This window comes from Lagopus muta, chromosome 11 (genome assembly GCF_023343835.1).
Source record: "Lagopus muta isolate bLagMut1 chromosome 11, bLagMut1 primary, whole genome shotgun sequence".
Taxonomy (NCBI): Eukaryota; Metazoa; Chordata; class Aves; order Galliformes; family Phasianidae; genus Lagopus; species Lagopus muta.
Window position 1 is genome coordinate 10,424,543 of NC_064443.1, and position 72,089 is coordinate 10,496,631.

The following is a 72,089-nucleotide window of genomic DNA, read 5'->3' on the forward strand; positions in this document are numbered from 1 at the left end:
ATGCGTATGGACACCTACAGCTCTATCAGGTGCTCAGAGCCCCTCCAGTCTGATCTTGAGCATCTCCATGGATGGGACATCCACCACTGTGTCAGTGCCTCACTGCAAAAGACTTTTTCTTATATCCATCTAAACGTCCCCTCATTTAGTCTGAAACCATTTACCTTGTCCTATCAGACCCTGCTAAAGAGTCTGCCCCCTTTTTTCTTATAGCTCCCTTTTAGATACTGAAAGTTCCACCTGCCAAGTCTCAACTACAAAGAGCCACAGCAAGGTAAAAACAGCCCTAAATCCACTACATGGCATTTTTTAAACCACTTTATTTGTGTGTGTGCGCATTTCTATAAACATTTTAACTAATAAACATTTTAATTAATGGACATTTCATAAACCGTACAAACCCAAAGCTCCTGCTCCCAAAACACAATCAGTCGAGCTGGTCAGACAGCAGCAATGGTGCTGCACAGGTAGGTGCTGTCTCTGTATCCCTCCCATGGGCTCAAAGCCCATACGTCTGAGTGATAAAGAAGGGAAAAGTTTAAACACCAGGATGCTCTCCTCCTCCAGGGAGAGAAAAAGGGTGAATGAACTATTTGGACTGTGAATGAAATTTGGACGGAGATGTGACATGGACTCACAGGATCAGATGCACCCAATTCAGCAGGCTTAAAAGGGGCCTTGCAGGCTGTTTTGGTGCTGGGGACTGAAGCCAATCAAAATGCTCATCACTATATGGCACCAAATTCTCCTTAATGCTGCACTGGCTGGGTGCTGGTGTGAGCAGTGGGTGCTGCTTAAAACCAGCTTGCTCACGTGCAATGGTACAAAGTCTGGGGGTGCTGACTCCTCTGGATAAGCAAGCCCAGCTTAAGGCACGATGGGGAGGAGAGGCAGGGCAGTGGGGTCCAACCCAGCCTCCAATGTCCCAGAGAATTGTGCCGTGTCGAATCAGTAACATGGAGCAGCACACAGTCCTTCAGTTGCCCAGGTTCATGTCTGCACCGTGAATGAGCCAAACCAGACGGAAACAGACAGCAAGGAATCCAGTGCCCAGGAGATCCCCCAGGGCAGTGAGGTAGGGGATGGAGAAATTATCAGGATCCAAAGCCTTCCTCCACATCAAGCGCACAATGAGCTCGGCCACGTAGAGCAGGATTCCCACCTGAAGAGGCAACACAGGCATTACTGTGAGTAACAAGAAAACAATGCACAGCCTCCATCAGCTCACTGGCAAAATGTTGTGGCCTTGGTCAAAATGACACGACCACAGCCAATGTGCCAGAGCTAATGAGCATCTCTAAGATGTCTCCACCTCATCAGAGGATCAGTGTTTCTCTGCAGGATGGAGTTGCATCATATGGGTATAGTTGGCTTTTGCATCCCTGCAAACCCTACTGGCCCATGCCCCTGGGCACTGCATGGCCCTTGGGCACCAGCTGTCCTGGTGCAAGGACCACAAGTCAACTGTTCATCCGCATGGGCCAAAAACAGAAGACTGTCAACACCAAAAGCATCTCTCAACTCCCACTTCCCATACCATGAATGCTCCTATTCAATCCAGCAGGAACAGGACTGCTGCAAATACGCATGCAAACTCAAAGTGTAAGTTTGTGGCCAGATTCTTTTCTCCTCATCTTCCTTTTTTTTTTTTTCCCCATTAGAAATTCAGATCTCATCTACTTTGTTTTGCCTAATCTCAGTAGACAACGGGAGTTTGAGGCAGTTTTTACATCAAAGTTATTCCAAGCAGCACTGACACGTTAAAAAGAGAAAAACATTTCTATTTTTCATCTCAACAATTTCAAAATCTTTGCTGTGATTTCTTTTAATTCCTATTTAGCTCCTGATTCTGATAAACAGATGGAGGAAAAAAAAATACTTCTCTTAAAGATTAAAGACTGTCTAGTTAATTGAATTAAGACAGGAGAGAGAGAGTTTGCTCTCTGCTTCTGTGGTCCCTCCATAGGAGACCACAACCGAATAGGAACCAAAGGCAGAGATGGCAGTTCTAAGGGAAAGGTGGCAGGAGAGACAGAGGGTGCAAATTAAATAAGCAGAATCACAGAAACTAAAGCTGGATAAAAACTAAAGGGTGTTATATAGTCCTCCTTCCATTTGAAACCCACAATGCCATGTTTCGTTCCTAGTGACCATAGAGAAAACATTAATCTGTCTCTTCCTACAGAAACTCAGCAGTTTAAACAAATGCTGTTACCAGGTTTTTCCCAAGCCTCTCTTCCTTAGACCAGCTAACCCCACTCCATTCAATTCTAAGGTCATATTTTCTGGGCCTCTGATGTTTCTCTCTGGGCTTCCTCCAGTTGACCCAAACTTCCCCCCCTCATTCTTTCTGGTTGCATTTATAAATTCTAATGGAGAGAAAGAATGAACCAGGCTGAGCACATTCTGGACTCCCTGGGAGTCTTCCTGGGTCAGCGGCGTTGCTGGGATTCTGCTCTTTACTCTGTCATTTATTCAGCCTATTTTCACACTTGGCTTTGGTTGAGGAGTTACCTCAGTGAATAAAGAAAAGAATAAATATTTTCCTTTGCAACTACAGCTGTGGTGCCGGGCTTAGGGTTGTGCAAAGGTCAAGAAAAGCTGATTGTTTACACATGCAAGGAATTTACCCGTGGACACACAACTGTTTGTAAGGCAAAGCAAGAAGCCAGTTACCTCGCCCTGCAACCTAATGAATCACTGATTTAAAAGGGCAAGCAAAACCAGAGCCTCTGTGACACGCACATGCATTTCTGAACGAGATGGCAAAGTTTACAGAGCAGTGAAAACAGTGAAAGGGAACAGGCAGAACAAATTGGATAACTGTCCATTGCTGACCCAGAACCTTCGCTTTCAGAGATGAGCTTCCCAGGGCTGGGCCTTCCCTTCCCTACTGACATATTTGGCCCTGTCCAAAGGGATCCCCGTGTCTTTACTGCAGTTTGTAAAGCTGGTTTCAAAATGAGTGAGGAAACCTGGTGGCGGGGGCTCATAGCCTCCCAATTGCTCCTTAGTGGGATGACCAGTCACAGCCTAGGAATAACTGGGGCTTAGAAACTCAAGGAGTGAATATGGTTAAAAAGATACAACGTACAGCAAAAGGTACCTGCTCGCAATGTTTCCCTGCTTAATGCAGCTCAGCTTATGATGGTAATTTGTTCCTCATCTCATCTCTAATCTCTCACTTAAAGGTAGTTGCACACCTATTGGAAAATGAGACCTTTGCAATCTGGGTGAAGTATTACTGGATGTACAGAAGATAGAGGATGCTATGCCTAAAATGAATGGAAGTGGGGTCATTGCTAGCAGCCTGTCAGCCTGTCCAGCTAAGAATGTTTTGTTTTTGTGGTATTTTTTTGGATGAGAGTTTGGGGCTTACCTGCAACAAAGCAGCAGTCAGATAAAACATCACAAAGGTGAAGGACAGAGATGTGTGGCCTCCTTGCAGCAGGTGGATGGTGTAGAGGAACACGAGGTGCCCTGGGACAACCAGGAGGAACAGGACTCGGGCTGACTTGGAATTCACCTCTGCAGAGGACAGACAGAAACAGTGATCGCAGCGGCTGCAGGTGGTGGGGAGAGGACAGAACACGGCTGCTTGATGTAGTGCTGATAGGCAGAGTTGGGGCTGTCCCCTCCCACCAGACACATTGCTAACGCCTTTGCAGCAATTTAGAGCATCTGCAGCATCAACCCAGCAGTTCTGTCTGTCACTAAAAACTGTGCCAAAGACATGCTCCATGCTGATCCTCTCACTCGCATCTTTCACTCCTCTTCAGCAGCTCTCTGCCTCCCACTGATCCTGCTCTGCTTTGCTGCAGCCCACTTCCCCCAGTTTTTAGTCTGCTCCAGCAATAACTCCCAACCTAGCAGGGAAAATCAAGGGGAACCTGAAATCTGAAAGGACAACTGACTGAAATCCACTTTTGCTGATGTTTATGTTTATCCATTACTGAAGATGGAGGAATTGTTGATTTTCAGCAAAGTTATGCTCTATTCACTCCCCTTTCCACACTTGATGGCTCTAGGCTGGCCATGGGTAAAACAACCTTCTGGGACTCCTTTTCAATTACTTTAAGTGCTCCCTGAAGAGCAGTTTCTTACGTGTTAAGGAGCAAGTATGGGTTGACGGATTAATGGTTGGACTTGATGACCTTTGAAGTCTTTTCCAACCTTAATGACTCCATGATTCTAAGTACACAGAAAAGCTTTTTTTTTTTTTCTCCAAGCTCCCACTGCACAGCTGTTGCTCTTCAATTTGAGGACCTTCCCTGAAAGGGAGAAAGGGAGTTCTGCCTTTGAAACCCACCTAGTCCTTCTCCAACCAGGCTGGATAAAGGAGCTATCTGTGATGACGGGCCTTGAGACATGGACACCTAGGTTTCAAGGTCTACCTGATGAAAAGAATGTGGTGCATGGATTGGGCCAATTCTGCCTCATCTTGTATGGCAAAACTCCAGGCATGCTCCAGAAATGTAGGAATGTGGAAATACGGCTGGCCTGGATGGCGACCAGATTCCCTCCAACACCTATGAGGACAAAACAGTAAACCTGTAAGCCACCTGTACTGCAGCAGGAAATCCAGTCTCAAACTTAGCCCAAGATGTGTCATTCACTTACAAACTGTCTGAGGACAGCAGTGAGAGAAGGGGAAAATCTGATCCCACTTGTCATGGTGATGCTGTGCTATTCACCTGACAGGAACAGCTTTTGAAAGTAAAGAAGGCTGCAGTGACCATCTCCTTCTAAATGCTTTATTGGAAACATTTTCCCTGACTTCCCAGCACCAGCAGCAGATGCAACGTGGTTTCTGAAGATGATGCAATTGCACCTGGTTTGATGCAGTCTGTGAGCAACACCTGGGGAAAGCAGTGCAGGCAGTGGCAGCTGCCACTCATGGTCACCAGCCAGAGAACCATTATTGTTTAAAAGATAACAAACATGGAGAATGATTATGTGTCTGTCTAAAGGCATCCGACACACTTGTCAAATGAGAAGAAATCATATGAGAATGAATCAGAGCCCAAATATGTTAGGTAATTAAAAGGCAATTAATTCCTTCCAGATTGATTAATTCCAGCAAACGTGAAAATGCTGATGTATTTTTCCAGTGGAAAATAGGGGGCTGATGATCTGTGGAGCAAATCTCCACTACCCTGAGTGTGTGCAGGGTAGAAATGACAAAGAAAATTAACAGTGAGCCAGATTCTACAGGCCTCTCACAATTTCCCTGCCTTGCAGAAGGAAATACCCCACTGTTAAATGTGAGATCGACCTGAGTGGAATTGAAGGACGGGAGCTTTCTGAAATACACTTTGCAGGATTCCCCTACACCTGGAAAGCACAGAACTACCTGTACAAAAACCACAGAGCACCACGTAACTGAGAGCAGCTCTGCCAAGCAGTCCACCCAACCCCACACACTGGTGTCTGGGTCAGCCATTGTTCAGCAGAACTGCTGTTGACGTACTTTCTTAATCAAGCTCTTTGGCTAACCATGCTGGAAAGAGATTGTCAGCAAGGCGTCTGTCTTCATGCAGATCCAGAAGGTGACAGCTGGGTGACACCCTCTGACATTGCAAGAGGACACCGTGCTTTGGCAGTGGCACGAGGCCAAGCCTTCCCTAGGAACGTGGGTTCTCCCTGAAATGGGTCTACAAGAAATATTGTAATGGCAGAAAAACAACCCAGTGGATCCTCTGAGAGGCCAGGACCCCTGGTAGTTTATAGTTATGCATTCATGTTTGTGTAAGAGAATTGTGAAGCTTCATACAAATATAAATATACACCCCAAATATACTTTTATATATACAAAATATATAATCTATATATATCATCTTGTATACATACACACACATCTATAATCTTAATATATTAATCTTTATCAACAACCTGTAATAGCGATGATTGCACAGCTCAAATTGCTGAGTGGAGAGAGACATAGTAAATAGATTTATTGTGACATCCGTAGCAGGTATGATATTATGAAAGTGAAGGTGTCAGCACTGCTATCACAGATACCCATCAGATGCTGTTAATCTTTTCAACAGCTCTATCATTTTTCAGACCTGCCTGCTATTTTGCACCAGAGACGATTCAAAATACAAATAAGTAGGGATGTAATGGGGACCAGTAGCTTCACTTCCACTGGTGATGGGAGAGGGACTTGAACACAGACCTCTGTGTAGGGTCAACAGTGGATAGCATAACCCTTAAGAAGAGGGAGGAATAAAAACATGCATATATTTTATGTTTATAATGTCCAACCTACCATTAATCACAGGTGTGAAAACTGCCATGCCTTCAAAGTTTGGGTCAGTTACAGTTTTGTCCAAGATGAGCCCACCAATGCTGTTAAAAAAGGACAGGCAAAGAAGGTGGATCAGTCTCTTCCCCAGGGCAATTGCTATGGTGTGAAAACAGCACACAGAGGTGAGTTACTGCTTCCTCCCCATTGCCAGTGCTGGAACATTCCCTATAGCAGATATTTACTCCTTTTACATCTGTTTTTACTGATAGATAGCCTTGCATTTTTTGTTCATGGCATAAGGAGATCAGGAACCTCTCCTTGAGCAAAACCGATACTAGCCAGGGAAGCTTTATCATCCATGCCAAACTTCTGCTAAACCTCTTACTGATCTTAGCAGGGTTTTAAAACCATCTCAGATCTCAGCTGGGTCTGAATGATGTAGCGTGGGGGGAATGAACCAGTCTTCATTTACAGCTGGATAAAGATGAGGCTGAAGTCTGACTGTTTGCGATGGTCATCATCAAGCTTTTAGGTTTCCTGGCTGGAACACATGATGTGTGAATGCATGAGTGCAATTTAAACTGATGACTCACAGTCATCTGGGAGCTCTGTACCTCCATTCTAACAGCCTGCTGGAGGGCCAACAGTGGCTGAGAAGCACTGGATAAATAACCTTCTGCTGTTCCCTCCAGTTTTCCTTTCTATGACTTTCTACATGAGCATGGGATCTCCCTGCAGCATGCCCACTCATGTGAGTTTGGGGAAGCAGTTTGTTGCCTTACCTGCTGATGCTCATTGCAACGATGACAGGCTGCCATCCAGACTTCAAAACTTCAGCAAGGGAAGGACTTTGCTTGGCAATAGCAACCCACAGAGGGATCATGATAATGAAGACAGCACAGATCAGAGGTGAAAGGTATTTCATATCTGGCAAGGAAAAGAGATCTCGAATCAAACACTCCTGGCTTCACAGGTTGCCAAAATCGTATTGAGTAAAGTCTGGAAGAAAGGCAGCAGGGCTCTGGCTCAGACTGAGAAATGTTAACAGAAAAATCACGTGAACTAAGATGCCCCCCACATGACCACTTCACTACACCACAGAAATCCATAATTAACCTCTGAAACTACTGCTAGAGGATGTTATTTGAAAATCAGCAGGATTCAAAGCAAGCTACGTTTGAAGATGAGCAAGTCTCCAACCTCATCTCTAACTAAGCAAGACAAAAAGTTACAAGCTTTCTGGCTTCAGGGTACAATTCAAACAGCAGGGCGAGGAGAGATCTCCCCTGTGTGCAAGCTGTACCACATTTAAGACAGCTCATGCCTTCACCTAAAACAAGAACTAATAGATACCTTTGGTGATAAGCTAGCACTCTCAGCAAGCAGCTGGCCTGCTTTATGGGGACAAATGCTCTCTTGAATGTATAAGCCAATTAAAGTCCAGGGTTTATTTCATTCTAGCTTACATATGCTTTCATTAGGAGCTTTTTCCATTCAGTAGGGCCATAACCTTGGAGTGACCTTTAGAAGCAAATGAATTAAAAAATAAATGTGTGTGCAGCACTAAAAGAAAATAAACATGACTCAGAAGCATGAGAAACACCTTCAAGCAATGGGGATGATGCCAAACCTTTTGATATAAAAATGTTTCTTCAACAAAGCTCTCCATCTGGTCTCTGTGCCGGGGCCAATGCCAGCAGGCTGTAACACAGACTTTGCAGGTAATCTGGGAGACTGCAGGCTCTAAGCGTGCATTTTTCAAAACGACACTGCCAGGGCCTTGGGCTACCTGAGCAGCATTGATTTGATGATATTTTCCCCAGATCAAGGGCTCTTACATAAAGAGATGTGCTCTTTAAATGTGGCTTTGGTCAGCGCTGAAATGCAACCACTTCTGGCCGCTGTCCTGTCAGTGCACTTACACACCTGTAGTCATTTAGGATGGATGGGTTGTAGGACATTTAGCTGCTGTGCTGGGTCTCCTACCCCACTCTTATAGTGTGGAACAATTAATTACTACACACTGGGGAGGGAAATGGATTTATTCAACTGCCAACAATGCTGCCTCCCTTCTACCTGCCTCCCTTCCTGCTCTCAACAGCCAGGTGTCTGTGTGCACTGTATTACTCGTATCAAGAGGCTGAAACTATTTAAACTACTCTGAAAACATCAGAGGCGCTTCCCTGGTCACAGCCACAGAGGTTATTGTGTTGTTCTGCCATGTGCTCCATGGGAGATATTATCAGAAGCACAGTGATGGAAAGACAAATTAACCTCACAGGGCAGTGTGATGGCATCATGGAAAAACCCTAATAAAAAAAGTGCACCTCTGAAGCTTAAGGAGAGCTGGGTGGAAGTGATCCATGGGCCTCTCCCTGCAATGTGTGCTCCCTCACTCAGTGGCACATGGAAGGAGTTATGCAAACTGGGAACAGCTGCTGTGCTGCTTCTGCTCAGAGACTGAAGCAACAGTTTAGATTTCAAATGGTATCAAGCTTGCTGGATCTTTTTATTTTCCTGTTCCTCTTCTAGGTTATGCTCACGGTAAATAGCTGAGCACTTTACAAGCACATATTACCAAGCTGCAACACGTTTTGAGTTTTTCAGCAACAACAGGTGCCCAAGCCTCTGCCAAATATCAGCACAGCCAACCTCACAGCCACAACTCCTATAGAGTCCTGGGAGAATGACATGATCTCCCCAAATCCAACATGGCATTACCTCATTCACCCATGACTCTCCACATAAGATAAGAAAATATTCTTACAGATACCAAGACCCTGAAGTAGCTTTGTGAGGAAGGGCTTGCTACAAGCCACACAGAAAGCAGTTATGCTGGACTTGTGATAGATGCAGGAAAAGTCAATGTCACACACGTCAACCTCCTGCTCGAAAGCAATACAATAAATGTTGGTCACATCTTTGAGAATTCCCAGTTGTGTCTCTTCATCTCTGCCTTCCAGTTCACAACTGAAAGAGTGCCTTGAAAAAACGTTTGTGGTCATTTTCTCACCCGTGGCATAAGAACCTTCACTCTGAAACACGAAATGGCTGAGTACCCTCCAATAATTCAGCAAGGACTCAGTACCTATGTACTTGAAGAGCGTACTGCTGATTCCTGCCAGCAGGGAAAGGGTTATCAGGTCTCCAAGGCTTGCTGCTATGGGTGTGGCGATGTTGTCCGGGTTGATTCCAACTTTCCTGGCTCCGATGATCACGCCAATCATCACCAGACCTAGAAAAGACACAGAGCAGGCATCAGAGGGAGCAACCTGCTGTCTTTCACCCTGGAACTGCTATTCTGGCTCCCAGAGGGACATGGGGTTTGGAAAAAGCAAGCAGCAGATTGCCCATAGTTGTACTGTGCAGCTATAGCCAGGAATTCATCTTCTTGCTTTCAACGGTCTGAAGGGCATCACTCTGCCCTTATGAAGTTCACCAAAGGCCCACAGGCACACAGGCAAATTCCAGGGATCAAAGGAGATACTAGCAGGCAGCCCAAATGAGCAGCTCCTCTCCTGAGTAGCCTAATCTCTACTGCCTTGAAGCAGGACCAGGCAGAAAGCAGACTCACAGATAAGCACACAGCAGGCACGCAGCAGTCTCCTGGTGCCATCTCCTGCTCAGGATTCCACAGCACAAATATATTTTCCATATTAGACCATCATTTTGGAGAGTTTCAACCACACCACCAAAGAGAAGCAAGCTTTCTTAAGTTAATGAAAAGCCTGACTCAGCCTTTCAGTCCAGCCATCAGACTGAGCCCTCACAGCCCAGAGCCTCTGGTGCACAGAATGGCTTATGTTGGAGAAGATCTTAAAGATCATTTAGTTCCAACCCCCTGTCGTGGGCTGGTTTCCACCCCCAGATCGGGCTGCCCAGGGCCTCATCCAACCTGGTCTTGAATGCTTCCATCCCTCCCTGGCCACAGACCCACCAGCTTCCCATCACACACACCCACACTGTGACCAAGTCCAGAGTGCAGACTAATGCTGGCTGTTTTTAACGACTGCCTCATGCAGTGTTCCTCGTTAAAAGCAACTACAATCACCCTTTGACTCCCTATCCAGCACATGCACTTGCTCTATTTGTCCCTTTCCCTCGGAAAACGCATGGTACCCAACCTGCTAGTTCCCTCCATTCAGAGTGTCATGCTGCCCTCACATGGCAGACCCTCAAAATGATCAGAGCTGATCTTCAACGATCAGAGCAGCTCCTCCCCATCCAGCCCACTCTACAGGCAGGGTCAGCCAAGGTTCAGAGGCACAGGGGCAGCCACAACCCTATGCTGTCCATCCTGAGCATGGTCTGGAGCTGTTTGCTAGCAAACTGTCTCAATATTCAGCTTTGTGCACAGCATTAGCATATCCCCCCTCTGAAAAGCACAGTGCAGATGGCTAACATGCCACTAAAACCAAACTGAGACAGCATGTGCATGTGAGTTCACCCGCCCACAGAATCATTAAGGTTGGAAAAGACCTTCAAGATCATCCAGTCCAACCATCCTCCTACCACCAATATTGCCCACTGAACCACATCCCTCAGTGCCATGTCCACACGGATCCTGAACACCTCCAGGACAGTGACTCCATCACTCCCTAGGCAGCCTGTTCCAATACCTCACCATACTTCTGGATAAGTAATATCCAACCTGAACCTCTTCTAGTGCAACTTAAGGCCGTTCCCTCTTGTTCTATTGCTGTTAACCAGAAGAGCCCAATCCCCAACTTGCCAGTACATATTTATATACACATATTGTGGTTTTGTGCCTATCAGGTAACATTGCTGCTGTGGAGGCCAAGAGCCAGCAAATAGATCCCAGGAGATGAGAAGCGAGGACAGGGTGCGGAAGAATTAAAAGCAACGGGCATGGGACTAATGCTCCACACACACCTCATCCCCATGCCAGATAGAACACAGATTGCAGCCGAGCCAGGGGGACAGATGGGACAGATTTTCCGCACCATGTTGGATGTGAGAAACCAAAATGACTCACCGAGAGAAAGTGCAGCGATGAAGGCCGTGGTCACACTGCTGGCACACAGCACAGCTGCCTGGCTCAGCTCTACAGAGCCCTTGGAGATGGCTCCCAGGATGACGGCAGCAACAGCAGCCAGGAGTCCCACCACCGTGGCCTGGACCTGGAGGCCAAAGGACAACTGGTGAGCAATCAGCTGTATCTGCTGCCCACCTCTGTGTGACCGCAGCGTTTCTGCACAGCCAGGAGGGCACATAAAATCTTGCAGAAATGCTGATTGCCTGTGTATTTAAGCAGCATCCCTGTGAGGCTCTGCTACACTCAGAAAGAATCCTGACGAAGTTTGGAGAAAAACGGTGCAGGACTGTAAAGGGCAGATAACACTTCAGCAAAGGACACCGAGTCCATCAGCAGAGGAATAGCTCTGGTCAGCACAGAAATGGGCTCCTCATCAACACAGCACTCCCAGCAAGCTGAAAGCTGTGGAAGGAGATAAGGGAAAGCACACAGACGCATGCTGCAAGCACTCTGGCCTTCCACGTGAAACCTTCTGGGCTGGTTGCTGGATTGAAATAAGCAGAAAGAGCTCGTTTCTCTCATCTCTCCCCTCCTGCCCGAGGCTGACTCCCAAACATTGCCTGGAAACGACACGCTTTATCCAGGGGCTGCTGTGAAACAGGGACTGTGCCGCAGCTCTCCCTACAAAAGGAGGTTTTTCAATATTCCAGTTTGTCCACAAAGGCAACACGTGTCTGGATCTGTTTTGCCTCTGAATCACAAGCTCCAGGGATATACAGAGTTTTATTGGAGGCCAAGTCCCAGGCTCTACTGGGTTCTGTTGAGAATATCTGCCCCAAATCAACAGCTCCAGACTCAGAACTGATGGGAACAGATGCTGTCAGACCATGACACAACAATCAAAAAAGGCTTTCTTCCTCTTCCAGCTTTAGTGACTCACCTGGATAAGGGCTAAATTGCAGGTGGCCATTTTCCACTGCTTCTGAGCATCATCCATCTGTCCAGTGTTAGCCTAGGAGTCAAGAGATACACTCTGAAAACCCATCTCTGGGGTACAGGTGGCTGCTGAAGGTGGTTTTATCCTGTCCAGGTCACTACAAAAGCAACCAAATCCCAAAGCTGACAACGGTGGATCTCTGGCTCTATCCCATTTATGTGTCACAAGGATCCAGATATCAGCAACTGGCCACACAGGGATTAATTCACCTTCAAAGCAGACAGAAATTCTATGTTCCATTTACAAAATGAGGGCAAATTATTATTTTAACATCACTGGTTTCTACTTTGCAAACGTTGGCTTGTCTCATACACAATGTGTTACATAAAAGCAGCACCTCCTGATGACTGTTCTTCCTCCCCAGCCACCACCACCCACCACCTTGTGAGCACTCACAGCAGTAGAGAGCCTGGATGCCAATGTCATCTCAAGATTACCCTTCAGGCCAACCAAGGCAGGAACCAGGATAAAAACTTCTGTAATTGTCCGAAACACCTCCCAGTGCTAGAAAGGGAGAAAGGGATAGAAACAACCTCAGTTATACAGACAACTTCGGTGCTGTTTCAAAGGGGAGTGGGCTCCCATCTCACTGCATGCCCTATAGGTGTCTGCTCTGCACATCTGGGCAGACATTGCATTCTGGAAGTGAAAGAAGCAATTTTCAGTGTTCTTTCTGATCTCATGCACAGCCCTCATGTCTCCTGACAGGGTAGGAAACTTCTTCGTGGGGGAAGCAGCAGATTTTGGAAAGCCCCACGTTTAAAAAGTGCCTTTATAACATTAGCCAGGAACAACATGAAAAATAATGAAGGTTCACAAGCCAAACAAAATACAGCATGCCCTCCATCCTTCGTACTGACATGAGATTCACTAGTAATGCCTGTTGCTATCCAGATTCATGAGAACAAACACAGACCTGGAAATGATCTAACGGCAAGAAGCCACGTCTGCCTTTCCTTACCAAATCTCTCACTAAGCATCTAAGGCCGCTGGTGGGAGTGAAAGTCTTTTTTGCATCTCTTCTCCACTGGCAGTTCCTAAATCTTCCTGTTACACGCACACTCTCAGCATAGCTGGAAAAAGGATTTTGAATTAAGATATCCTGTAATCCCAAACCATTGGATAATCATTCTTTCTCTGAAGCTGAACTATACAAACTCCTGAATCAGCTGCAACACCAGAGATGATCGGAAACCTTAAGAAATTCTTCTGATTAACATACATCTTCTCTAGCACATCTACCATGCAGTGCCTTTCAGTAGAGTTCATTTACTCCCTGTGCATTCAAGAACGCTGCAAAGTCACACTGTTGCCAAAGGTCACATTGGGATGGGACTGCAGAACAGAGCTGCTCAGTATGAAGCAAAACCAACCAGCCCAACATCTAAGACAGAAATACAAGAGAAAAAGGGCAGCTGCATTGATTTAGACTGAACACCCACCTGACCTATCCTTATCTCCAACAGCGGTCAAATTCAGACATACAAAACATCTGATCTGCTGTAGCATCCTGAGCTGGGGGGGCTTCTGTGCCATCAGAAGCACTAGAAGGATTGCTGCATTGAGTGTTGTGATCAAGTGGCATGGTGGTGAAGGGCTGATGGTTGCACTCAATGATCTTGGTCTTTCCAACCTCAATTCTATGATTTCTCTTTCTGGTACTCATCTAATCCCACCCCTCCAGCCCCTATGTCATCCTGTGGCTTAGCTACACATTATGCAAAAGATCACATCCTTTCATCCATTCATTATTCTGGATTTGTCACTGGCTGGTTTCATACAAAGATACTGAATTCTGATGCCAAAGGACAAATAATGCCAACAACAGATCTCAGCTCACCTTTTTCACATCCCTTCCCACCCCTGGAGATGGGACAGACCCAACAGATGTCAACACATTCCCCCCATCAGGCTGTTGGGAAATGTACTCAGGGCATAAGGACATGCAGTGTTTTGCTTGGACTGTGCCAGGGGAAGCTGTGGGAAGCAATGGTGTGGCTGCCTGCTGGGAACACTTAACAACATCCTTCGAGTCAATAGGAATGAAAGAGGGGCTGAGCCAGCCCCAAACATGTGGTGCAAGACAGCCCTCAGGGGTGCAGATAAGAGGGGAACATTGTTACAGATACACATTTCCTGGCAGTGGTGACCTGGAAAGTAGCATTTCAAAATGTGAAAAGTAAATAACAGACAACACAACAAGAGATACTTTACCTGACACTTTGGTTTGAATTTGTTAACATGGTACTTAAATACCTGAGAGAAAGGGTGGACATCTCTTAAAGACACAAATTCCCCTCACCCCTATCTCTCTCATCAGGAATAAAGAAAGATCTAAACACATTTTTGACATTTTTGAAAGAAAGGAGAGCAAACAGCTCACAGCCACAATGCAGAGAAGCCCAATCACTTAAAATACACAAACATGTGGACATCTGTTGTATACTTTGCACATAAAAAGATACATAAGTAAGAAAGACACAAACTCAACTCTTTGTATTTTATGCACGGGTCACTTTCAGGCAACACGACTTCATTGTATTAATGTAAGCTCCAGTCTTTGTGTTAATGATGAATTTTCCTTGTCTCAAGTCATCGCAACAGAAGGCTTAGCATCTGAGGTATGATTTTTTGGGATGCTACCTCACATATAGTTACACTAAAAGGCTTTGAACAACTAATAAAAAAAAAGCATAACTGTACTAATTACAAAAAAAAAAAAGCTGGTTTAATTGTTTCCATTTTAGTCTCATTAGTGACTCACTACGTGCCTGAGGACAGATTCATGATGATTTATACCACAGTAGCCAGGACTGCATTGTGTTAGAGACTGCAGAAATGCAGGATGAGCAGCAGGTCCACATGCCATCCCTGTGCAGGGCTGACAGGAGGAGCAGTGATGTGGCACAGTGTAATCCTAGTGGTCTGTCCCTGTGCTGCCCTCAGCCCCAGCTATGCTGTTACCTTTCCTGGGGCACCCATCCTCTCACAGCAGCAGCAACAAAAGCTCATAGGTTTGCCATTGCCCTGAACAAGCAAACAAAACAGCAAAAAATCCTGGATTGTAAAATACAAGCGAGGGCTTTAATCAACAGGGAATAGGGATGTCTTATGCCTGTGACTTCAGCTTGGACGTGTCCCACGGCAGTGAAAGGGGAGAATGAAATAGAAACTTTCTCCTGGATTGTCTGGTTTGAAATCTGGTTGTCCAACTTCAACCAGACTCCTCATCTGAGAAAACAGCAAATGGCCATTGCTTTCGGCACCGTTTTGTTATGGTGTGGGAGACCCAGATCCAAGCTTTGGTGTCTCTTGATTTGACAGAAATTGCTTAATTCCTGCAAGATTTGACACGGATAGTGTTTTCCACTTGGCTCTACTGCTTATAACATTAGTTTGCAAATGGAGCTAGTCTGACTCCCAGCATAGATCCACCGTTATCTCTCAGTAACAAAACAAGGGCAGCACCAAACTCACATGTATGCACGAGATACCATCTTTGAGCTTGCTCACAGACAAGGTGTTTTCTAAGAATATTTTGCAGTGAATGCACACAGTGCAAAGCATCCCTCCATCAGATCATCCCCTGGAAAATAGGCAGATCACAAACTCCTGCACTCACTGCCATCTGCAGAGCGATGCTGTGACTCTTAGAGCACTAGCTCCCTCCTCTGGGAGCTGAATCCATCGACCGATGGCTTCTATTTAATTGGAAACACCTTCACCAAAAAAATACACTTACTATTATCGTGCCTCCTGCATGACCCCATTTCTAAGGGTCTAGCAAGCAAATACACAAAGCAGATTGCTGTCTGGTATTTTAAAAGATGTATAATGTAGGAATACAAGGCTTATGTTTTCCATCAGTTTGAATACAGTCACAACTTTAACAGAGCACACTTCTCAACAAGGGCATTGGATTTCTTTTAACAAAGACCTATTCACCTGCCAAGGGTATGGAGCAGCTTTGTACTACATCTTTATCCTTCCCTGAGATACCTGGCCAAAGATAACTGCTAACAATTAACATGTTGGGAAGTTGGAGAACTTCTGTAATGCTGCAAGACAGGTCTGTGCCTAAGCGCTGCACAACAAGGTGGAGATGACAAACACAGCATAGCAACAGCTGTGCCACTCCAGTTAACCCTTCTTTGATATTCCTCATATTCTCCTTTATTCAACTTCATTTCTTCCAGTGCAAGAAAGAACATCAAGGTATTGTCTTTCCAAACACCCCCACGTCCATATTTAGCTCCTGCTGTGGTACTAATGCCAGAGAATCCAATGTACTCCAGTGAACTCAGACTGCAGGATATATCCTTGGGAAGCTCTGCCAGCCTTTTGATTTGTAAATCCGCTGGCATTAGATGCCTAAAGTAGATCAGATTTTGCATTTCTATTTGTGCCACTGGTACAAAGATGGATGAGATGGATTCTGGTTGTGGGCACAGCAATGTAAGTTCAGCACAACTCCTTGGAAGTCAATGTAAGCGGCCCCAAATTTACACCCATCTCACAACGTGGCCAAGAAGCACTGTTTGCAGGCAACGCTTATCTCTTCACGCCGGCATGCCTGTCATCCTAGTATCTAAATACCTCCTAGACCAAAGATCACATTACATTTGCGAAGAACTGGAAGCATAAACTTGCCCACAAGTGAGGTAGTTAATAACAACCCCTGACTTAGATCTTCATATCAACCACTTTTGCAGGAAAGGATATCACCCAACAGGGACATTGGCTACAGGCTGATCAGCCATCACTGTAGGGTTTAGCTGGGCACAGTCAGTGAGCACCCAGCCTAAAAGCAGACCAGCTGAATGCTACTGTCCCACTTCACAAGTTGCCCATGGACTGACCTAGTAGAAGCCCAGACAGCATCCCTCTAGCACAGAACAAGCCTACTGGGCTGACTGGCTGCCAAGACCATACACATTAAAAACAAACCAGCACAAATACTCAAGGTTACCCACCCCTCTCTATTGAAGCTGCCTAACCACATGTACCTACTTGGACAACATCCATCAAGAGCCCAGCAGCTACCATGCCCAAGCCAGCCAGAAGGAAGGGCACGAAAATCTGGGAGGCAATGGAGAACGACGTCTCTGGGAGAAATCCACTGGCTGACCTGGTTAGCTTGCAGGTGAAACCTCTCAGTTTCTGGCCATGAAAGCACAGCTCCAGTTCTAACTGGGTGACCACCATGGTCAGCCACTGCTACCCCATGCTCAGCAGGGCAAATGGGGGAGATCAAGACATCACATGGATCTTCCTGGTCATTCGCTCTGGAGTCAAAAGCAATGTTTTTCCTCAAGCTCCAACAACAATGCCAAACCGTTTTATCTTCTCCTCCTCCTAGGAGCACGTCCCGGGGGTTGCAGCGAAGGTATCCTCCAAAATTGGTTCAGCTGGGCTGAGCCCAGGTGGCAGCAAACTCGATGGCCACTATTTCTCCAAGTTATATCCAGGGGGGAATTAAAAAAGATAAAAGAAGATCGTAGAGATGTCTGTGGACGAATAGAAATGAGCCCACACCCCATTCAGCTCCCACCACCTCGGTAAAAAACCAGTAAGACCTGCTCAGTCTACAGCACTGAAAGAGTGACAGGTCATGCAAGAATCCTTCAGTGTGCTCAAACGCACCAGTGTCCTTTCTCCTCAGGTTACATTTCTTGTCAGCCTACGGCTCGCCTTTGATACGACAGCTTAATATACAAACCCACTGCAAACCGTCCCTGCTTCCCTCACTCCCACCACAAGCGACGCTGAACTTTTCTCACTGTCCCAGTGCCGAAAAGGTGGGGAGTTAACAACCAGATCCGCTTTGCTCTCCGCCAAGGTGAAGGAAGGTCAAGGAAAACACCAGTCCACACTTCTCCTGGGCTGACAACATCATGCAGGTCCCATCCGCAGGCGAGTGGCACAGCTGAGCAGACTGGAGAGGGGATCTGCCTTTCCAGACCCTGTCCCCCCTCGTCCCCTCTGCCTCTCAGCAGGATGAAACGATCGTGCTGTGCCAGCTGTACCTCTGAATGACTGGCTTTCAAGGGAGAAAAAAAAAAATCCAGAGAACCAGCCAATAAGCTTCAAAAGCGAACACCCTTATCTGCTGTCATCACTTCAACTTTCTGCTAGTTTGCAAAGGCCAAGATAAGAGTCATAGCTAGAGCTTATTTAAGGTAGCTCTGTAATCTCACTGCTCCACAGGCAAGGCAGAGAAAGGGCGCGCGTTTCCGGGGCATGCTGTGAGCAGGTCTCTCTTCCCTTCCTACAGCACAACACCCCTGTTCTGCATGCTCCCAGGAAGATATTGTCATTGAGTGAGGGGGTCTCATCCCATAGCCTCTGTGGTCATACAGCTGGAAAGCCCAAGCACCAGAGCTGCACCACGGCCACGTATGGCTAAGGAATTTGTATCCTGCTCAGTGACAACTGAAGCGAATGCTGCAACTCAAAGTCAAGCATGAGGGGAAGAAGTCAGGGTGCACTGTTGGTGCTCCTTTCTAATAATTAATTTGGGCAAACTAACTGGATCACAAAGTCAAAAAACTTAGAATGTAAGGGTACAGATGAGTTTAACAGAATGGCAACTGAGCTTTTTCACTATTCAAGTGTGGGTTCAAACCCAGCCATGCCCTACTGAAAGCAAATAAGTGAAAGCATATGTTCATGATCAAGTTTCTCAGGCCAGTTCAAATTCAATGTTTAAATTGCACCACCTTACTGACACATTTTGTGTTAATTATCCCCTTCCCTGATGCTCTGCAAAGAGATGTAAAAGATCAATGAGTCATGGACTCTGCCCCATGCCTGGGTCCCCAGAGCTAAGTGCATTAGCAGGGTTGGACAGAGCAAAGCATACTCCTGCCTTGTAGATAAACAGGGAACTAAGGATACCCTCAGCCACTGGGATGGCATGTTTCTTCTGGTTTGTCACGACAAACCAATGCACCAAGCCTATGGGCTGGGATGGCACAGCACATCTCTGCACAGCAGGGTGGGAAACAGAAGCCACAAATGGAAACTGGTAGGATTTTGAGACAGCCCCAGAAGACTTCCCCACACCTCGCTAGCTTGGCAAGTGTGTGCACCTCTTCCACCTAACCATAGTCTGGTGAGCTGAAAGCTAACACAGGGAGTATACTTCAGCTAATCTAACTGAAAAAAGTCCACAATAGCTGGAAGAGGGAGGTTAATAAAAGTCCGGTAGCAACCACATGTGACCTGATCCCTTTATGCCAGCCAGGAACTTGGAAGCAAAGGCAAGAAAGCTCAGATCTGGTTAGAAACTGGAGACTTTGAGGAAGTGAAGAATAAAGAACAAACTCTGGGCAGCAGCCACGGCTTTACAAAGGTCTGATAACACACATAACTTATGTCACCATATGTGCCAACTGGATTGGCTGACAGGCAGCAACGCTAATTCAAAGGAAATATCAATGAGACCAAATGACTCAAACGACATTAAAAACCACAACCTGTTCCAAAGCTTCAATATGGCAGGGTTTATGAGTTTATCACGCTTCGGCTCTCTGTTTCTAAGCAAGCACCATAAAAAGCCTTCGACCGATGAATCAGCACACAGACAGGTAATTGGTTCAGGTGACCTGTGCCTGTACACTGCATCATTTCACTATGCTTTTAAGGAACCTCTGCTAAAGTCCCATGCCATTATTGCCAGGAAGGAGATGTATCACATTTTCCTGGCAAGGAGATGCGATGTATTTGCCCGCAAAGAGATGCGCAGTGCCTGAGAAGTGTGCTGCAAAGCAGCTGGGAAGAGATTACAACCAGCTGGGGAAAAAGTGCTCCTTGTGGCTGTACCACACTTCATAGCAAACCCTGGGGATGTGCTCTGCTGCCTTTCTCTGCACACAAATACCTCACCGGCCCTACCTTGAGGAACCAGCCAACAGGAGCATTGCTTCAGAGCAGCCAAAGCAGAAACAGTCTCATTGGTGGGGACCTCATCCTGTCCCATGTCTCCATATGCTGTGGTGGTGGTGGAGAAGAAAAAAAAAAAAAGGCACAGAAAAGGCTTTGATTCCCTGATGAGACACATCCAAGTCCGTACTTATCCATGGAAAGTCACTGTGCTAACTGCCAAAGGCCTATTTTTCTAATGTGATGTTGCATGGTTTGATTTCCCAAGCTCTAAGAACTGATACGAAGCTTCCTTGTGAGCTCTTTATTTGCATAAACCAGAAACCAGATTTCTGCGGTTTCAGAGGAATAAGAGGTTTGTTTCACATTCTGTTTAAATTAGTGGTGCAGCTCTTCCTAAGGAAAAAAAAAAACAACAAAATCACTCTAAAGGAAGAAAACATAAATCCATCTCCAGTTTCTCACTGCAGTCTCACAATGGGAGGGAACGTGTATTTAATGTCAAAAATCCACAAGGAATGAGCGAGTCCAACCACTCTGGAAAGTAAAAACGAAAGTCACAGACCTGCGCAAGACAAACAGCTGCTCGAGGCTCAAAATTCTCAGAACAGTCATAGACTGATAGTCGTACAATCACTAAGGTTGGAAAAGACTTACTAAGATCATCTAGTCCAAACATTAACCCATCACCACCATGCCTACTTTGTTTAAGGAGACCAAAGGTCTCCGCTTGGTTCTCAACTTGCCCTGGTGTTCTCTGGAGTCGAAGTCTGCAGGCTATTGAGCACACGTTAAGGTCAGTTGAGGGCACTGTGTCACCATCCTTAAGCCTCTACAACTTTTCTAGCTTAGGGAGATCAGCCCTGGGCTAATAGCAAAAGAGCACTGCTCCAGATTTGTGAAAGTTGTCAGTACAAGCACAGCAGTTTCAGTATCACTGCGTTTCATAGCTCAGGGCAGTCTGACCCAGCAGCTCACTGGTTAGATAACACGTGTTAGCAAAAGGCATGCAGCACTCAGAATCACCTACAGCACAAAGACAATTTATAATCTAGGTATTAGCTGCAGTTGTAAATTGTCTATAATCCAGTGTTCATTGCTGTTATAAAGCTCTGCACTGCTTTGCCATGGGAGGCAAGGTCTGCTCCTAACAGTCACACAGTCTTCACTTACTATCTCCAGAGCAAATCCCCTACCTGCCCCATGCCAGGTGCACCAAATCAGCTTCCATCCCTTACCTGAACATAATCCAACACCATGCCTGCCAGGACCATGCCAAGCCCAGCCAGGAGGTAAGGCAGCAGCACCTGCAGGCAGATTGCCCCGGCTGACTCTTCCCGTGATTTTGCCATGGACGCTTTCTCCTCAGCCAACAGCTTCTGCTGGGCAGGCAGAGAGACATCCTCTGCTTCCTGGCTGCCAAGCCGGCTCTCTCTGTGTTTACCCTTGCCCTTTGCTTTGTGCCTGGGGCGCTCTCCATTCCTGGTTCTGCCCTCTTTTTTCCTCTGTCGAGCTTCCTCACCTTTCATGGTGCCTTTCTCGAATCAAGGAATTTTTCTGGAAAACAAAGTCAGAACCCATGAGATGATGAAAGAAGGAACAGGATGAATCAGGCACTGGAAACCCCCGGTATTTTACCCAGTCCACTAGCTTCAAGGCAAATCACACCTACTCCCAACACCCTAGATGCTCAATGACTCAGATGCTAGCACTTATTTTTACCTTCAAACCAAACCTAGAAAAGGACCTCAAAGACCATCTTGTTTCAACCCCCTGCCGTGGACTGGTTCCCACCTGGGGGATTAGGCTACCCAAGGCCCCATCCAGCCTGGCCTTGAATACCTCCAGGGATGGTGCTTCCACAGCTTCTCTGGGCAACATCTTCCAGTACTTCATCATCCTCTGAGTGAAAAATTTTCCCCAACATCTAACCTAAACCATTTCCCCTTGTCCTGTCACTATTTCATTCCTCTCCAATCTCTCCTCCTATAACCACATCTCTCTTCCCAGGCCTGTGCTCACACCAGAGAGCGTTGGGCATCCTGCCTCCCATGCCGGGAATACCCATAAGGCTGTGAAGGGTGCTGCGGGTGTTCTGGGCCCACCAGATCTCATGCTGGGGATGATGAGGACCAAGGGGCTCAACAGAACCCAAGTCTGATTTCTAGCAATAATGTTGGAGAACATCACATCCTGATCATCCCGCAGTACAGAAAAGGGTATAATCCACACAGTGTAACACAGCTACCTGCCAATCACTCCTCAATAATAGGTTAGAATTACGGAATTGTTTGAGCTGGAAGGGACCCGTAAAAGCTAGTCCAGCTCCCCTGCAATGAACAGGGACACTCACAGCTCCATCACGTGCTCAGAGCCCATCCAGCCTGACCTCGGCTGTCTGCAGAGATGGAACACCCAACCACCTCTCTGGGCAGCCTGTGCCAGTGCCTCACTGCCCATATTGCAAAAAACTTTCATACCCAATCTAAACCTCCCTCCTTTTAGTTTGAAACAAGTTTCCCTTGTCCTATCAGGCTAATTCTTCTATCTTCTGTCCAATCTGAATACTTTTGTTCCCTCTTGCACCGTTTTTTTTCTTACATACATGCCTGTACTATGAGACTCACCTACCTACACACAACCCGCCCAGACTCCACAGCATCCTCTAAAAAAATATAAACTTGCCAAATCATTTTCAGCCTCCCTTTTCCTACCCTTATACCTCATTTCTTGCTATAACTCAGCTACCCTTGCCTGCTCCACATCTTTCCCCATCACTTCTCCCATCACCCGCCCAGGCTAAGGGCTGCCTGCTGCTCTCCGCTGCTCCCATTCGCAGGACGCGCCCGATGCCCAACCTCAGCTCTTCCCCACTGCAATCCATCCCCTTCCTGCTCAACATCTGGGGAGGCCCCAGACACAGCTGGGCGGAGGAGAAGGAGGGGGGTGGGGGGGGAGGACGATGGACAACCTTAATCCCCATCTCCAGGACGGAATCCGCCCCGCGTCCTCCCCCTCAACCCTGCGGCGCTTACCGGCTCGGAGCCCTCCCCGGGCTCTGCCCGCGGGCGCAGAAGGACCGCCCGCCACAGCCGGGGCGCGGCTCGGAGCCCGCCCTGCGCGGGGCCGCGGGTTCGAGCCCGGCCCCCGACGGCTCGACGGCATGGGCGGTGCGGAGCGGTGAGTGGCAGCCGCCGGGCCGGCCCCAGAGCTGGGCACGCACCGGGGGCGCGGCGTGCGGGCGGGCAGCGGCTGCGAGCGCTCCGTCATCGGCATTGTCACGGCCCTTCCCGTTCCCGGCAGGCGCAGGGTTGGGACTGTATCTGAAGAGCTCGCAGACACGCTCGAGAAACGAGCCCTGCAGGGAAAAGCCCGGGGATCCAGGAAGGGTCCTGCTGCCCCCTGGCCCCGTGGCTGATGGCAGCAGGAAAGGTGAAACAGCAAGTTGAGAACAAACGGTATTTATTTTCCATCTTTTTTCCACCCTTGTTCTGGCATTTAAGGGCTCGTTTCAAGTTCCCTGTGCAAAAGCCTTCCTCCCGTGCAATCAACAGCAAAACGCCCGCTGAATTGGTTTCACCCCCCTCCCATACCAAATCAATGTCAGCACTGTGATGGCAGCATCCATCACACTCAAGCACATAAATCCCATTAAGCGCTGAAGGAACCGTACTCATGCATGTCTCGTGAATCATGCAGCTCGTATTTCCAGAACAATTGAGGATATTAAATCATACCTCAGTATCACAGCAACACTATATCCTGCTGAAGTCCATTGGATGCCAAACTGCTCTAAAGAGCTCCGAATGACAAAGCGGTGCCCCGGGCCCGTGGCTCAATCAGGACACACCAATGGGGGCTGAATGCTTTTGTAAGTGACAGTAACGAAACCCCACAGCTGCTGGGTGCATCACAGGGCAAACGGCACTGCTGTAACCACGAGGCTTAAATTTCAGCTCACTTGGTATAATTTTGCGTCTTCCTTTTGCAGCCTTGAGAGTGGTCAGAAGACAGCGTTTTCCAATGGGAAATAAGAGAGGAAGGGACACGGATTTAAACTCCACAAGATTGCCAAGCCATTTTTAGAACTGTAAGATGTATTCTGCTATCACTTTACCACTGAGCTTCAAGAAAAATATCTACAGAGCAAGCAGGATGCCTCCTGGGAAGTGACAGACATGGGCATGCTGGTGATGGGATGCCATGAGGGATCTCCCACCCGAGTCCAACCACAGGAGCTCCCAGCACGGTGTCAGCCCCTGTCCCAGGCACAAGAGGAGACACAACCACGTCCTGTCCCCAGTTCCCAGTGTACCACCTGGGTATATCTCTAAGAACATCACGCTTTCCCCGAAGCCCAGCAGCACTGTTTAGATATGTCCCCGCCTTTGACGCAAGGGAACGGCTGCTGGACCTTGATTGCAAACAGAGCCTCCGTGACCTGGGAGCCCCTGAGCTTCCAGATAGGACAGCTCAGCTGCTCACTGCTGTTTGGGAAATGCTCAGCAGCACAAAGCTGAGCAATTTCATGCTTAAATAATTTCCTTCCCCACTCACCTGTGTTTATGTGTGCTATTATGTTCTCCCATAAAGGTGCAGGAAGAAACAGCAATGCCAAAGCACAAGGGGATTCATTGCATTCCTTCCTGTAAGCATTGTGGAGAGAAACAAAGACCTTCCCTCTGTAAAGAAAAAGAATAAAAAAATAGGTTTCCTTCCACTCTTCCATATCGCCTCGCTCCTGGACTTAATTTCTGACAGCAAATCCTTCAGCCAAGCAGAGGGGAATTCTACAGCTCTTTCCATTATTCTGTCCAGAGATTGCAGTTAACCCCCAGTCACGTACCTGGTAACTGTGAGGCTGTGCAAGTGCTCTTGCCACCACTGGGCTGCACTAAAGCTGCTGGTAGCTGCTCCACATCTCCCTGGGCTGCAGACCCATCATGACCATGCTCATGGATACCTGACAGCTGCAGTGCAAGGATGCAGGAAGAAATATTCAAAATCTAACTTTGCTCTCTTGTAAGACAATGTGAGGTATTAGGGCTTGAAGTATCATTTGGAAGTGTATGGGCAGAGAGAAACGGGCAGAGCCCAACCCACCCCCACTGACCACATCCCTCAGTGCCACATATCCAGAGCTCTTGAACACCTCCAGGGATGGTGACTCCAGCACTCCCTGTGCAGCAGTGCGAGTGTATCACCACTCTTTCTGAGAAGAAATTGTTCCTAATATCCAATCTGAACCTCCCCTGTAGCAACTTGAGGCCATTGCCTCCCATCCTATCAACTGTTCCCCAGCAGCAGTCTGACCCCCACCTCACCACAGCCTCCTTTCAAGCAGTTGCAGAGGGTAATAAGGTCTCCTCTGAGCCTCCTCTTCTCCAGACCAAACTATCCCAGTTCTCTCAGCCCCATCCCATAAGACTTGTGTTCCAGATTCCTCACAGCTCTATTGCCCTTCTCTGGACAAGACATTCATATTGCACGAGGCCCTTTTACTCCCAATCTGCCATCAGATGGCAGCAACTGAACGTGGAATGAGAACTCACCGCTCTGCTGGCACGGAGATTTCACGCTTTTCACTTGTAGGTCAATGGCCCAGGTCAGGAAGGGCCAGAGACCTCCACAGTCCAACAGCTGCTCAGCCTCTCTGAGAGCAATTTGCGGGTTCCCATTTCCTACCTTATGGACGCGTCTGGTCTCATCACTGGCACTGATTGGCACCTCCACCTGAAACACCGACAGAAAGGCAAAAGATGCCCCTAAAAGTCTGAATTCCCCTACTTGTGCTTAAGGTGATACAACAAAGGGGAGTGTTTATCTCCATGCACAAGCCTACTCTCCGCAACAGAGCCAGAACGCATTGGCTTCGTTCCCTCTGCAAGCGAATAAATGCTGAAAATGATCTCATTCTGGACAGGAGGGTGACAGTTGGGGTTTTTCAGCAGATCAAATTAATTGCTTATTAATTGAGGATATGATATCCAGATAGACTAAGGATGGCGCAACCAAATCCTGTCAAACATGTTGTAACACACGTGTTATTTACAGCCTCTGTAACCGCAGGGACAAACTCTGTCCAGAGCTGCCTTACAAGGTGACCTAATTTGGGAAAGAAAACAGATAGAGAATTTTCTCACAGTAGAAGATACCTCTCTGTGACTCTTTCCCTTAAATTTTTAAGCCCTGTGAGGGACTGGAACAACTGATACTCTCCAGAGAAACACATGAGATAAGAAACGAGCCCAGCAAGCATGTGATTGTGATATAGTTCAAGCCTGCGTGTGTATCACTCAGCTCGTCTGTTAAGACTGGAGAAGCATGTCACTACGAAAATCCCTCTGGGCAGCTGGGCACCTCTCCAGTGCTCCGATTTCCCTTGCTGCTAATGAATCAGCCTCTTTTCAGCTAACTTACCTCCAAAGCCTGTTTTGTTGGAAACCGAGGGAGCCTGGGGAGCAGGGCTCTCTCCATGCATAACAATGACCTATTTTAGATACTTCTCCTCACACGGTCATGGCGAAGGAGCAGCAAGAGAGCGCTTCTATCCAAGAGGCATTTCCTGGAATAGGTCCTAGACAATGTCGGCCCATTTCCATTTTGAGACCTGACATTTTGTGGTGCCAGTGCCTGCACACAACAGAAGATGCCAGTGAGAGTCAGGGATGGGATCCTGCTGCCTCATTCCAAGGACATACACACAGGCTCTCTGCACACGTGGCTGTTCTCACAAACAGCCCTTACTGTGGAAGCTGATAACACTAAATGGGAACTCCTACTACAGAATGGCAAAGGAGAGCAGGGGGATGTTTTCCACCTCTGGGCATGTTTACATTGCTTGGCTTTCTCAGCTGTCACAAGCAGTACAGCATGAGAACCAGAAACACGTATCACTGAATTCATCCTTTCCAAAGCCCTCTGTTGCCCAATAGTTTCCCCAGGCTGAATTAGCTGTGCAGCTCCACATGACGCTGCAGGAAAGATGCACCTCGTGCCCCAGAAGAGATGCTTGGAAAGAGGAAATAGATCACGTGTCATCTCATCTTTAAGAGGAGGGCAATTGCCTGAGCCAGAGAAGAAGCAAAACTTTTTTTTTTCCCCCCCTCACAGATAGCGTCCTGAGACAAAACCAAAAGAAAAATTACAAACTACAATGCAGTCATTGCATACTATATTTGAACCCAAACATCACATGCAGCTCAGATCCCAGGCTGGAACCCAGTGCTTTCAGTTCATTTTTGGCTGATCCCTTGCAAGGCCAGAAGGGAACAATGTCCAATGTGATTCAAAGGACACAGTGCACCTTTGGGTTGAACGGCAGCATTTTTGTTGCAAAAGCACTCACCCTACATTAAAACAGGCAGTAGCAGAAGAATCAGCCACTGTGCACTTCTTTATGAGGCTGAATTTGTCTGCCTTCAACTTCCAGCTCAGTGATGTACTTATATCCTTATGACTACCCAAGCTCACTTTCAAACTAGCACTTCTCTTGTGTCTCTCACCATTAGGCAGGCAGATAAGCTTCCATTTACTCACATGCCTCTCCTCAATCTAACCCCAATTAACCAACATCTTTCTAGTCTGCTACTGAATGGAGCTCAATACTGGCCAGCAGCACTGAATCCAGACAAAACCAAACCTTTCTGTGACAGCAGAAGATTTTGTCCATCAATCCAGTGATCCAGACCTCTAGAGGCTGGCATATCATCCCATGAGATTTCCTAACTAAAATGCTGTGTGGCATCTTTCATGAGTCTCCTGCATTATTCTGACCTACAATACTTAATCAGCTCTTAAATGCTGATGGATAACACAACTTTCTTCCTGCTCTCCTGGAGGTTTACTGTTCTTCTCCTGCAGGATTTCTCACTTTCATTCTCGCTCCATTTCTCACTGCCACTGACAGCTAAAGTAAGAGGGAGAAAAAAAAGAGAAGTTGGGGTGTTCCTAGCTACCAAGAGGTAGCTACTCAAATTTATTAATGGTGACAGCACATGCGCCATGTTCAACTAACAATTTTAAGTATTAAATAGGAAGCATTCTTCCTGACCCTTGAAAACACATAGGATATTATGATGAATGATCACCCATAGCATAATTGCACCTATGCCAGGAAACAAGACAGCTGTATTTGTGCTAAGCACACATCAGTTTCCTATAGTGTACATGAGAACACAAGGCAAAAGCTGGCAGTACTCAGTCTTGCTTGGTTCATAGTGACTACTTCAAGGCAACCTGCAGAGCCATTCAAGACCATGTAGAATGCAAAGTGACTTGATGCAAGACAGTCCTGTGACTGGTACATCTCATCTCTGATTTCTTGTGCCTTGTGCACAAAGGAGATGGCAGTAGGAAATCTTCCTGCTAGGATGGAACAGCTCTACAAGTAGGTAATGGAAGCATTGTTTCTACCATTCAGTTCTGGCTGGGAATGATTTTTTTAAAGTAAGACAGAAATCCTTTTACTGAATCTTTTTTATTTGTAGCTGTTACAATAAACCATCCTTCAAAACACTCAGTCCCAAAGAATGTTGGGCACTGTTAAATACATCTAGAGACCTATCATTGCTCCCAAGAAAAAGGAACAAAGCTCACATCCCTTCCCTGCAGAAAAATGCCTCTTACTTAAGAGGAATTAAATCTAGATGGCTATTCCTTAGGGCACAGCTGTGCTGTAGAGATTTTGAGTGACTCACAAATGAACATGTTGAAATCTCTCTCTGGTTTGGTAGGATATTTCCTCAGGCAACCATTTCATTCTTGCTTTTTTCCAGTCCGTGTTCTGAACTGTTGCATTTGACTTCTTAGCCACGTGCTGCTGCAAATAGCAGCTAATATTCCTATCCTGGTTTCAGCTGGAATAGAGTCAATTTTCTTTCATAGTGGCTGGTTTGATGCTGTGTGGATATAGGAGAAAAACAATGTTGATTTACCTCCAAGCAGCATTGTTTGATAAAATGGAGTATGCACACAAACCGATTTGGTGGGTCTGAATGGCAGAGGAAAATAGTCAAGGGATGAAGAAACTCTTTCACTCTGAGGTTACCAATTATAGTTGTATTCAGAGAAGCAATAGCTAGGAGTCATTAGAAGCTAAGGATTGCGTGGTGTCATCTGGAATGAGTTGCTGGGCTCAGTCCAGCCCCTGCTTGACAGGTGTTCCAGAGAGCACCATGAGAAATGGCCTCAGGCTTGGCCAAGTCAACAAGTCTTAGCAGAAAACAGGGGGCTTGAATGGGATTATGAGGATTAAGCAGAGTCATTTGCTACCAAGAAGCAGCATTTAAAAAGGACAGTTATAGCCACAGGCTTTCAAGGGCACCTTTTCAACATTGTTATCTAAGAAGGCAGGTATGGTTTCGCGTACCATGTCTCACCACATTCTAAACATGCATGCAAACTGCACAATTATTACGCAAGCACATTTTAATCCTCAAACATCCCAGTGTAAAACTCCCATAAGGCAGTATTTGGGCCTTTAGGAAGCCTTGAGAGGCACCAAACTCAATCCAGTTCCATGGATTTGGGGACGGACTTAATAGAAGAATCATAGAATGACTTTGGTTGGAAGGAACCTTAAAGATGATTTAGTGCTACTCCCCCTGCTGTGAGCTGGTTGCCAACCACCAGGTTAGGCTGCTCATGACCCCATCCAACCTGGCCTTCAACATCTCCAGAGATGGAGCATCCACAGCCTCTCTGGCAACATGCCAGCACCTCACCTCCCCCAGTGAAAAATTTCCCCTTGATACCTAATCTAAATCTCTCCTCCATTAGTTAAAACCATTTCCTCTTCTCTGATCAGTTTGTACTTCTCCAGGCAGGGATGGTCACCCTGACAGCACCCTCAAATACTGCAGTCTTTGCTCAGCCAGCCCTTGGTCACCCAGAGAGCAACACATCACTATTGCTGTATTGTTATGGATTACTGCTTAAGAGCAGAATCTGTGAGTTGGGTAATAAGGAAGGCATATTACTAGTGTATGAATAATAGAACAATACTGTGATGCCTTCCATCTAATTTACAGGCTTCCTCAAATAGATTATTTGTTAAATAGTGTTTTGAAACTTAAAAAAAAAAAAAAAAAAAGTGTTATGTCAACATCCTGCTCCTGCTGTCATTAGGCACACAAAAAAAGCAGTTTTTGGATCCAGACCATCTCCATCAAACCACAGGATGCTTCAAATCCCAGGTTTTCACTTCTCCCCACCAATTACCATGTGCTCCTTTCCTCCCCTGTGCAGCACAGGGACAAGCCTGCTGACCTGCAGACTCTTGCTCAGCACCATTCGTTTGTGTGTGCCCAAATCTGACATTCTCCTCACTATGAAAACCTCCAGCAACAACTTTTTTCCAGCACTTCCACTTCTATTTCAGTGGTGACTTCTTCTCCTACACATCACACACCGATATCCTTCTCTTTCCTTCCCCCATCAGTGCTAATTTCCTGCACAGAAGCAGTCCCTGCAGGCCCAACACAGCTCAGCAGCCCTGCTTGCAGCTTGGCACATCACTTGCAGGAAGATAGGAGTGAGGGGAAAGCTCACATCCCTTGTTTGAGCTGCAGTGTTCTTGCAACATGGGAAACAGGCTTACAGTTGCCTGCCACAGCTCTGCACCAGAGACTGATCAGGTTCATTTGGGGCCATGCCAGGTTCTCCTAAAAAAAGGAGTATTTATTTATAACGGACCTGTGAGATGGAAAACTGACTTCTATATTTAATAGAAAGTGCTCCCAGCAGATTAACCCTGGCAGTATAGGGCTTTGGGATTCATTGGGTTCTTTTTGAGTATGTGCTACTATACTTATCCTCTTTCTAGGTCTAATTCTCCACAGAGCCAGTGTCTGATAGCACTATTTACTCTTCAGAGGGCAGCTAGTTTATTTTCAGCCTCTCAAACCAACCAGGCTAAGAACTGCATTGGAAGAAAGAAAGGCAGGAACTTACTAGGGTTTAGTTGTTGTTGTTGAGTTTCTTAATTTTGGAAAATAAAACTACTCTCAAATGCACCCTTGATGCTATGTGCTATAGCCTTAGATATCGTATGACCTAGGGCAATTCAGAAAGACCACTCCTCTTGTGATGCCAAACTCATGGGCATGTTCCCACATAAGTGACAAGATTGGAATTGTAAAGGTTGGTAAAGATCACTAAGATCGTGGAGTCCAACCCCTCCCCACCCCACCATGCCCACTGACATCCCTCAGTGCCACATCTCCACAGTTCTTGAGCATCTCCAGGGACGGCAACTCCACCAATCCCAGTGCAGCCTGTGCCAGTGCATCACCACTGTTTCTGAGAATAAATTTTTCCTAATATCCAACCTGACCATCCCAGGCATTACTTGAAGCCATTACTTCTCATCTTATTACTGTTGCCAGGAAGATGTTGACCCCACCTTGCCACAGCCTCCTGTCATGGAGTTGTAGAGGGTGATAAGGTCTCTCCTGAGCCTCCTCTTCTCCAGATTGAACCACCCCCTTTCCTCAGCTGTTCCCATAAGACTTGTTAGAAACACCACATCAGATGGGCTGAGGAAATCACCCAAGTACAGTGGTTTGAGTATTTCCCATGACTGGGAAGTCACACTGTTCAGCAACACAGTAGCTGTGGTGCCCACATGTAGGTAACAGCTGGGTGCAGGCAGACAACCTGCGCTTGTGGAGCTGCCCTTAAATGTATAGCAGCATCTCCAGAATCAGACTCGAGAGCACAACAGAACAAAAATGCAACAAGAGGATGGCCATCACACATAGGTGCAGATTGAAGGAATAAAGCTTGGCATGCTGCTGATATCCCAGTTCCAGCATGGGTAATTCACACTCCTCAAATCTGCATTTCCACTCCTGCTTCAAAGTTATGCAGTCCTTGATCTCTACCTTGTTATGAACTGCTGTGCCAGGCTGGAGAAAGCACTGCTGTAACATTCAGTCCCAAACATGGGTACATTCCAGAAGCAGGGGACACTATTTCTGTGCATTTCCTTCTAGGCAGACCAGTTGGGCTTGTTTTGAGCCTAACTTTCTATTTGTGAAGGACTTCGGGGACCCTACCCTTTACAACTCGGGTTACATTTCCCTTGTGGTATGTTTAATGAAACTGAGACATGAGGACTTTTAACTAGCTTATGCAGCACCACAGAGATGCCAACAGAGCACTCCAAGCAGAATACCCACCATCCTTAATGCTGTAACCATGAGATTATATCAACTTCTACCTCTCCCTGATCTCTTCTTGCCTAAATTCTTCTCCCTAATAATGAGGAGCCCCTTTCCAGCCTCAGACTTCAAGCATTTGTGTTCACCTCCATGCAAGGAGGTCTTGTCCTGACATAGCAACTCCAGACTCTCCAGCAAACTCACTTAGAAATCTGAGTACATCCAACTGTTTGTGTGTGCGTATATATTTTCTCGTGTCACACACTCTCTTAAGCACAGATACATATAAATATATATACACACATATAAATCATATTTCCTGGTAGGACATATACATATATACTCATACGGTGCTGAGAGGAACCATCAAACACCATGGCTTTTCAGGAATCTGCATGCTTGGTATTATCCAAAGCTCTGTGCCTCTGGCCATAAGCAGAACAATTTGCTTCCCTCTATTAGCAGCGAGTGGTTTATATTAGATTTTAAGCTCTGCTGATTCAGAAAGAATAAGTCACAGCACATGATATACTCTAAATAAATACTTCATCTGTTTATCAAAACCTTTGAAGGATGTTGGCACCCTCCAGAGGCAGCAGGGTCTTGCTGTTAAGAAAGCTTGGATAAGACAAGCCAATGCTTACATTTAGCTCTTGGCCACATGCTGCTGGTTTGAGCAGCACTTCAGTTTCCCGTGTCGCTGTCTCCTCATTTATGCTATAGGGATAATTACACTTAACAACTGAGCATGGTCTAGGGTAAAGCTTTCTTAAGCACTTGGGTGAAAAAAGCTGCAGACACACAAGATGTTGAATTTATGGGTTCTCATTCCATTAGTTGTTAGCTTCTGCCACAAATAGGACCAAAACAGCTTTGATGTCTTAAGGGAAGATCTATTTATGTACTTGTGTGCTAAGCAGAAAATAGAGTCAGGCAAATAGGTTTCTCTGTTTGGTGGTCTTAGCTAATAACAATAGTCCTCGTGCATTTAATGCACCGCTGGGCCAGAGGAGAGAGACATGTGAATGGACCCTGCCCTGCACTGCCTGGAAAGCCCAAGCTGGCAGCAAAGCCATTCAGAGTAACGAGAACCATAATAGGTATGCAGCCTTGCACTTTCCATATTTGTGAGCCTGCAGCAGCAGCGTTAGTAGCGCATTACATCTTGTGATCCGCTCTGTAATAATACGCCTGAACAGACGGTGACATTAAGGCTGAGGGAAACGTTCTATGGCGCGCAGGCAGGAATGAAGGTAATAATTTAATGAGCTTTTGCGGAATTTGCACCCTCCCAGAAGATTCTGGCCATGATTGAGCATTAAAACAACTTCCTTTCCATCTATAACACCAGGGGACTATCACTCTAACTGAACAAATACCAGGTCACAAGGCTAAAAACAAATAATACTAGTCTTGTAGAGCAGCAAAAGAGATCTTGCTGCAGTTCTTCCTATCTTTGAAATCACTTTATAATTAAATACATTCTCTTAACCTGAACTGATAAAGCCCTTCAGAAGTCCTTTGCAGTTTGTCCAAGCAGACTAGCATAAAAGCAGCAAAAGGCTCCAACCTTTCTTCCCCGAACAGAGCATCTCTCCAAAACACTTCTAATATTGGAGACAGCCATCAAGTCTGACAAAAAAAAAATCTAGCTATGTGCTCAAACGTACCACAATCCTCTCTTTTCTCTTGAACCCCCTTAACATGTTTCAGAGTTTTTTGACCTATTTTGTTGCCCCTCAATATAGTAATAATCTACATTGAAATGCTGACAAGCATCCAGAAAGATAGAGGAAATTTTACTTGAGCTCACAAAGAGCTTTCAAACTACAGAATAGTGAAGTTCAGGCCAGCATACTTCCAAGAATAGATCTTTGGAAGCATAAACTTCTACTTGCACATCACTACAACAAAGGATAGAATCACAGTATCATTAAGGTAGGAAAAAGACCTCTAAGGTCATCTAGTCCAACTGTCCATCTACCACCAACATTGCCCACTAAGCTGTGTTCCTCAGTGCCACATCTCCATGTTTCTTAACACCTCCAGGGACAGTGACTTGACCTCCCTGGGCAGCCTGTGCCAGTACATTACCACATGAATGAAATCACTTCACACTCAACAATTTGCCAACTATGATAAATATTCATTGGAATCACCAAGGTTGGAAAGGATCTCCAAGATCATCCCCTCCAGCCATCCACCCACCACCAATATTTTCCACTAAACCATGCCCTTATATTGACTAGTTATCTTCCAAAACTAACAAACTACCAATACTTGGAGATGCACTTCAATCATTTTATGAATTACACTTGCTGTATTCTCATTCTCATGCACCCAGTTGAGTTGCTCTGTTTTTGAGCCACTGCACATCAGCTCAGCTTCGTAAGACTTTGCCTTTCACAGATAAGAGGGAAAAATGTGGGATGTTAGCACATTAAGCCAGTATAACTTGACCAATGTCTAAAGCCCCACACTGAGTGTCAGAATTGAAGTGGGCTGGATGCAACTTGCTGAGCATCAGGCAGTTAGGGGAGTCAAGCACTTTCAGGGGATAATTCATTCCATGCATCTTAAACACTTCTGATCAGAAGGGACCCAGCTGAAAAGCTACAGGGATAAGTGTCCTTCAGAGAATACAACTCATCACAAGTTTCTAGGTATTCTGGGCTAACATGCTAAATCAGCAACAGCAACCCATAACGGGGACACATACCACAGAGACAGGGCAGATCATCGTGTTTTTCCCATTGCCCGAGAAGAAGCCTCAGGCTAAGATGATCTGAAGAGAGCATTTTTATTTAGCTGCTTCCACTTGGAAATCTTCAGAGTCAAGCTTCAGATTACTCACTTCCTGCCCAGCCTTAAGTTCAAGTTGTAAATACAATCCTATCTCAAACTTCAAGCTTGCACCCCTGGCTCTAAGTCTAGTTACTGGCATAAAGCCTCACTGCAACGAGTGGGGATTTGCCCCCAAGATGATCCCACTTGGAGTTTTATTCATTCCATGATAATGATTTGCTAGACTTGGAACTTAATTGCAGATCGGTATCCAAACAACACCCATGCCTGGGGTGGTTGGAGCTGGGGTTTCACTGCTGGCCCATCTCCATGGAACTGAAAGCCAGAATGATGATGACAACAATTAAATATTCAGCACTTTACCTTCAAAGCAGTAGGTGGATGGCTCAGTGGCTCTCTCAATGGCACAACACAAGCCATTCATCAACTAATCATGCCAAAACCTTGTAAGCTACAAAGATAGACAAAGGGGTTGACAGGTATATTTGTATTTATCTTGCCCCAAAGACTCCATCATTGCAAGATCCGCAAGCTACAGTAGTAATAACAATAAAAACTTTTTATAAAGGGGTATTGTTATGACCTAGAGGCAAGTTGGTGGAGAGATACAAATGGATACTCCTAAAGACAGCACTTTTTTACCTTGCAGATGGCTTTCTGAGAAACTCCAGTGCCTGTCTTCCTTTCTGCAAGGGATTTGGCTGGAAACATCCTCACCAGCTGCACTGCCTTCTCGGCTGTTTGAGATATTTGCTCTGTGGCACAGGGGTAATTGAATGTGAGGCCTTTAACGGTCAGGCATACTCCCAGTAGATGAGCTATCAGAAAAGCCACACTTCCAAGCTATCTGAGGGAGGAATGAACGCTCTGCAAAGCCAGTGGGCTATGAACATAGGCACTGCGGGAGCCATGCTTTATTTGTTTCAGATCTGAAGTTTCTTGCCTAGAGCATCACAGTGGGTGAATGGAGAAATACAGAACAAGCATCTAAGAGTACAAGAGATGCCCAGAGAAGGATGTTTGCTCTCCTTGGCTCAGGAAGGGGAAGTTTACCTGTTGCACACTCCTACAGTTCTAAGGAGTTGAAGTTGCTGCGTGCCAGAGAGCTTTGGCTTTCATTCTCAGTGTGTTGAGGACATTCACTGGTTTGCAGGAATAGATCCCTGGCAGGGTCAGGCTCTGCAGCATTTGATGTCCAGTTCTCCCTTTGCTTTTAAGCTCTAAGGAAGTCACATTTTGCTTGTTTCACAAAGACATTTCAGAAATGCTGTGCTGGAGGCTGAGGCACTAAGAAGCATGAAATAAGGCTCTTACAAGTGGGAAGTCAATTCCATCTTCATCAGTAACAGGAAATTAATGGCTAATGATATCCTACCCAACTGTAATTATGTATTAAGTATAACAATGAATGAAATTGAGAAACATGAGGGGCTCCTTATCAGAGTTACCAAATAACTCAGTTCTCTTGGTTTACAAACTACCTGATGAGCAACCTTAAGAAAAAGCACCCATAAGAAGATATTTCTACATTTTACTGCTTATGCAGATATCCCAGGAAAGGCAGCATGTTTTCCCAAGAAGTTCAGAAGTACATTTGAAGCCCAATTTATCCTTTGCAACTGAATCAGCTGCTTGGACCAGCAGCTAAAATATTTTGTCCTTATCAGAGGGTAAAAAACCTGAAGCTTGGCACTAAGGTTGGCTAACAGAAGGGAAATTTCCTGTTCTTGCACCGTCAGCATAAGTGAGATTTAAAGAGAGTGCATATTTTAAGCTCATATTAAACTTCATCAGCATTTAAATGATCAGCTGTTGGCACAAACAATTCATAGGATGAACTGACTGGCCAGATAACGAACACTATTTAAAACTCACTGAATGCATATGAAGTTTGTAGAACATTAAGTCCGTGTAGCATCCTCCTGCTGTCATAGAATAACAGAATCATTAAGGTTGGAGAGATCAGTAAAAGTCATCTAGTCCAGTCATATCACCCCATGCCTGTGATCACTCTAGACATGCCTCCATACAGCTTCATACACCACTGAGACCATCCAGCCTGTTTACCTCCTCACTTATTCACAACTGTCTCCTGAAGGTCATACTGGCAAGGTGGCACTGCTCTGCAGCCACAGTTAATAAGTCTATGAGCATTACAAGGAAATCTCTCTTTTTCTGGAGAAATTCAGAGGTTTGACATTTACCAGCAAATAGAACTGTGGGTTCCACCATGTGCCATGAAATATGGGAATCCCTTCTCTACAGAGACAGCAAATAAACACCTAACTTTCCACCACTGCTCTCCTAATAGCAAAATATAGCATTAAGCAAAACATAACTTGTTTTCCAGGACCAGCACTGTGGCCTAGAGTATGGCTTCACCTATCACCATCTCCAGGAATAGCTGGAAAACAACACAGTTAAAACACAGGCTGGGTCATAAGATGGTAAGAAAGGAATTGTGGGTGTTGGTCCAAGTTCTCAAATTCCAAACTGTGTAGACTAACTTGTAGCAACAGGAGAGCAGAGCTCAGGATGCAGAAAGATGAGAACAGAGCCTTTCACTGTGTCCAGCCAGTACCTGTAACTCAACATCTCTTGATAGAGCCACTGCAGGAAACAGCCCATGTGAGCTTATACAAGTTGCTGCTTGCTGACACAAATTTCACATACCGTAGCTCCCCTGCTCACTACAGGGGCTGGTTTATATCATTCTTCTCATGACTTTCTCATGCCTACAGACATACTTACTCTCCCCATCCTTGTTTCACACTCACTCCTCCATTTCCTTCCACAACGCCTCACTGCCACCTTTTTTTTTTTATTATTTTTTTTTTAGCACCATCTGTCTAGCATGGACTTGTGTGTGTTTTGCCTCATCAAATTCTTTCAGTGAAGCAAGAGAAGGATTTTAGCAAGTCCAAAAATTAAAAACCTCAAGCTAATGATATAAAGAAGTGGTTCTTCCTTTCTGGCTGCCCCACGTTCAGAGGTTCCACTTGATATCCTCTGTCAATAGCATAGGAGGAAAAGAGAGAGGAGATAGGACGGAACTTGTCTGGTGGCAAGGATTCAAACTCTAAATGCTTCCAGGGATGGAGGGGGGAGAATTATAAAAGATAAATATTCTGATGTCAGACCCATAGAGCATGTCAGCACAGCTCTACTGCCATCTGGCTGGCTTTACTTCTTCTACCAGGAAAGTCCTTCAAAGGACAGACACACAGGATACCTATTCCAGGTCTATAAATATCTAAGGTGTGGGGGGCAGAATGGCGAGGCCGGACTCTTTTCAGTGGTGAGTGGAGACAGGACAAGGGGAAACGGACAGAAGCTGAAGCATAGGAAGTTCCGCACAAACACGCGCAAGAACTTCTTTACAGTGAGGTGACGGAGCACTGGAACAGGCTGCCCAGGGAGGTGGTGGAGTCTCCTTCTCTGGAGATGTTCAAGACCTGCCTGGATGCCGACTTGTGCGACCTGCTGTAGGGAACCTGCTTTGGCAGGGGGGTTGGACTCGATGATCTCAGGAGGTCCCTTCCAACCCCTACAATTCTGTGATTCTGTGAAATGCAGAGCCAGAAAGATCTCAACCACATTAAAATAAAATAAAATTTAAAAAAAATATGAATGTTTGGTACCAATAGTACAACACGATTTGCACCGGATGAGAATTTGCTAATGACAAGTTTAAAGATACAAAGACAAACCTCAAGAAAGGGAGTTTCAGAAGTAAGAACCAAGTGGACTTAAAGCCAGCTTATGAACTCCCTCAGCACCCTTTACTTAGGCAGCTTTCCAATTAGTGTCAATGGAAGTTTTGCCTGAGCAGCAACCAAGTAAAAATAGATCAGAATATCAGGGCTTGACCAAGAGCCTCTAATACACGGAAATAGAAAGACACACACACAAATGCACAGAGAGGTTAAACCTCAGGAGTGATAATGAGCTTTGATTTTTTGTCAGCCACAAAAATGTCAACTATGCTCCCAGAACATTCCACAATGGAGCAATATTTATATTTGATCTCTACAACAGCTTCACGCTGCACGTTACATAAGCCAGTCATTCCCCATACAGTAATGGAAACAGACAGCACTTGCCACGGTTTATTTTTTGCATCAGGCATTCTTTGGCAGATACTTATGGGAAACAATATGGCAGTGGAATGGCATTAGACTTCCCCTGTGCAAACGCCAGGGAGGCCGTGAACAAGCAGTACAGGACTTTTGCTCTTTTTTTGGAACTGTTGCAGGAGCTAATGGCTCATCTTGTCCTCTGTGCATACCTAGAAGGACTTATGTGTTATAAGAGCAGATCCTAACAGAACAAATTTGGTCCCGGTGCCCAAGAAACAACAATGCCAGCAGTGAGCTCCCCCTTTTTCCAATGCAGGAGGCTACCAAAGCTGTCACTCTGCTCCTGCAGCCCGTGGGGTAAAAACTACCCTTCCCACTAGTGCCACTATTCCTGGAGCTGCTACTAGAAAAGCATATAAATACAAGACGCTAAAAGATAACTTGCATCTGGAGTTGAAATGCCACTACAGACCTGTTTTCAGCTTTGGCTTTTGACATGCGACAGAAGCAGAACTATTCAGCAGCTTTGCTTGGGCTCAGCTTTGGTTATTCCTATGCTTCATGTTGAGGTTTGGACAGGTTATTTTCTACTGGTAGATATCCTAAAGGGAAAAAGACTGAATCACAAAGAACTTTGCTGCTGGAAGCCATCTTTGCAGGTTTTATTGCCAGAAATCAGAAGAACAACATGCTTTAAATCTGCCTGTTCTCTATAGCTCACGGTAAGCTGCTTTTTTCAGTGCATAATTGCCTACAAACTCTGAAGGAATGCAAAGGCTGGAGTTTTACCAAGTCTTTAGCTCCCAGCAAACACGTACGATTATTTTTTGCATCCTTGGTGGAAGGAACAGAGCAGACTGTACTCCAGGACTTTGTCACCTGAGGACATATGATAAACATTTGCATGTGTCACACTCACACCAGCCTATTAGCAGAGCAGGAAGAGTGAAGGCCGCAAGAGGAGACATGCATTTCCACAACCCTCCAGCTGTCTGGAGAAGCACAGACTGACAGAGGTAAGCTGCATGGAGGACACAGGCCAAATCAGAAATAATCCATCATATGCCACGGTTCCCAGATTCCTCAGGATCTTTTCCAAGGAATCTGATGTCAGGTGTTGAGCATGTCAGCACAACTTGCACTTTGGTGATTTTCCATCTGTAGCTGCTGTTTCTGATATCACACACAGGTTCACCACTGACACGTATCAGTTTATGAACAGCTGGAGGAGTAGCTGCCAACCTTCCTTTTCATGCTGAAATTTCTGTGCTGCCGAAATCCACACTGTACCACCAAAACATCATAAAGACAAGGAGAACAGCTCCACTGGTGTCCTGCTGCTCCGATGTGCTGGCAGCGGGCTGTGCACACCATGACAGCAGTTTTACCCTCTCCTAGTTTACTTCTAGATAAATCTAAAGGCACAGAGAAGCCTGCAGAGACTCTACAGGCCATGCTGCTGGTTATATACCATAGTCAGTGCTTGAGGAATTGTACTCAGGAAGAAGCTGTGGCTCAAGAGTCACACAGCCACTTTGAGAAATACCAAAGGATTAATGAGGGCTGTCAAGAAAGCAGCCAGAAAGGAAGATTTCAAGTGCCTTTGAAAAAAAAGAGTGGCTCAGAGTTGTCAATATCCAGTTTGACCAGCAAGATTGTAGACTTTGGAAAAAGAACAGAGTGTCCAAAGGATCGTAGAGTCGTTGAGGTTGGAAAAACTACAAAGATCATCTCATCCAGCCAACTTATTACCACCATACCAGGATGGAAACAACATCCATCACACTAGCCATGTTCATTGGCATGGAGAGTAGAGTCTTGCATGAATTTATCCTGCTTATCATCTCCACTTACCTCTGCCACCAGCCTCCCCATATGGCAGCAAATTCTCCTGGAAGATCCATCTGGTATCAGATCTTGGAAGTAACAAAAGCCCCAAACCCACAGAGCAGGGACGGCATTTGTCTTCTGCCCCAGATGTGGTCATCAGTCTGCTCCTCTTCATTTTCCCAAGGCAGGTGCCATATTCTTGCAGATCTGCCATGGTACTACCCACTGCTGCCAGTCAGCCCTATCCAGATATCCGAAGGGGAAAAAGAAGCCAAAGCACACCTCTGCCCTGCCTGGATTGCTCTCAGTCCATGCACACACACTTCACCATCACTATTCCACTCATTCTTCTTCATCACTCATCTTCATCATTTCTATCTATTCATAACCACGTTAAACATTTATACTAGTTTTGAGGAGAAAAGGAACCATGCCAAGGAGGTGGTTAGAAGTTAACTGAGTTGGTGCAGTTAGAATTACTTTTGAAAGCAGCATGTCCTCACAAAAAATTAGCATTAACAACTAGCCAGCTTCATCTCACCTCTGTTTCCCATATGGTTGGAGCTACAGAACCACAAACCTTACAAGAAGTGGAAAGATGCAAGTCTTCCATGTTCAGAAGTAAAACACACACAGTCAGCTAAATAGCCTCTGAACAATATGCCAAAAGGTACCCAACAAATGCCAACTGACTGAGGAAAACACAGTCACATTTCTCAACCATGCATCCCAGCTAAACTTTGTTCCCTTCTGTCATTCAGTGCAAGCTTTTCCCAAGTGATCAGAGGGTGCCCCAAAGCAGACTGCATACCGAGCTGCACCACGTTCTTGTTCCAAATTCAATATCTCCCAAACTACTGCCTCTCATATCATCAAAAGGGACTCACAGCCATATTTAGGTGTTTGCTGTATTTGCTGTAAGCAATCCTTCAGAGCATTAACAGCCACAAAGGTCACTGCTTTTCCACTTCTTGTCTTTATCCAAGGACTTTTTCCATATACACCTTCTTCTCTGATTTCAGCAGTTTTCTTCCCTTGCCCACTACTACTCTTCTTCCCCTCCCCCCCCCCCAAAAAAAAAAAAAACAAAACCAAAAACATATGATTCCTTTCCTGTGTTCTCATTCAGTTGTTGCAAGCAAGTTCATCTAACCAACCAGATTCAGTGGGCAGAGTCCCACACAGGGCTATTCCCACCCAGATCTCATCTCTCTCCCTTCTCCAGCGTGCTCCCCATCCACACAAAGAATTAGGTTATCTGACAGGCAGTGCAGAGAACAAATGCTACAGCAACAGATGTTACAGCAGTACAGAACCGCAGGCTCAGTTCAGTGATCCAGTTTAGTCTGACCCGGTTTTGAGTAACTATATTACTAATATTCTGAAAAGGCATGGTGTGACTTAAAAAAAGGAAAAAAGCTACATGTACACAAAGCTCTGTTCAAAGTTACGTGGCTAAAGCGCTCACAGAGCTAAAGAGAAGAGCAAAAAGGACATTTGTGAAGAATCATACTGTAGAATCATAGAACGGCTTGGATTGGAGAGATCAAAGATCATCAAATTCCAACCTCATGCTGAGGGCAGGGTTGCCAACTGCTAGCACTAGATCAGGAATAACATACAGAGTCGCATCTGCTGGCATTGACTTCAAGCCATAATGGTAACACATGCCACCTGAGATCAGGCTACGGCTCAGCACACATTGCAATATGATGACAAAAGCATGCTTGGTCTAGACTGGGACAGCCATGTCAGGGTGTGTGGATCATCACAGGTTTGTAGAGCTCAGTTCCACCACTGTCAACTACTTAAATTACTCATTAAGGTTGGAAAAGACAACTAAGATCATGGAGCCCAACCCCAACTCACCCCCACCATGCCCACTGACCACGTCCCTCAGTGCCACATCTCCACAATTCTCGAACACCTCCAGGGATGGTGGCTCCACCACACCCCGTGCAGCCTGTGTTACTATATCACCACTTTCTCAGAGAAACTTTTCCTAATGTCCAACCTGAGCCTCCCCTGGTACAACTTAAGTCTATTCCCTCTCATCCTACCACTTGCTGCCATCACTGTTGTGGAAGCCTGAACCAAACCACTACAAATTGGTGTGGACTAACCATCAGGACCACTCCTCAGGCAGCAGAAGCAGGTTTCTGGAAGGCAAAACAGCATCCCACATTTGAAAGAGCTCTCCCATTAGTGCCTCACATCTGCCAGTGAGAAAGAAGATGGCAGCAGGACCATGACTACAGCAGAACTCTCCTTCTCTCCCAAAGGAGAATCCAGGCATGAAGATCTCAAAGCACCAGCATTCCTACTCCTCCCCCCCCTTAAAAAAACAACAACAACAACAAAAAACCAACAAAACTGAACTTGTTCCTGCCCAAACATTTCTCCTTTTAAATGAAACCTTTCAGCAGCCTACTTCCAGCACCAACTCCTTTCCCCATCTCTTACAGGGCCCTCTTGAAAAATCTCAGACTTGCCAGAATTAAGGATTAGACTGTACATGGCTGTCCCAGCACAGAACAGAGAGAACATCATGTAATTTCCATTTTTCTCCCAGTTGTGCTCTTTCAAAGCCCCACACTACTTATGGTTTCCACGCCACATATTCTTCTGTCCGTTGCCATGGCATAGCCACTGGTTTGTCATTAATATTGTGGGTAACTTCAGATCCTTGACCTCAGGTCTTTCAGAGCTTTTCATGGTGTATTTTCCTCTTGATTGAATTGCTCTGCATTCCCAAGCACAGCTAAAACAAAAATAAAACACTGCTGCTTTTGAATGGGGAAAATTCATTTCACAAAGACAGGCTGGCAAAGGATGGAGACCCATTGAAGAACAGCAGATTTAAAGGAAAACAGCCATTCTCTGCGGATGTAGCAACTGTGGGATGGATTTGGACTTACCTACAGCATCTGAGTCAAGCTATGGTCCCCAGTGTTTATGTATGAACTCAATATCTGGCCCAGTTTTGACTCTAATAATATGACATCCCACTGCCAGAGAACCTCAAGTCATTCTGTGAGGTCATATCCACAAATTTTCACAACATTTTTGAGAAGTGCAGGGTTACCCTTCCGAGACTGCAGATGGGAACTCTGAGGCATAGAAATGTTAGGTTACTCCATAGCTGAATGGCAGATGAAGCTTACAGCTTTTCATGCATTTACCCTACCTTGATCTGTGTTCTTCCCTTAAAAGAGGTGTACTTCCACATCTATGGATAGATTACCCTTACAACAAGCCTGTGCAAATGCTTTTGGGCCCATGATTTTCACTCAGTGGGACTGTTACCTAAAGAGCAACAAGTAAGTCATCTGCTATCTGCCCTTCCATATATTCAAACCTCAAATTCACCAAAAGCAGAATTTTCTCTTAACTAATTTTTAATGCTAGCGATAATTCTCACTTCAGAAAGCAGTCCACTTCTAAAGGCCATTAGAAATCAATCAGTTCACACATATCAGACTGAGTCTATGGCATCTCCGCTTAGTAAGTTTGATTTCTGATTTATTTTATTTTGCAATCTGAAGAAAGGTAACAGCCATCACCAGAGAAAACATGACAACTGTTGCTCCAATGTTCAACTGCTGGAGATATGCTACCCTTCAAAACTCCAAAAAACAGGTTTCAACAACTGTATTCAAGTTGCTGATTTCACGTGAGTTTCTATGCTAAGTGAGCTCCCAGAAAGTGGTTTTGCATTAAAAAGGCCAAAGCCACTGCGTTTCTGAAGATCAAACCCTCCAGCTCAGCCTGGTAGTGGCTCATTTGATCAGGGATCTTTCTGGATACAAAAACCTCAAGGGAACAGCATCACTGGCATTTTTTTTTATTTTTATTTTTTTTATTTTTTTTTTAATTTAAGGTACAATTTGTAATAAGGGGAAAATGCATTATCATCTGCTCGAGGAAGCAAACAAAGCACCTGAACCTTCATGTGATACTGCATGCAACAGGGAGGCAGGTCTATACACACACACGCACACACACTTAAAGACATGTAATAGCAAGGCTGAGGCTGACAGGAACCACTTGATTGCATCAGAATTAATACAAATATCTGCCTGGAAAAATAAAGAGCTGCACAAGGCCAGTGAGGTGCACAGCCTGATGGTTTTTCTGTTAATGCTGGCAGAGAAAAGAATAAGCAAAGGAGAGGAGGAGAATTGGCACAAAGGTATATCCTTCCTCCTCAGATATAGGGCTGGTTCAGCTCCTGCTGCCACTGAATCAATTTTAGGACAGCTCTCACTCCAGCTCTGTGTCCCCAGCCCCCTTACACGACCAAGAAAGCACTATACTGAAGAAAGAGTGCAGCCATACGATGCAGTGTTTTGGGACAAAACCCTCTCCCTGCTGCAGACGCATCCCTTTGCCAAAGGCTGAGAGTAAGGCCAATCCTACCACTTCTTCCCAGCAGAATAAGAACTCCTTTTATGATTTGCTCAGTCAAGAGGACATTCCAGCTGGCTTCGCTCCCTCAAGAGGCCTTTGCTCCTGCAAATCTGCCTTGCCAGGCCAGCTCTATCAGAGCCACTCTTTTACTATTGCACCGAGGGCAAGTTTGCTTGAGATCCCCCAGGCAGCCGGATTGAAAGCCTTTCATTGGGAAGGCTGGTCACATTCCGCCTTAGACAAAAACACCGCCTGACAAACAGCCTTGTTCCTCATATCCCCAGCTGGAATTAAGTGGGAAGAAAAAAGTGCTGTGAAATCCCACAGTTTCTCAGGGAAAAGCACCTCTGTGTGTGTGTGTACATATGCTATGCTTAATGTTACAAAAGCCATATAAAACGTGCCTTCATAAAAAGACTGTGTTTGGAGGATTTATAGGTGCAGAAAAAAATAAGAGGAAATTGTATCCTCTCCTGGGTTAAACCATGTGAAATGCTGAACACTGCCATCTCCATATGGATAAGGCTTTAGAACCTTAAGATCACAATTTAGTTCTCCTCATTTTAATCAGCCACACACACCTGTGTTCTTTCTGGACCCAGGTTACCAACCTACTGCTGCCCAATACCTGAATTTCTTTTCTACCCACTTACAAACAGAATGACACTGCTAGTGGGATCTCTGCCTATATACTGCAAAAAGCCTTATCTAATCCCACAAAGTGTATAACACAATGGAAAGTATTGCAACAGTAGAGTTGCACAATCCTAAGCTGCAGCAAATGAGAACAAGCACAAACCCAACAGCTGTAGATACAGAAACAAAGGAAGAAAACTAGTTTACCTTCAGAAGACCACCAGTAGACAAGGAGCTCCAATGAGATACCTTCCCCCCACCCTCACTGCAAACCCTTAAATGAGGTCTGGGAAAGGCTGGATCCTGGCTCCACCCCTTCCAGTCACTCAGGTACATTGCATGCACCTGTGCTCCCCTGGGTTGGCCCTGCCTTCCCACCAGGTGCTCAATCAGAGCTTCAGGATGCAACTTAGCATTTATGCTACACAGTGCATCGTGCCAGATTAGCCTGATGTCCACTGCTCCAACTCAGACTCAAAGCATCTGCATTATGCTTCAGGAGAGTGCAGGCTGCCCACTGAAACTGTGCTGCCTGGTCATTTCCAGGACCAAATCCAATCCAGAGCATTGCCATTCTATCATGAAGCACAGGAGGGCTTTCCATATCCAACACTCAGGCTGTGCCAGTGTGCAGAACAGGACCCAGTCAAACTGAGAGGTGATCCAGACCCAAACCTTCACTTATGGTACTGACATACCTCACAGCCTCATCATTCTGTCTATTCAACATACTGACCTGATTATAAAAGATGAACGGAACTGATAGCATTGCACAGAAAAATCTCTGCAGTTGTCTGTTAATGCATTCAAGAAGTTGTTCTCTCTGAGGTTACACGTGGCCCTTGAATATTAACAAAGGTGAACTTAACATGTAGTTCATTTCCACGTCGTCCAAATTTTTTGCTATCACCTCCGCTCCAGAGGGGTCAGGATTCAGCATGGACATAGAACTGTGTGTTCCTCCTTATCCCAGAGAAAAGACTAATGAGAGTTTTTCACTTGAAAGCATTTTATTAGGCAAGCTTTGTCCCACATGGTGAACATGATGCTTGAATGGAAATAGCTGAACCCATTTTGCAAACTGGCACAAGTCAAGGTAAACACCAGGTGTGGAGCATATTCCAGTAGCAGTGTTGTATGCTTCACTTACTGGATGATGATATAATTTCACCACCATTGATTAACTAATGTTGTTAGCATCTCCAGTAGTCACCTATCAGTGCTTTGAGGTCTCCAGTTATTACTTTATCAAAGCTATGGCATATTTACACATAGTGACAATAAAAATGACACCTGCTAGTTATGTTGCAACAGTGAAAGTTGTATACTTGAATGGAGCAGTATGGTGAAGAATGTCACAAAATGCTATGTCACACCATGTGGAAAAAGAACTCTTCAACACAAGGACAACTTACCCCAGCTTCTGTCAGTTCTAATGAATACAAACAGATTTTGACACCCTTACAGAAAGAGCTGCACAACTCTCCACTCTTACACATTCCCTAATGGAATGAGGCAAGACACAATGTTTTTACAGGTTGTTTTGAAACCTGTAGCCTGGTTAAGGATGCAATATTCCACCAACATCTACATGCCCTGGACAACCAGTTAAAAGTGTAACTTCGTGCTAAAGTAGGAACAAGGTGGATCCTTTATACAGTGGCACTACCCATGGTGTCTGTCTGTATGTGTGAATTTCTGTCGCAGCTCAAAGTGCTGTCCCCAGAGAAGGAAATATATTTTCCCCATCCTCCCTCAGCTGTTTTTTATGGTTTTCTTCTAATTTTACAACACAATCTGTGACAGCTGGTCACACGGTGCATCTGGGTTGAATAAAGCCCAGGGACCCTTCGCCAAGCTTCTATGCAATGTGCTGAGCTTAATGAAATGTGTCAGCTCCACTGTGAATCGTGCATTCATGGAAGCGAATGAATCTGAATTTTCAAGGAAAACTGAAGGGCTACAAAACTGCACACAGCAAGCCCTGGGAGCAGGGATGGAAGGGGAGGGAAATCCCAGTAAAAAGCTGCAGCTTACTCACAGCAAAGTAGATCCTTGTAGCTGGAACTCAATCAATATATCAGAGTAATAATTTAAAACTATTGATGCTCAGGAGAACACAAGTACAGTTCAATGGCTGAGTTAAACACCGGCTCCCAGTGGGTGAGGCTAAAGTGCAGCTCTGTCCAACATAATCTCAAGCAAAATCACATCATTTTTGTGCCTCCCCCTCCCACTCATATAACAGGAATGAAAATGATTCCTTTTGGCTCAGCTCGCTTCTTTTGTCTTGAGATTACCAGCCCAGGAGAACACTGACTATACTGATGGCATGGGCCATCAGTACAATCCTAGCTGTTTCTTGAAGCTTTGGGACAGGTTATCCACTTATTTGGGACCTGAACACGATGAACGTCATAAGGTACAGAATCACACAGAATCACAGAATCACAGAATCACAAGGTTGGAAACGACCTGCAAGATCATCTAGACCAACCACCCTCCCATTCCTATCAGTGCCACAAGCTACTAAACCATCTCTCGTAGCTCCTCATCCAGGCGCCTCTTGAACACTGCCAGGGATGGCGACTCCACCACCTCCCTGGGCAGCCATTCCAGTGCCTGACCACCCTCTGAGAGAAAAAGTTTCTCCTAATATCCAACCTAAACCTCCTCTGGTATAACTTCTTGCCATTTCCTCGGGTCCTACTATATGCCTGGGAGAAGAGGCCAGACCCTTTTGCACCACAACCTCCCTTCAGGAAGTTGTAGAGTGCAATGAGGTCTCCCCTGAGCCTCCTCTTCTCCAGACTGAACAATCCCAGCTCCTTCAGCCTCTCCTCATAAGACTTGTGCTCCAGACCCCTCACCAGTTTCGTTGCCCTTCTCTGGACATGCTCCAGGGCCTCAATGTCTTTCTTGTAGTGAGGGGCCCAAAACTGAACACAGTACTCGAGGTAAAGCAAAGGGCACAATTAGAAATGGACAGACCTTGTTCTTCCCTCTCTCTCACACTGTCAAAATATAAGAACCCCAATGAACATGAAAACTGTGATTTTAACAAAAAAGATCAAAACATTCAAGATTTTCCTGTACCTTGTCTGTCTGTGAAAGTTACAATCCCACTGCATTTCCCTTCCTTGTAGTTCCTTGCTAGAAGCCAGTCAGTCGAAACTAAATAAATAGCATGATTCTCCATTGGAAACAAATTAAAAGTGAATACTCAGCACCCTTGAAAATCTTAGAATCATAGAATCATTAAGGTTGGACACTACTAAGATCATCCAGTCTAACCACCAACCCATCATAACTGTGCCTGCTAAAATAACACAGCATATGCTCTGGGAGTTTTCCTGGCATACAGGAGCCATAGAAAGAGCGGGTAATTTTTTACCCTAGTCGATATAAAGAAATAGCTGTGTTTTTTTTTTGTTTGTTTGTTTGTTTGTTTTTCCTTAGTGTTTTAAGTTATCTGTTGGCTGAGCTGCCTGGAATCTAGACCTGCTGTTATCTCCTCTGAGCACTCCACTACAAAACAGGGAGAACTATAACAAGGCACCTGATGTCAGTGGTTGGCCCCTTTGCAGTTTGCCATCAGTGTGACTGACACTTCTGTCTCAGACAAGCATCCATCTGCCCTTGTCACCTGAGTTTTGTTGGGAAAACAGCAAACAGCACTTGTACAAACACTCTAAAACAGGAGAACAGATGCCAAAATGTGGATGTCCTATGGGACATTAGATGTCAAATACATTTTTAACAAAGCCCTGAATTTTTTGAATGTTGCTGTCAAAATTTTCTACCTCACACCAGAAGATTTTACTTCAGATGTGCTTTACTAAGGAATTAATCCTTAAAATATCTTTACAAGATAAGAAGTTGTTATCCTCTTCTACATTAAGGAAAACGGAAGGTTAAATGACTCCTGCAAGCCTTTCCCCTGTGTTGGGACCAGAAATAAAACCCCTGCTATCTTTCTTCCACTCCTTGGCTTCAGCCCAAGAGTGTAATTTCCCAGCTCCTAGCAAAACCCTGCAGAAATACGCCTGAGAAGATCATCTCCCCCTGCAACCCAGAGCTGCAGGCTGGAAACATGGCTGCAAACTGTGCCAACCTGCCACAACACACCTGCAATGCTGCGAGCAGCGACAGCCTCTGGAGGAGCTGCTCCCAGACTCTGCCCAGCGCCCGCCATCCCATCTGCAACCGATTCCTTTTTGCCCCTGAACGAGCAGACAAGCAGCACCATCCTCCTTGACCCTGAACTCTCCTTCTCTCTCCACATCTGTTGCATGCAAATCTTCCTGTCACCACCTCCTTTTTTAAACACTAAGGCCTTGACTGCATCCCTATTCCTACGGCCATGACCGCTTTTTGCCGGCAAAGTCTCTTCTCCTGGATCCTCCCCAGCTGTCCACAGCCCCAGTCTCACCAGGCACAACACTTCATTCCCCACCTTCTCTCCCCATGAACAAAGGGGAGCCCCATCCTGGTCAGAGAAGGCAAAGGGCTTCAGCTCCATCTGAAACCTGCAATCCCACAGGCAGTGGAATGGAGCCAAATGTAGTGCCAGTGGGATCCAGGACCCACAGCCTCCTAATTTCTGTGATCCAAGAGTCCTGCCCACAATATCTTATCTACACTCCACTGTTTCTGGGGTCCAGTTCAGAAGAACACTTGGAGTTTTCTTACTCAACTCTCTCCCCTGTTCCCAGTTCCTCTCTGCCATGAAATCCACGTGCTGCTGGTAGAAGACCCTTCCATGGTCTGTGAAGAATCATAGAATCATTAAGATTGAAAAAAACACTAAAATCATCAAATCTAACCGTCCCCACCATGCCCATGTCCCCCAGACATCTTCCCTCTTCATGGGCACCTCCAGAGATGGAGCTGGTCCTGGGCAGGCTCCTGGGCAGCCTGTTCAAGCAATCAGATCTTCCTCTCATCTTCTGCTAATGAGTTTATGAATATTCAAATGTATTCTATGTAATTTTAACCAACTTTGTATGTAATTACCAACATCTATCCTCTGCTGTTCTGTGAAACATTGTGGAAATGGTTTGGGATCAAGATTTATTGTAGGCTGCTGCACTGCGCTCTTGAGCCTAATGAAAGCAAGGCTTACCCTGGAGGAGCAATTCATCTGAGTGTCCTCTGTTTCAGCAATAGCAATATTTTTAATCCATGTGTTTGTCAACAAGTCAACCTGTTCAGTCCTAATGATCTGTACAAGAAACACATTTTTCAAAGTCTCAGCAGCGTGCTTTTCTTCAGCATCTCTGGCTAGAAGGGGCTAGTGAAGTGATAGAGCTCCAAATCTTACAGCTTGTTCTTGAAGTACCCCTAATGATGGTTGGGTTCTGAATATGCAGAAGAGGTTTTAATTACTAAATGGAAAAAAATGAACTCAAAGCAGAGCCAATTGCCAGAGCTTCCACAGAACTGACTACATTCACAAATCTAATGTTTTTATGTTCATTATGAGAATACTACATTAAAAAAGAGCAATCAGGTCTTGGCCAACAAATTAAATGCTTATTCAAAAATTAATTCACATCATCTGTACTCCATTAGATGTTCTCTTTTGCCAGGGAATATAATGCAATATTTTCAGGGGGAATAACTGCTGCTGTTGCCAATACCTTACAATTTACTGGCTCTTGCAGCACTGACATAGGATTCACAGGGCTATGCCATAGCTAAAGCAAATAGTGTAGCAGTGTACAGTATGTGACATATGGATTAAATCTGCTTCATTCTGGCATTAAAAGGCTCTGATTACGACTCTGTGATGCCGCCAAGTGACAAGGGAAAAGCAAATCCATAAATTAACAAAAGTCTATCCTTTTTTGTATCATGGAAGAAACAATTTGTTGCTTATGGATCTGGGTTTTTCCCCCCAGACCATAAACACTGGGATTTCATTTGCAAATCAGAAGATATGAATGAGGAAAGTGTGACTTTTAACTTTGGTTTGTCTAACCTGAGACATCTCAACAGGGCAATCATTCCAAGAACAAATGCATGGCACTGCTAAATTCCCAGAATTATTTAAAAGCAAATCGAAACAAAAATAAAACACACATGCACACGCACAAAAAAAAAAACACCCAAAACTTCCCTAAACAATTTGTGATTCCTCTTGGAATGCACAGTGCTAGAATGCCATTGGATATCATGTCTGTCTTCATTTTTGTTCAATATGAAGATTTTACCTTCTGTTTTCCAAGCAGAACCTCAAAATGAAAGATGACTATGAGATAATATGGTACGTATAGACAAGAAGACAGAACACAGTATTTACAGGAAGTACCCAAATCAGATGAGATGGACTAAATTCTCATGCTTCTTTATGTAGATCTTGGAAGTTAACACTATTTTGAGAAGGAAGTTGGACCAGAAACATCTAAAGGTCTCCTCTACCCACTGTTACAAGTCTATGGGAACTGTACACATCTGCTCCTTTCTTCACTTGTGTTGGGACAAAGCACTGTAAGGCAAGAAGCCCTAAGGCTTCAGTAATACATGAACCAAGTGCATAGTGTTCTGTTGATAGGGATGGACGATGCTATTGGGGTTACACCATGTTGATGAGGTCCCTGAGCTTCAGGGATGGGCTATTCACTGATGTGTTCTTCAACCCTGGCTCCTCATGGCCTCATTAGACCAGAAGCTGTGGGTAAAATAATCCCATTCTGGTATATATACCATTTGGCCTCCTCCTAAATAACTCCTACAAGCCATTTAGGAAAAAGTGATGTTGCATCCGTGTTCTATCATCCCTGTGTTTTCCAGATTAGAGACAAAGACACAGAAAAAGTAAGAAAAGAATTTATGGATCTTTTTTTAATGCATTAAATGAGTGTACACACAAGAGTGAGACTCATGAAAATTACCACGCTCAGTGCAGAACTGCCTATAGTACCTCATGGGAAATGATAATTTTTTAGTTTTCGCCTCACTGGAGCTGTTACTACTGGATTTAAATAGCTACAAGGAAAATTACACAACACATAGGTATTTGCATCCTTTACTGGATTTAGTTCCCGATCCCTTTTTTATGCCAAACGCCACAGGAGACAACACAGCAATAAATACCTCAAAATAGTAGTTAATTATCCAAGGCCCATCTTTCTTTTCTTCTTTTTCATTTATTTTTTTTCTCTGAGCCGAAGGAGATCAGAGAGAGTATCTAAATGACAAAGATAGTGCTACAAAAGCAAACAGTACAAGTGGGAGAATTTCAGCTGCTAAACTGATTGTTAGAGCACAACAGATGAGGTGGATGCTGGTGGGTACATTGTACCCCAGATTTAAGTAGCCAGTTACTTACGAAAGTAGTAGTTACTTACGAAACAGTCCCTTCCCTTCCAGATGTTCCACTGCATCCAAATTATTGAAATACATGAATTTACAGATGTCACAGAATTCGTCTGCAGTTGTATTTTTTATTTACTGTAAACAAATCACCACGAAATGTAGGTGCTATACTGCCATGAATTACACCCTCCTCGGTTGCTTTGTTAGAGGCCCAAATCAAAACCAAATGGTGTCATTTTATTGACTTCACTGGGCACTGGATACAGCCCTGCTTCCATTTGGGAGGGGAAGCCAGATGCTGCAAAGTGGCCATTTTATTTGGTTGAAGAGCAGAACTAAGTAATGTAAAGCTGTTTTTTGTCCTGTAGGAGCTATACAAGATCTGGGCTACCTACTCAGCCTTTTAGACACAGAAGTAAGTAAACAATTTGGCTCCAGAGTAGTTTTGTGAAAAATGTTACTTTTTGACAAATTAATCCCTCCTCCTCACTACAATCTGCATTGCTTGTTTCTCCCATTGGCATCTCAGAAGTAAAACGGGGAAATGGGATTGCTCTGTTTAATAAGCTGTTATTACTCTTATTTTATTATGATGCTCAATAAATATTAACTTTTTATTTTTCCTGAGCTCTTTCTTTCAGGAAATGTCAGCCAAACACAACCCAGCAAAAGCAATCTTTGTGTTTGCCTTGGCTTCTGGGGCTTGCCATCTTCCCAGAACAAGGACAGAATGGAATATGGGGCACACAGCCTGCCTCTAAAATTGGGCACTGTCTAGAGCTAGCTTGCATATGTTGGAAGCCAAACCTGCATTATGGGCTTTGCCAAGTCTGGCGCTTTTGCTCCATTTTCCCAAGCCTGTGGTAGCCACATCAATATGTATTTGGGAAAAGCATGAGCGCATCCAAGGTGTTATGCAAATATCCTCTCCTGTGCTCTGCTGCAATACATGTCTTGAAATAAGCTTTTATAAACTGCATTGCAAAGGCTTCGCAGATGTCGTCATTTTTGGATTAATTACCAAGCAAAAGCCAACAATTTTTGTGCTTTAATATACATTAATAAAACCAATTAGCAGTGTCTAGTTGTCAAGCAATGTCAGAAATAGAGCGTCACGCTTGGTTTGTGAAAAACAACTTGGACACCATGCTCTCTGATTTTGGCTCATGTATTGTAAACAGGAGGACACCCTTTTTTCTTCAAGCATGCCCCTGATGGAATGTTCATACTATAAATCACTCCAACTTAAATTATGTGTTTTTATTTTCTGCATTAAAATTCCAGAACATGATTCATCCTCTCATCACTATATTTTGACATTAATGCAACTCCTCCACAATCAGTGGAGCTGCTCCAAACTGGGGTACTAAAGCTGGTTTTTAGACAACATTTTTTCATTAAGTCCATCCTATAAGCAACTTCTACTTTCACTGTGGAACAGTGGAATGATTCTGTTCATTGCAAAAAAGCACTGCAGAAAACCAGGGCCTTGTAGCCCACCCCATCACAAATATCAGCCCCACACCAGCACCATGTCACTGATGAACTCGGTGCACTGACAAATGCCAGCAATTGGACAAGAATAGCAGTGTTTCATTGAAAACCTAGTTAATTCTTTCCTTTATTTGATACTGATAAGAATTAGAGTCTAGATACCTCATATCTGGTTTTTTTTTTTTTTCTATTTGATAGATTGAGTATAATTGGAGGACAACAGCTCCCAGTACACCAAAACCTCCTCTCTCGCATACATGAGTTTTGACCTCAACATGCTCTGGGGCATAATCTCCCTATAGGAGTGTGACTGCAGAGGTTACAGAGGATACACAGCTCAGCTACCAATGTACTGCTGTTAACTGATTCAAAACAGTACATCTCAGTTCACTTATTTGGATCTTTCTGAGAGTATGTCTCAACATCTGTGTACATTACAGAGCTAGACCAGAAAGCTTTTGGCACAATTATTGTTTCCTAACAGGAGAAATCTCCAGTCTTGTGATACCAGCCTACTTGTACCATATGCCATTTTTAAATGCAGAAATGTTTTAACTGGCACAACACTGACCTGAAATATGCTGGGCCTTTGGAAGGAAAATGCAGCATGAGAGAAGAAGAGAGGGAGAGCCATCTCATTCATCTAACAGGCTGCCTTACAGGCCGTCAGCTTGCTGTAGCTGCTCAGGATCCTGGCAGGCTGGGAGCTGTTCTGGGGAAGAGAAGCAGATGGATGAGAAGTGCATGCAGAATGCAGTCCTGTCGTACAGCAATGCTGTTCATCATTCACATTCCCCTCTTGGACACTTGGTAACGTGCACAGATGCTAAAGTCTCTTGGACTTAATTGATGCATTTTTGCTTTCCTTACACACGCTACCATCACCAGAGACCTTTAGCAACAGCTGAAACTCAACACGAAAAGAAATTGTAAACTTGTGCTCCTTAGTTTTGTCTAAAACAGCTTTGATGAGACTTGTTGAACATGGAAGAGAGTCCTGAAACTTCCAAGATGAAAGCAGAACAGCAAGCATAACTGCCTGATTTCATTTAACACCTCTCACATTAGGATCAGAAATGTTTTTCCAGAGAAACGCAGGCAGTAGACTAAATATGTAACTGAGACACATTTTTCCCTGTCTGCACACCCAGCTCTGCCACTGCCATGCCCCGTGACTTCATATGGGGTCTTTAACTGCTGTTTGCACTGCCTTCGCTACAGGCAAACGAACACAGGGAGATTGAATTTCCTGGATGAGGCAAAGACACATTAACATGAACTGCTGTACATTTCCGAGGCAAGCACTGTACTTGTGTAAAGCATTCAGTGTGCTGTGCATAGGCCTACTCCTGCCTCTGTTTTTGCTAGTGTTGGCAGCTTTGCTATTTACTTCTGCTATTTATAATGAGAAGTTTCACGTTGCCTTCTTAAAGATGCACAACGTATGCTAAATGTTATGAGGAGCTGCTCCTAACAAACATCCATAAATCCACTTTGTTCTTGCTTCAAATTCTTAATGAAACACAATTCTGCTACAAAACCCCCTAAAACATCACAGGGACCAGGAAAGTTATAAGCTGAAATTTTATTGCGTTACACCAATATGGACAACACACACAGAAGGGAGATGTGACCCACACGAGCTGGCACGTCCCTGTGTCACCACACACCACAACCCAGAGAAAGTAATCTAAATCTAAGGAAGCAAAGAGCAGGAAAAAGTTTCCCACACAACTGGAGGCTTGTGACCACATGACAAAATTTTAAAATGGGATTAAACACACTCAGAGAGTCACAAGGCATTAAATGTCCATCTGGGAGATGGCTAACCTGCTGGTCAGTGCTGTGCTGGGGGCAGACCATCCTATACACACCAAGCTCTCTGACCTCTTCCTTTCAGCCTTCCTCAGCAACTGCTGTCAGACAGAATCACAGAATCATTATGGTTGGAAAATCCAGTAAGATCATCCAGTCCAACCATCAACCCACACCTGTCACTGGGCTAGATAAACCTTCGCTGTTACCCAGTAGAATATTCCTTACATTTTTTAGTACATTAGTAAGATCTGTGTTATTTCACAGTAATACAGCACCACATTGCTGCTAGCACTGTGACAGCCTTCATGGAGCTCCACACCATCTTGTTACAACCCTGGGTTTCTTGCCTCTACTGAAGTATTTTATTTAGCATGTGTATTATACAGAGTGGGACATTCTTTTGGTCCATTCTTTTGGCTTACTGAAGGGTCAACATGACACTATATAAATATTAGGCACAGGAGATACTAAAGTAAGCTGCAAAGGGAAAACATGGAGACCTGACCTCCAGCCCCCATGATGCATTACACAAGGTCAGCTGATATGACAAACACTGTAAATAGAAGTGGCTTGTTCTGAGCAATAGCTGTTAAACCAGTAAACGGAGAAAACTTCGGAGAAAAATCACTATTTTTCCTCATTTATCAAACAAGACTCTGTATCTTTTTATTTTTTCATTCCCTCCTTTTTAAACAAGTTCAGTTTGTGAAGATTGAAGAAAAACAAGACGTCCTTTCAAATCCCTTCTCTAGATCAAACCTCATTAGGTTTCGATGTCAATGGTGCATAGAAGGCTGACCGCTGCCAGCAGAAGTATTTGGCAGCCGGACTGTTACATAATACAATCCTGTCTTTCACAGAACAGAGATCTCTGTGCTGCTAAATGTGCTAAAATTTAACCCGATGTTTTGCTCCATCCAGCCAAAACAACGCCTTGCATTTTCCATAGTACTAAAAATGATGATTATAAGAAAATAAAAATAAAAAAGGTAAGGTTTCTGCTGAAAAATAAAACATCCCCAAACACTAAAAATGCATGTAGGTATTTATTTAAGGAAGTACATGCTTCCCTTTTCCCACTTCTGACCAAAATCAGCTCTAAGAAGGGAGATGTTTGTCCCAAGAAAAGCAAGGAGAACATTTTACAAACTTGTACATTTATCAGAACAAATATGCTAATGAAAAGAAGTGTGTTACTCTCAAACCATGTCACTGCTTCAAGAAAATGTTTGGATTCAGAAACTCTGGAAACACAAAATGTTTTCCAAGGCTGTTTACAGTATGCTTGGAGTTTTCAGCTCCCATGAGTAGGAAGAAGATATTTAAACTTCCAAATTTTTTCCAGAATGGCTTCTAGCTGTGCCTGTGCATCCCATAATGTCCAGAAGAACACTATCAGCTTTGAGTAGTGTAAATCGAGGGTACTTCAGTTCCCCCTCCTAGTTTTTGCTAGTGTTGGTCAGTTTGTCAACAAATTAAGAGGGCAATCTACTGTGCCAGATACTGACAGGTGATATTCCCACTGAACCCACGTTTTCAAAACCAAACCATCTTCTCTAAGACTCCATATGCAACCACCAAGCCATCCCTGGACCAGCCCCAATATCCTGTGTTCAGCTAATGAATACCCTCCAGCAACACTGACATTAGCACGTCTTGGAAAGAGAAACCCAATTACAGGTCTGACTGAGACTGGAAGAAAGGTCTCTGGCATTTGCTTGACAGAAACCAAATGGCAAGAGTTCAGGAGACATAGCTACCCAGTCGACTCCCAGACACCAGGAAGAATGATCCAGTGGGCCTCTGAGAGCTGAGAAATACTTGGGGGAATGCAAAGCTATGCTTAAGCATAGATTTAAGGGGAATTGGAGGTACACTGGAATGACTGCATGTGCACTCAACTCCACACCAAGACATCCAGCATGGCGCAACTACAGCCACCTCTACTTTATGGCAAATGTCAAACTGACAAAATTCTTCCTCAAAAAGCCCTGGTATCAGCTACTGTTGCAAGCAGAGGCTGGTGTTACAGGCATGTCCTTGCAAAGCATGGACTACATGGCACATGTGAGACCTGACCATACTCCATGTCACAGAACCATAGAACCATTAAGGTTGGAAAAAACCACTAAGATCACTAAGTCCAACCACCGTCCCACCCCACCATGCCCACTAACCACATTCTTCAGTGCCACATTGCCAGATTTCTCAAACACCTCCCTGGGCAGCCTGTTTCAGTGCATCACCACTCTTTCAGAGAAGAAAATTTTCCTAATATCCAACCTGAACCTCTCCTGGTGCAACTTAAGGCCACTACCTCCCATCCTATTGCTGTTAATGGGGAGCAGAGAGTGACCACTGCTTTGCTACAACTTCCTTTCAGGCAGTTGTAAAGAGCAATAACATCCCCCTAAGCCTCCTCTTTTCCAGACTGAACAACATCCCTCATTTCTACACATTTTGTTTTACTGATCCTGAAGGAGGGAAGATACAAACCGAGTCAGATCAGGGAAAATGCTAGTCATAAATCTCTCTGAAAAGAAGGCCAGAAGAGGACAGGGATTTATAGAGTCTGCACTGCACACTGAAGAAGACACTCTGTTCACTGGAGGCAAACTAAAGCCCCAAAGCTTGAGCTCACCTCTGGTGGCATCACTGCCCTAAATGTCCCACCCTGGCAAATAGGCCAAGCAAACATGGTCAGCCTGGGGACTGTGGTCACGATAGCCTGTAGCACTTCATTGCTCCCAGTTAGAGCCTGCTGCCACAGTGTCCAGCAAAACTCTGCTCAGCATGGTCTGAATATCATTTTCTTGGTGCTCCTCCAAACCCACGTGGAGCTGATCGTGCTTTCAGCTGAGCTGCGTGTTTCACGGGTGGCTGCTCTGTGCTCTGTACCCAGGGAGGAGTGCAAGAGGAGAGAGAGTAGGTGGGAAGAGTTAGTTTTAGGAAAACTAAGTTTACTTAGGAATTTATCTCATTTCCCCGAATCAAGAGTTAATTAGCCCACATTGCTCTCTTTGTTCAGATGTTGTGCATTATGCTTTGTAGGCAGATAATGGCCTAGAGCGAGTACTACATAAACAAGCCCTTGTTAATTGCGGCTTGGAGAATGACAGAAAACCTGGGGATATGAACGGGCATTACTCACACCAAAAACCTCTACACAGCCCTTTCGCATACCATGACTGCCGAGGTCCCAGATGACATCCTGCAGTGCCAGCAGCCTCCTCTGGCCAGAGACTGGGGAGCAAGCGTCCCTCTGAGCCCCAGCCTCAGCACCAGCGCCTCACAGGGATGATCCAGCCAAAGCCTGGCTCTCATAACCAGCCAGCTCCAAGGTTTCTCTTGGCTTGGCGGCCAACTTGTGTAACTAGGGTGAGGTGGTGTGGGGAGCACAGAGGGTGACAGCGGATCCTGCATGGATCAGGGGAGCTTGGCTGGGTTTTGCTGCTTGTGAACAACATAGTTAACAGCTTAGACTCATTCTGGCTTTGCATGGATGAGGGCTGCGCTAGTCAGAAGGAGCTGGGGATGCCTCTACAGGCAGGGACAGAGGTAGGTCTTGATCCAGCAACCCTGGTGCTAGTTCCCTTCCTCATTCTACTTCATTCAAAACCAGCATGTCCTCACTCATCTTCAACTTTTTACATTGGTCTAAAGTCACACAGGTCCCTACGAGGTCATTAGAGGTATTTTGAATAACAATAATTTCAATGTCATCTGTATTTGATTTCCTTACAGTCACAGGCAGGAATCAAATTAACTTTCTTTTTATAATGTGTAGGCATTTGAGTATATTGTAATAGCAGCACTTATCACTGATCAGACACTAGCCTTCTATGGCATGTCTGCCTTCTAGAAACCATACTGCCTGCCAAGAACCTGGCAATTTCCTGCTGAAATCAACATCTTTATCATCTTTTTGCTATTACAACACTAGCCCATGCTCATACTTTATAATCATGTGTACCAAACCATAATGTTACGATACATGAGGTTAAACACAAGAGATTTGTTTACACCCTCTTGAGCTCCCTATGTTCTGTGTTGTGTTGAGCAATTCAACCTACAGACACATCGTTAGCTGAGCACAAAGTACCGTGTAAGTAGTCATGCTGCTATTATTAGATGGTATTTGTTTTCCAGGTAAACAATTAAATAGCAGTGACTAGACAAACGCATTTTAATAATACCTTCCCATCATATCATCCAAATATTTCAGCTCTTCAATTAATCACCGATTTCTTGCATTTTTAAATCTGAACTTCTTTTCTAGACATGTCTCTTTATAATTACATATGCTGTTCTTCTTTCCAGATAGAATGTTCAACTGTGTCTGCACCAAAAATGGATAATCAAATAATAATTCATACCACCTGAAAGTCTCCCCTGAGAGATGGCCTAGGAGCTCTAAGAGCTCCCTCAGAAATAAGAAATTAGGCTTTCAGCCAGCCCACATGCAAAATAATTTGTAGGCTACTAGTTACTGGCCCCTCAGGACAAGAAAACGAACCTTCACAAAATCATATCTATTCTCAGATGAGAATAAACGGGGAAAAAATAAAATAAAAAATAAAATAAAATAAAAAGAACATAAAAAAGGCACTTAGCATTCAGGACTTCAAGCTGGAGGCTTGATTTGAATTGCTTAAAGGTTGGCTTTTCTACATACATCTCAGATGGAAAGACTGGTAAAACACCCAGTTCAACCAACAGAGCCAGAATCAAACCAAGATCGTTAAAGCTGAAGCCAACAGCCACTACAAATTGATCAGGAAGTCCAGGTTCAATGAGCTGAGATGAAGCAGTCAGGCTCTAGAGATGAGCACGTCTGCTAGATGACACATGCTCGCTGTGCCCAGCACTGGGCACCACAAGGTGCCAGGGCTCTGCCCCCTGTCCACATTAGAGAATTCCCTGCTCCACCTACAAAGACAAAAACATCTCTAGTACACGAGTACTAAAAACAACCTGAAAATTAAATAAGAATTCTAGCAGGTTGGGACATTTTGTGCTACAATACTGCCCAACTAACGACTTTTTCCTTCTCCCATCTCCAAACTTCATTTGCAAAAGCAGCCTGTTTCCTCACACGGACCCATGTTACTTCAGAGAAGATGTAAACAAGCCAAGGTTTTCAGAATTGCAAATTAGCTACTGCACACGTACATGTAACATTTGCAGAACAATTTCCCAACACGTACGTTTGTACTAAGAATTGTAATGTCCCTGCAATGCAGAGTGATTTATATCTGAGCCATGTGCGGCAGATTCGTGTTACCCATCCAAAGATACTGTGGTACATGCTGCCTATCAGCTCTCAGACTTGTTTTCTTTTCATGTTCTCTGTTAAAAAAATTAAAGAAAACGAATTGTGGAATTAAGAAATTCAGTTTGCCAACCTCCCACATTTTTTTTTCACTGGGGTTTAAATAAATCAAATTGGGATTATAAAGGGCCAAGACCAAGAATAACTATTGCATTAAAGAACATTGTTCTGTATCTGGAGTGACTAACAGGACAGCCTTGTGTCTTGACTCATTTCTTTAAACAAGCTGTACATGAGTAGGTTTCAAGAAATTAGCACAAATAGAGAATTGTATTCCCAAAAATAAATAAACTGCCAACTTTTTTTTGTTTGTTTTTAATATAACAGTTGGGCATTTACAGCTTTGGAAAGACGCCATAGTGAGACAGATTGTCCCCGGCCCTTGCATGGGACAAGCATGTCTTGGAAAATGGAAGACACAAGGAGATGGCCCAAAGACAATCACAATCCCCCTGCAAAGTTCTGCTTGGAAACCTCACCCCAGGGCTCTGCCTACATGGCACGTTCAGAGTCAACTTGCACTCATCTACATCCAAGCATTGCATGTTCTCACCGAAGGGGAGCCAGATTTAAACACTCCTGAGTTTTGGGAAGGTCTGGATGAAAAATCACATGGCTTAGGTCCACTTTTCACTGCAGCCAAATGCCCAATTCTGATCTCATTGAAAACAATGGCAAAACTCCTGGAGAATGATCCTGCTCAGAACTGGCCAACTGTCTATCATTTCTCTTACTATACATGCTCTTATTTTTACTTTTATACTTGAGATACCCCCAGCTATCTTTGTTTTTTTCCCAACCTGATCTCACTTGAATGATGTCAGACAGGGGTAGGGAGACAAATACAGAAATGCAGTAAGTGCCAAAGCTGGAATCAGCAACTCCAAGAAATAAATATAATAAGTAGATACAGTGCCAAGGCTGGAAACAGCAGCCGAGGAAAAAGGGAAATGTAAAACTTTCTTGGCAAGGGCACATGGATTCATCCAGCTGAAAGAAGCACATTCCAGCCCACAGCATTGTAAGCAGTAATATATGTCTCCCTTGAGAAAATACAGATGTTTGTAATTTTTTTTTGTTTCGGTTTTTATTGTTGTTTTGTTTTGTTTTGTTTTTTAACTGCTCCTAAGAAATAACCTTGTAGTCTTGAAGAATTCCTCTAGGGCTCGGTATTGCAGACATTACTTCTGTACAAACTGAACTGCTGATTCAAACCGAACAGAAACAAATTTATATAGAGGGCAATTTTGAAACACTCTCTAATAATAAAAATGTACTTGAAGATTAACTGAGACTAATGAATTAAAAACACATTTGGGGTAGAAAAGATGCTATTAGTAATAATAAAGAAATTGCAGTTATCATTTCTTGTCTGTAACAGCATCCTCTTCTTTGGCGTCATCTATTTCAGAATTTTCTTTGCAGAGAAGATACCCCTGAAAACTGAAAAAAAAACCACTCTAACCCTCTTATTTCAGTTGAGCTGATATTGAAGCAACTTTATTGCCCTTTAATCAGATGCTGCTGATTTACAGGAGTGTAAGCGGTTGAAGAGTACAGTCATCACATTCCTAGCAAGGCTTACTGAATTTGGCACCAAGTCCTCTGCTGGCAACTCTCATGATCTGGGGCAGAGAAATATTTTAACTGAAAAGGCCTGATTCTTCTCTGCTTTCCACTATGCATTGTTATTTACATCTGCATGTGGTAACTGTCAAGTGCAGCCCTTCTGATTTTCACATCTTGATGTGAACAGCTGTGTGCTCAGGAGCACACTGGTGAAAAAAGTTGAATGTGCAAATACATTTTAGAATAATTATGAAGACTGAAAATTTGTGTACTTTCTCTACGTTAACTTTAGGTTAGGTTGCTGTTTTGAATGCTCTTTTTTTTTCCTCCTCTCATGTTCTTTTTTTCTTCTCCTCTGGCTTACGAGAACGAAAGATTCAGCCTCCTGGCTGAGAGTCAGCCTTTAGTTTTTCATCTAGGGAAGATGATGAATTGGAGAATTTAAAATACCTCTTCACAGAAGGGCCCAAGAGCACAAGAGTCACTACTCAATCTGTCAGCATCAGAATTCAACCTCCAGGCAGACGCTAGGGAAATGTGTCAAATCTGCAGCGGATGTAAATCCTCCTGACTTTGTTCAATACTGCCAATTTACATTAGAAGAGAGTCTGGCCCAAATTTTGAAAGAAGTCCAGGGTAGACTCAAATGTGCTTATTTGTGTAGTTACATGCTTAGGGAAGGGTGAGCCTTTGAATCCTTGAAGATGATGGATGTCTTCTCAAGATCAGATAACGAACATCAAAAATAAAGTCATCTCTGTTTGGACATTGGTACCAACACTGGGAGCACACACCCCTGATGAGCAGCACATACATCCTCTTCTACAGGCATTGCAGTGACTACAAGTGGATACCAGTCTTTTCTTTGAATCACCCCTAAATGGGCCAAGGTGGCAGAGAATTCCCCAGGTAGCTCATACATGCATTGAATTATATTTCCTTTTATCTACTTTATATGTTATGTTCAAAGTTAAGCATATAGCTCCTCATAAGAAGACAGATGAAGAGGATAGAGATGATCAGGGAAGTGGTTTTCCATTATGCTCTTTGTTATCTTGCAACCTCAACCTAAATATTAAGCATTTCATCTTTTCTACCCAAATGTTTCTCAGACAAGGCCTCAGTGACCTCCTTACTGCCTAGCAGATCACAAAATCAATATGTTTCAAAATCTCTCATTTAAGTGTACCTGTGCTTAATTTCAGGATACACATCTTTCCTTGCACCACATATGATTACCTCTGACACTGCCCACTCCTGGCTTCAGCTCTTCCCCCCACTCTCAGCTACTCATTTTCTGGTCTCCTACATAAGCCTCATAGGAAACACAATTTGGCCATTTACGATGCACTATAAAAACAGGGCCGCTCCTCCCTGCTAAGAAGACACATGGTTTTATTGTTTCCCAAGCTCTGCTGTGTCGGCAGGCCCAACTGGGAATTATAAAAATGAAGTTCCTAAAGTTGGTAAAAGTCACTTTCTTATTAGCATCTAATTATCTACCAGTAGATCTGGGTCCAGCCCTCAGTGCCCATTCCACATATTGGCTGCAGAAACTGGAAAGTTTGTGATCTTATTTTTAAGGAGTCTTGTGAATAGAAATTGAGGAGTTGGAAAACAAAAAGGCTGTAAACTTTTTGTATTGCCAGAATCCATACCCTTCCATTCATTTGGATCCCCAGATCATCCATTATATCTAACAGGCTCACTTCTTGTACCAACTGCACGTCCCACTCATATATGCCCCAGAAACTGAGAGCTCTTTTGAGTGTGGAGCTCTTCCCTTCATCTGTAAATATGAGATCAGAAAACAGTTTGACCACTTTCTCCCTGACAGTATTTCCCAAAATCTCTGACGAAGATGGACCCTACACTGGATGTGCTTTCTTCTGGGTTTCCTCCACTGAAAGGTATCAGAAAGCCAATTATTTCATCAAGGAAAGACAGAGAAGCTTCCCAGATTTGCCAGAGATCATCCACATGTTAACTCCCTTTTGCTTTAAGTCCCATTCCTGTCTCTTCAGATCTCTTATGCTCTTAATGGTTCCATAGTTTTAAAACATTCGTGCAGAGGAAAAGGATCATCTGAAGTCCTTTGAAGTTGATCGAAAGCCTCTTAAAAGGACTTTAGGAGTCCTTAGTGAGTTTGGATTGAAGGTGGGCTAAGCACACCATGTATATTCCACTTTCTTCATACTTTAAGCACTTCCAGGCCATGACTGAAGAGTGAAAATTAAATTTTTTTTTTTTTAAATCAATTATTATGGTAGACACGGAATCATCATAGTAGATACATGTACTATAAGTACATTTGAATAACTTGGATCAATTCAAGTAAAATAACAATTGTTTCTCAGTGCTCTGGGATTTCGGACATTTAACAAGAAAGGGTTGTTCTCCATTTTAAGTAACCTGTTGTGGTTGTTAAAACCATTTATTTTTCTTCCACATCAGAAATGGATTCATGACACAGTTTAGATCCAGAGCCAAATAATCTCCAAATTCAGGGAGCTTGGCTCTAAGATTTGCATCCAATTTAATCCTATATTTTTGTCTATGTTTAAGATTACCACAGTCAGAATAACTGTTTCCAGTATCCAATTCAAAGGGGAGCCCTGAAGTTGCTTAGAAAGGGGTTTGCCATTAAATTTCTTCCTCCTCTTCCAATTTTGCTGCCGAATAAAATCTGGTCAGCTGTTAGCAGATTCTTTAGAGTCTTGATTTGTAGAGTTACAAACTGAACATCATGTAGCTTGCACATAGCTGCTATATCTGAGTGTTTGTCCGACATAGTTCTTATTCAAAACTGGCTATCCATCAAAATCTAGAGAGATATTTTCCTTCTTCAGTATGAGAAAAGTTGTTTTTCTTTTCTGACTTTGTTGCATGAAAAAGCCTGGCCAGCAATTGTAAAACTTAAGTCTCCAAGGACAGAGAAAATTGTCTACTTATTACTTTGTAATTATTTGGAAGTTCTGGATGAAAATGCCTTCAGTCCACCGTCCGCATTTCATCCTGGCTGACAAAGCTGGCAGATGATCCAGCACCAGGAACGGAGAAGTAGGAAATGACTTGGAAACATGCTAAATCTGGAAGAGAAGGCTCTGAAACCGCAAAGGAGCCTCTGATTAAGTGCTCACTCTGCGTATTCATGACTGATTCAGGTTAGAAGAAACAGAACAAAAAGGCACCTCTTTGGGGAGTTTTCCTGTGCGCTGAACTGAACTCAGGATGGGGAATTGTCCTCATCCTGAGGGTGCCTTAGCAAGTCTGGATCGGTGAGGGCAGAGGGGATCGGGAAAGTCAAATATACAAAAGTTCTACTATGCAAGCAAAGAGGAGCGGGGCATTTAATCTTATTATTTTCAATTTACTCCAGTTTATATCCTTGCACCTCTCTATCGAGGCCGCAGGAACACTAGCTATCGCAATGGCACAGGTGCTTCCTCAGCTACATCTCAGCAATCCACTGTGGGTACAGAAAAATGTACGGTGGGTAGGTGCCTTGGAGCTGAACTTCAGTATCTGCTCTCCATTTTTTCCCTTTCAGATGACAGTAACAGCACCTTGTGAAGAGGCCCCTGAGTACACTCACAAGCATAATGACTAACATTGCAGAGACTGGGATGGGAGGCACAAATTAGAAACCAGGCATTCACACACACACACAGCCACACTGCTATCTCATTTACAGAACTATTCACAGTTCCTTGCAAGCCATTTAAGCACAGCTGCTTTTCCAGTATCTTACTAAATGAGTCCAAATTGCTGCTCAGTTATGAAAAATTGAAGAAATTTGTACCCTTGAAAATCTCCGCTGAAGTTCTATCCATAGCTTCCTTTCATATCTCATACTACTACAGTAATAATCAAAATGTCATCTTTTTATGGGATTAACAGATTATTTTCTTAGTAATAAAAACAAAAAGAAACCCGCGTTCCAGAATTTAATTGGCTGGTGTCTCCTCATGACAAAGTAAAAACACATTCATGACACGACATCCATTTATCTTCAAACTGTTTCCTTACAGTCAGTGCCATGGAATATGGATCTCATTGAGCAGGGTGGAAAACAACCCAAGCATCTTTTGGAAAGAGGCAGTACAATTATGGGTTTTCAGAATAGACTGAAATCTAATGATTTCCGAGCAGAAGGACACTAAAGCACTTCCCTCCAGAGAATTAGCTTTCGTTGAGGGACATTCCAGGAAAACAGCCTGAACAGATGTATCTTGCTGGATGTAACATTTTTCCAGACTTGGTTCTGAGTGCCACCAATTCATGGAGGAGGCCCAAAAGAGAATGTATTTTACAAGAAAGGAGAAGCATACCAGAAGACGTGCAGCTCAGAGCTCCATCATGAAACCACTACAAGTTCCCATTCAGCTCCATTTTGCAGCTTTCGTATACACCAAGTCTCACTGCTGCACAGAACACAAGATTTTCCATTAACTCAGACAAAATTCTAGCTCTATTTTCTTTCTCCAGTTTCTCAGCCATGCTGTCAGTCATCTCATATCACCTTTGGTAACCATATCCATCCTTGGAGCTTTCCTCCCATTGCAACACTTGCTTCTCAGAAGCTGTCTGGAAATAGAAATCAAGCAGTGCCTCAGAAAAATTTTAAACCCCTCAAGTGACCCTGCTAGACAGCATGCCAAACCTCCTGTACCTCACTATCAGAAAGGCCTCTGTGGGCTGCTCTGTCCACTGTTCTTGAAAACACCAGTTGAGGCACATTAGACATGTTAAGACCTTTGACTCTTTGTCACACAGGAAGGGTAAGTTGTCTCAAAACCTGACATTTCCCTTGCAAGAAGCACTTATTCTTTCTTCCAGTGCTATAGAGCATTTTGATCAATAAGCATTTTGATCAATAACAAACCATTAAACTGAGTTTGTATTCTTTCATCTCTTACAATTTTGCCTTTGCACCCATGGCCACCACTTCCATCTTGCATTGCTTGTGCTACAAGGGCTGTGTCTGCATGCTTTTATTGGTATGTTTTTGTGAAAACTTGCATGTATCAGTCTGTCAGTTCTGCTAACAGCTGGACTCACTACATTACCTTCCTTTTCTATGCTAGGATAGAAAACAGCTTAGCACTGCTCTAACTCATCATTAGCTGACTTATGGACCACATCTGCTCAAGAAGATCAGGACTAAGTTGCAAGCACCAGCATACACCAGACTCATGCTCACCCCAGGCCACATTTAATTTCACATGGTGGCAGTTCCTCTTTGATTGAACAGCACAATAGGCTCTCTGTACAACCAATGCCTTCTGATTTTCTGGACAGAGCCATGCCTCCAATAATTTGGGGGGGAGGAAAGAGCAGCAGCTGAAATCCAGATGACTTGAGTACTTTGCTAACAAAGACAGATTGTTGGAGGCTCAATGAGAATGATGCTTCCTAGAAAGATCTACAATCAAGTAAGTACTGCACAGATGCTAGATTAGGATTCAAATGAGGATTTCTGTGCAGATCATAAATCACACCTTGCAATGCAACAGGTTTGTAGAAGAGCCAAGCAGATGTGGAATGACTGGCTCAGTATGCAGTTATATTCCTTAAACCATAAGCCCACTGTGGTATAAATGAAATTCAGAGTTTTCAGGATTCTGCCAGTTCCCAGTCAGCAGTAACTATGGTGTTACTCAGAGATTGACAGCTAAAAAACAATGAAGGCCAAAAGTCTATAAAGGTAATTTTTTTAAAACAAGGTTAAATCACACAAACCCAGGCCCACATTCTAACCTTTGACTTCAGCCTCCCACATCACAGACCTCTGACACAGAATGAAAGGGAAATCTCCCTCATCTCTAGCAGTCCCAAGCTCTGATCTCTGGGCTTTCAAATTCAGAAGGGCACATTTGGCCCACACACATCAGACATCCTTTCCAGCTCACAGCATGCTTCTGCCTCTCTGCACAATACAAATACTGCCTCAGAGCATAACCAACTTGTGCCTCGAATGAGCCACAGATCTTAGATGTAAAGAGAAAAAAGAACCATGGAAGTCTTTATACAAACTTTGTGAATAAAATAGCCAAATAAATGGACCTTTCTATATATATGCTGCAAAAGGGGGTTTGTGAATTTGTGAATCTTTGAATTTGTCCCCTATCAGTGAGAAACAGTAAAAGGAGATATAAAAAAAGTATATAAAGGGCCACGTGCTTTAAGACTAAATTTTGAAAACCCACCATTTGATCTACTACAGCATCCAAGTTTGATGAAACTTCATTTTTAAAAAAAAAAAATACCCTCCAAATAGCCACATATGTGGCCACAGCATTTCTGTGCAGACAAATGCATCTTTATTTTAGTTACTGGAGTCCTCTCAAAAACGCGCCTATAAATCCTCTGGGAGCGGGGCGGAGTCACAATGGAAAGACTGATGGATCTGCAACACTACAGCAGCTCACACAGTTCAATTGCCATAACAGGTCCTTTGTGGATGCTGCATTAGCTGTGTGCCACTAAGCCTTAAAAACACATTCTGAAATGTCCGATCCCACACAGTGGGCCCTGGTGGATGGTTAAAGACAAAGGAGGAAAATAAAGCAGCAAAGAAATATGATGTGAAAACACTCGGTTCTTAAACAGCAGAACAGGAGCTTTTGTTGAATACAGTGCCTGATGTCTACTGTGTTCTCCTGACTTTCAGAGAAAGGATTTGTTAACACAGCCTTTGTAGGTTTATTCAGTTGTATACTCCAAATGAAGAACTGACAGTACTTGGAGGCTCTCCCTGCTCCTTTTTGTGACTAGAACGTTCTCCAGCAATGCAATTTCCAATTGACTTATCTTGAGGGCACATGGAAACAATAGGGAGAGATTAATGGCCTAGGAAACCTTGAAGAGAACAATAGCACGATCTTGGGATGAACTAGAACACGTGAAACGTAGTAATCCTGGGGGGGAGGGAAGTAGTTCTGCAAACAGAATCCTTTTCCATAGCTTATTTAGCAATGAGCGTAAAAGAAAACGTGCCTAACTGTTTTGATTTAAAATTTGCTGGCTATAAACAATAATTTTGAAATAATGTGAGTCAACGTTATTTGTCTTAAAACGTGACATAAGGTTTAAAAGCCAAGTTCTCATCTGGATGGGACTGATACCAGTGTGATCAAGAGCAGAATTTGTGTTGATTGCGTTTGGCGCCTGGTGATGCTCACCCATGAGATGCAGTGACAAGGGATTGTATGTGGAAGTCCATGAATGAGCAGTTTTGATCTGCAAATGAATTCGGGTTGTTCCAACAGGAAACATGCTGTTGTTATCAGTACAGAATTACTCTACGGTAAATAAATCCTTTGTATTGCAAGTGAAACTTTATTCAGTCATACACTGAGCTGGGGCTCTTCAGCCTGGAGAAGAGAAAGCTCTGGGAGAACCTTATAGCAGCCTGCCAGTACCTGAAGGGGACCTACAGGAAAGCTGGGGGGGGGCTTTTTATAAGGGCACGTAGTGATAGGACAAGGAGAAATGGTTTAAAACTGGAAGAGGGTAGGTTTAGACGAGATATTAGGAATAAATTCTTTACTGTGGTGAGACACTGGAACAGGTTGCCCAGTGAGGTTGTGAATGCCCCCTCTCTGGAAGCATTCAAGGCCAGGCTGGATGGGGCTGTGAGCAACCTGTCTGGTGGAGGTGTCCCTGCCTATAGCAGGGGGTTGGAACTAGATGCCTTTAAGGTTCCTTCCAACCCGAAAAATTCTATGGTTCTATGATCAAGGACAAATGCAACCTTTCCACTTCCCAGTTCTTTGTTTTGTTCTGGTGTATTTTCCAGCATATTGGGTGCCTTTCAAAGGCTTCATGAACTAAAAATTAGATGTTAAAAAAAGGCAAAACAAAGACATCTTGAGAGATACATGGTATACAAATGTCCATACAAATCATGACAAAACAATTGTCAGGGAACACAAGAGCTCTTTAAAAAAATCAATGAAATGATCTTTACTCTGCATTCCCCAAAACACAGCTTTACAACAGCTCTGTGAAGAAAGGCAACCAAACCTGAGCCCAGGCTACTCAAGAAAGCCAACCTTTTCAGGAGTCTGACAAATGGTTCCATACTTTCTGGAACAAATCACACACAGTTTTCTATAGCACTGAATCTTGACAGTGGATCACTCAGCATCACTCAAATCCTTCGTGATACAGAGCTTCTCTGGTACCTCAATATTCAATTCATAGAACAGGCTGTCCAGGGAAGTGGTGGAGACACTGTCCCTGGAGGTGTTCAGGAGCCATTGAGATGTGGCACTAAGACGAGTGGGCATATGGGGGTGAGTTGACAGTTGGACTTGGTGATCCTCAATGTTTTTTCCAACCTCAATGATTTTGCTATTATTTTGTCATATAACTTCTCTTACACCTTTTCAGAGGTGCTACAGACCTTCTTTTCTTAATCGCTTGCTGTTCTGAAGCAAGCAGGAAGAAAACTACCACCTCTCAGCTGAGTGTTGCTGAAATCCACCTGGCAGAAGGATA

At 44.3% G+C, this 72,089-nt stretch overlaps 1 protein-coding gene across 6 annotated transcripts; it reads right to left on the bottom strand.

The window, feature by feature from the left end:
* Positions 1-300: 300 nt before the first annotated feature.
* SLC41A3 (solute carrier family 41 member 3) lies at positions 301-46,296 on the bottom strand. Of its 6 annotated transcripts, XM_048957575.1 has the most exons (15): positions 46,259-46,296; positions 26,548-26,760; positions 25,680-25,860; positions 24,974-25,097; positions 24,685-24,809; positions 21,366-21,684; positions 12,640-12,747; positions 12,187-12,258; positions 11,247-11,391; positions 9,339-9,485; positions 7,033-7,177; positions 6,272-6,351; positions 4,395-4,529; positions 3,380-3,528; positions 301-1,162 (listed from the first exon to the last, which is right to left on the bottom strand). In XM_048957575.1, the coding sequence occupies exons 6-15, from the start codon at positions 21,654-21,656 to the stop codon at positions 977-979; spliced, it is 1,458 nt and encodes a 485-aa protein (XP_048813532.1). In that variant the 5' UTR covers positions 21,657-21,684; positions 24,685-24,809; positions 24,974-25,097; positions 25,680-25,860; positions 26,548-26,760; positions 46,259-46,296; the 3' UTR covers positions 301-976. The 6 variants fall into 6 exon arrangements, with proteins under 6 accessions (XP_048813532.1, XP_048813533.1, XP_048813536.1 ...); XM_048957576.1 differs by lacking the exons at positions 24,685-24,809; positions 24,974-25,097; positions 25,680-25,860; positions 26,548-26,760; positions 46,259-46,296 and adding an exon at positions 23,865-24,529; XM_048957579.1 differs by lacking the exons at positions 24,685-24,809; positions 24,974-25,097; positions 25,680-25,860; positions 26,548-26,760; positions 46,259-46,296 and adding an exon at positions 23,163-23,282 and having other exon boundaries at positions 21,650-21,684.
* Positions 46,297-72,089: the final 25,793 nt, after the last annotated feature.

Excerpts from the sequence above, each read along its gene's own strand:
- SLC41A3 (XM_048957575.1), bottom strand. The coding sequence starts at position 21,656 with ATGAAAGGTGAGGAAGCTCGACAGAGGAAAAAAGAGGGCAGAACCAGG. Across the intron at positions 12,259-12,639 it reads CATCCAGGCTCTCTACTGCT|GCTAACACTGGACAGATGGA; the intron begins GTGAGTGCTCAC and ends CTTGACTCCTAG. Across the intron at positions 7,178-9,338 it reads TACGCTCTTCAAGTACATAG|ATATGAAATACCTTTCACCT; the intron begins GTACTGAGTCCT and ends TTTCCTTGCCAG.